The sequence below is a fragment of the Ostrea edulis genome, chromosome 8 (genome assembly GCF_947568905.1).
Source record: "Ostrea edulis chromosome 8, xbOstEdul1.1, whole genome shotgun sequence".
Lineage (NCBI taxonomy): Eukaryota > Metazoa > Mollusca > Bivalvia > Ostreida > Ostreidae > Ostrea > Ostrea edulis.
Window position 1 is genome coordinate 25,141,176 of NC_079171.1, and position 72,089 is coordinate 25,213,264.

Genomic DNA, 72,089 nt, shown 5'->3' on the forward strand with positions numbered 1-72,089 from the left:
TTTGTCATCCATGATGAAAAAAACATACATATCATGCTAAACTGGATTATCTTAAAGAACATAAATGCTCTTTTAGTCTTTTTAACTTACAAAACATATTTCCTGTCTATGTTAATGTTTATATATGTGATAATGTATTATTTTGAAGTGTTTTAAAACTTAAAATAAGCTACAATTAAGTATTGATATACCAATTAAATACTTGTAAATAATAATACAAATTTATTACTTATATAAAATACATGTACATATTACTAACCAGCACTGCACGTTTCTATTACTGAAGTATAACCAGAGTTATCTTTCTTTAGAATAAGAGTTGTCTTTAATGTTTTATTCATTCAAGATAAGTATAGGCAGAGGACTAGTTTAAAGGTCAGTAGTCTTTGATTGGTCACTGTAAGTATTCCTGGAATTTTATTGGAAGGTCAAAGTTCTGGAAAGTTTTATTCTGTAAATTTAAATCACTTTGAAGTTAGCAGTCAGAGAGATTGCCAGTGCTACATATTTTGCCATTATTTAAGAATTGAAGGAAATTGGACAATCTATTAAAGACCTTGAAAGTAAGTTGTTTCTTTAATAATTTCCATAACAATTCTAGAGTATGAATGAAAGTATGAAAATAATACATGTATATAAGGGAGTAATGATCAAATATAAATCTATCAATAGTTTTTAAAGCAAGTTACACTGATATAGAATGAATGCTGTGTATATATCGGAAATATGATAATATCGACCTTGATGTAAGACATTATTATATATGTTTACATAAAGTGTAAATGTGTGTATTACTATACACAGGTCTGATGTGTTGTAAATACACCATGGACATGGTTCCAATTCTTTCTTTTGCCTGAATCCACAATTCGGTAACTATTGTAATTATTGCTTATGATATTGTATATAAGCATTGTATTTATATTCATAATTGAGATTTATTACATTCAATCTATTTTGCTTGAGTAAAATAAAAGTTACTTCTATTACATAGTACAAATTATAATTCAGTGCAATGCAATTATTTTATTACCTATGATAAATGTAAGATATCTAGATTTTATCATAACAATGTAATAATTTATTTATGTTGATACTGTAATTTATATGTTGTAATATGTTTTGTAGGGTGTATATATATTATAGGGTTATTGAACTTATATTGGTGAATATTGGTACGAGTTGGCTGTGAAAATGCACGAGCTTGCGAGTGCCGATATTCACCAATATAAGTTCAATAACCCTTTTATTATATAGCTAAAGTATTTAGTCGTTAAATTATATCCCTTTTCACTCGAAATACCCCAAAATAGACGAGATTTCAATATTGGCAGTGTGCAATATCAACATGCATTTCTTTAACTGTTCAATATTTAACCCGTCATTAATGCATGAGGCAAACTGATTTTGTGAATGGGGACATCATAATTTAAGTACAGTAAAACATTTTGCTTAAGTAAATATCAAATACCAGCTCTGTCAGATTCGGAGGACCGTAATCTGCCATTTTGGCTTGTTTACGTCATGACGGTAACGTCAATAATTGAACGCTCATACTCGGAATGTTTCGGGCGCATACAATTTACGCAATGCAAAGTTAGCGTTCAATAAATTCTCAGGATATTGAATGCTAACATTCTCTAGATTTTACGCAGATTTTATAGTTGACTATTTATTAGCTATATAATAAATATATTATATTCATCTTCAAGATCACAATTATAGAACCTAACGAAAAAAATCAACTGTGTTGTGTCTGCATTCATACCACACGTTTTATAAATATTGTAGTATATATATACAGGATGAAGTCCCACTGAATTCCAACCCAGGTTCGAATTGGCTCTCAGTTGTCAGTGTCATTCCAAAATAACAAGAAAGAAACACAGTTTATAATTTATCAAATGAAAATATGCATTTATAAGTTTATAACAGATACATCTTCTAACCTCCGTAACTGAACATAATTCCTAGAAGTAGTATTTAACAGAAATGAATGAAGACAAAGTAATACCTTTTAATGACCAAGAAGAGAAAGCTCGGTCCGCAGACCAACAGAGAAAGGCCCTGAGTTTTAGTAAACGGCCGAATTTATAGGGCTCAGAACAATAGAATTTAAATTACAATAATGTTACAAACTGTTAATGTGATAATTGTTTGTTTGTCAATTAAATCTAATCTGTTTATGAAATGACTATCAACTGTTTTCAAATCTTCTCGCTCGAGGTCGCATATGACGTCACAGATAATGGCGCGTAAAATATCGAAGAAAATATGCATATCGCAAGATTTGAATTTCATCGCTTTCAAACTCGAAAACTACGCAAAGTGTTTCATTTAAAACACATGTAAAGTAGTTTTAGGCATGAAATGAATTAATTTTGCTGAAAAAATTAAAAAGTTTAAAAACATGCGATGTGTCCTTTAATGATACTTGTCGGTTTTTTTGTGGTGTGTAATATTTGTTTATATAATATATGTCTCTTGATAAAGACACGTGTTGCGTCGTAAATTTGAGTTTTAAATAACCAGCAGTGTCGTGGCCTTTTCAGTGCTTTTATAGATGTCTTTGTTGGCCTTGTATCTTCTCAGATCCGACACTCTAAGAAAGATGGGTGTTGTTGGGTTTTCGTGCTTATATATATATATATATATTAAAATTTTAACGCAAGCGCTTTTATTTTATAATCCTCAGGCGTTACATTTTTAAAAATAGTTTTGAAATGGTAGTAATCACGCACAAACAAACGATAATTTCTTATGTACATTGTTTACAATATTACATGTTCAGAACGAGAAACACAACTGTATATGTATACATGAAATGTAGAAACCAGAAACCTGGTCAAGATATAGGGCTCACGGCGGGTGTGATAGTTCGACAGGGGATGCTTGCTCCTCCTAGGCACCTGATGCCACATCTGGTGTGTCCAGGGGTCCGTGTTTGCCAAACTATCTATTTTGTATTGCTTATACAGCCCAGTAGCTCTACAGCCCAGTAGCTAAGTACTTCGTTACTAGCTTGAAAATACGGATGTATATTTAATTGATGTTATTAAATTTAGAAATTCATTTCAAAATCAAGGATTATCTCCATCACGCACAGCTCTTATCCTTAGACGAATTTGACTCCACTTTTTTGGCACAATGTTTTTCCCTATAATAGCTCTAATACTTCATTGTTATTTCGGATTTCAAACATTTCGGTTGAGCATCACTGAAGAGACACTATTTGTCGAAATGCGCATCTGGTGCATCAAAATTGGTACCGTATAAGTTTTGTATTATAGGAGTTATGAGATTGATTACTGTTCCTTTTCTTCACCTTTCATTCTATAACATCTCTTATGCACATTATCTTATTATGATAAAACATGATTTTAACCTCAGGCGAAGGAGACTGCAGAAAGCCAAGTGTTTAGAAAGTCCAGATAAATTGTTGAGTCAACAGTGGCAGATACTATTGATGAACCAGAGATATTTCTGGCCCCATGCACGGCCAACATCAAGTGGTATTTCAACCGAATACCGGGCTGACTCTCGTCCCCAGGAACCCTTTGACCGCAACTTCGAAATAAGATTTGTTTTATTTACTCTAGAACTGTATTTAAAATTACTCCAAAAATAAATGTATAAATATGCAAGGTGAAGATAACGAACAGTGATCAATCTCATAACTCCTACAAGCAATACAAAATAGATAGTTGGGCAAACACGGACCCCTGGACACACCAGAGGTGGGATCAGGTGCCTAGGAGGAGTAAGCATCCCCTGTTGACCGGTCACACCCGCCGTGAGCCCCATATCCTGATCAGGTAAACGGAGTTATCCGCAGTCAAAATCAGTGTGCCAAGAACGGCTTAACAATCGGTATGAAACACGTCAGACAGCATTTGACCCAATGTGAGGTTGTATTGACGAACTAGATCGTTATAACGACCATAGAATTTGTGAAATGTTGACTTCAATCGAGACTGTTGAAATCCCTGTACCATCAACTTGTTTGTCAGTAGCTTACCTCGATTTAAAAACCGACTATACCCAGAACAAGCTCTTGCATATCGAATTAGTTGAGAGAAATAAACACCATATGCAGGTGATAATGGAATATTGCTACATAAATGTGGGAAGTTGACGATGGAGAAGCTGAAATTATCCCGTTTGTCATACAGTTGAGTTGTCAGTTTGCCGTTAATGTCTACTTTCAATAAAATATCTAAGGGGACATGTTGAAAATGGATTAAAAGCAAGTAAGTGTTGATTTCCTTGTGACAGTTTTGTGAATTACTGCTAAATGTTTGTAAACAAGTTGTCTATTGCGTAAATCCAGGCACATCCGAGTCGAAACGTCGGTCGAAGCATAAACCGTCACCGACTCCGGCATTTACACGTTTTCCAGAATCAAAATATGAATGCTTGCGAAGAGAAGTCGATGAAGGTTATGCCTTTCGACTTCTCTAAAGAGAATATATGAACAGACAGAACAGCAAAAAATGAAAATGAACCCCGTCCAGAACATGTTCTCGTTGTACCCGCGAAATAGTTGGTGTAGAGAGAACAGTGACATCACCAACATGGCAGACTCATGGTATCATTGCAGATGCGGAATTTATTTTGCCACGGAAGCCAGGTACCAGAGACATCAATGCTTCCTTACAAATAATGCTGATAGGCCTGTTGACGGTAACTTTTATTTGTAGATATAATTAGTTATTTATATTTGATTGATTAAAGAGCAAAACTGACAACAACAAAAATTATTGTAAAACCACGTGCACGTAATAATCCAAAAGCGCATTGTGTGACCACTCCTTTCCAAAGACATACAAAAAAAAAACCAATTGGAAAGAAAATATGATATTTTAAATGATTTAATTAGCAAATAACGCGGAGAATGGATCCCCTTCTAAAATGGGAGAGTACGTAACTTCAGGGTACTGATTTAGAAAATAATATTTAAAATTTAAAATGCTGATCTAGATGTTGAAAATGAAGCTAATTAAAAAGTATATATAGGACCCAATAAAATAAACCCATAGCTATGTGGAAACATTTTTTAGCTGAGCAAAAGGAAAAGAGGCGTATCTATATTAATTTTATTTCTGTAATAATTTATAAACTCAACAAGTAGGATGATAAAATATTCTATATTTTTGTTTATAGAAAGAGCCGGAAAAGTGAAAACAAACATGGAAAGCAAAACGTTTTTCCAGTGTGAGGAATGTGGTGACTTTTTCGACAGCATGACTATTTTTCAAAACCATGCATGTGCACGAGCACCAACGCCCAGGTGCAATGTGATGTCAGATGAAAAAGGTAATAACTACAGTAATTCTTGGACAAGAAATGCAACTTTGCTGCTAATAGACTTATATAAAAAAATACAAGGACCAAATCCTGAGTGGCAAAATTAGGAAAAAGGTTGTGTGGGAAAGAATAACAAACCAGATGAAAAAAGAAGGATATTCATTCCATTCAGAACAAGTAGCTGGTAGATGTAAGTCTTTGTTAAGGGCCTACAAAAATGTAAAAGATCATAATAAAAAATCTAGGAGTGGAAAGAAAACATACGAATATGAAAATGAGCTGGATGACATACTAGGTAATGATCCTATTATAAATCCCACATTTACACTCTCATCTGACGCATCCAGTGACGCTGAAAAAGAAAATTAGATGAAAGTGAGGACAGTGACGTTGAGACATCCAGTGAACAAGCATCATGTAGCACATCTGCGCCGAAGAAAAAACTCGTAAAAAGGGGAACAGAAAGACAAAGAAATGAGATGATGCAGGTTTTTAAAGAGTATATGAATGAGCAAAAAGAGGAACGAATTAGGAGAGAGGAACTGCAGAGAGAGAAAATGGGCTTGATGCGAGAATTGATTGACGTCATGAAAGAAAACACAAAAAAAATAATACTATAGCACCATGGATAAACAAGATTGGTAATATGAAAATATGAACAATTACAGTATTTAATTTAGCAAAGTGTCTAGTAGATTTTACGTAATTCTTAGATGTGATCATGATTTAAGCAAAACTGAAAATGGTCATGGGCTTATAAAAACTGTTAAGACCCATGCAAGGTGAAGATAACGAACAGTGATCAATCTCATAACTCCTATATCAACATTCTCAGTTTTCACTAATCGTGTATTGGAGGGGGGGGGGGGTGTTATATGATGACAATAATCATTAACATGTTAACATGCTCTTTTCTATTCTCTTTTCAGAATGTGTGATCTGCATGGAGACAACTCCTGATTGTGTTTTATGTGACTGTGGTCATTTAGTCACATGTATGGAATGTGGGAGGAAAATAACAGTTTGTCCACTGTGCCGAGGGGAGATACGACAAAGAATTAAAGTTTTCATGTAAAGTTTGTTGAAGATCATTTTTGCATTTTAACATCTGACGTTAAAAAAGGTCAGATAAAACGTTGTTTTATGCTCCGGGATGGAAGGAACTGTATTGTTCTTGTTAAAGTTTTTCACTAGTTTTAAGGATTTGATAAATATTTCTATGCCCAAAGCCCTCCGACATGTTGGATTATATGGTGGGTATTATCCAAAAAAAAAAATTGTGAATGACTTTATTTCATTCGTATAGTACATGTATATTTTTGTTTTGATTATTGAGTGGTAAATAACCATGTCTTCCTTCATTGTACAGTGTCATAAACTTAATAAAACTTTTTTTTTCCAGTTTTCATTTCTTTTAAGGTAGTACTCTACATCGTCATAATGGCTGACTTCCTTTAAAAACATGGATGAACAAATCGCTATCAGCAATATTTGGCTTTTCCTTTTCGATTTAAATACCTAGCTGAGTAGCTCAGTAGGTTAGAATACCGACTGCTGACCTGTAGGTCGGAGGTTCGAGTACAGCAGGGGTTTTAATTTTTTTTCAGATTACCTTCCACTAAAACTGTATTTTTTGATAAAATAAAGTAAATTTGCTGATTTTCAACTTCAAAACATTGTTGTACATATCCTCCACTTTTCATTTAGTCAAATTTCTCTGGTGTAGCACACCTCCTTAATTGTATTTCAACATAAAGTCAATCAGCAGCATACTACATGCGCTTGTAATTGGTTCAAGCGAGTTTAACTACTGAATGTTTCTTGTGCATAATATCTAATGTCCACTGAGTCTTCTGTAAAGAATGTTGCGTTTAATAATGCCCTCCGTCTCATTTTCCTGAACAGCCAGTTGAGGTATTGGTTGTTGATTAACTTCCAGTGGTTCCATATAGTCGTCAATATCCTCATTTTGAATAAGACAGATATTGTGCAGAACACAAGTGACATGATAATTTTAACTGCTGTTGGAATACTTAGTACATCGAGATGATGTAAACGTCGAAATCTGCCTTTTAAAAGTTCAAACGCTCTTTCAATGACCACTCTGTTGGCAGAAAGCAGGTGATTAAAATGTTTCTGTTCTTGCGACAAATGCCCATTGTCACGATAAGGCGTCATTAGCCATCGTCATAAGGGGTACGCTCCGTCAGCAATGATATGGTTTCCATTACAGACCTCTAAGCCACAGTTCCACAAAGCGGAATTCTTCGTGACAACTTCCTGCATATCCACAGTAACAGTTAAAAAATCAATATATGCACCCAGGGGTGCATAAGCCGAGTTGCATGGGATACATTGTAAAGTCAGAAATGATGTGGCATATTTATAATTGTGAAGAACTAATTTCAGTTTTAAACCTTTCAAGTTACTGTCCAGAAACCATATTTGTCTGAAGTTTTCAATCTATTTTTGGTCACTGACCTTGACCTCCAAAATCAATAGGGGCCTTGCTTTGCTGGTATCCAACAATATAACCAAGTTTCATTTGATTCAAATTAAAAAAATTCAAGTTATTCTTCGGAAAGTAATTTTTTTTTAAATTAAGGTCTTCCATAGCAACGGAAGACCTTCTACTTATTGTGCTGGTTAAGATTATTCTTCTTATTCTTTTTTTTTCCCTAGACGCTAACTTTGAAGCTTCATATCTCGCTCATTCCTCAACCGATTTTGCTCAAATTTTCAGCTTTAATACATTTTACTAAAGACTTTCAAAATACTTTTAAACATTTTGGATATTCTCTTCCGCTTGCGAGTTATTTCCCTTTTAGTGAAATTTTAGGGGCTTTGGTTTCCAGATAAAGGCTCCGAGACTATAATAATTGGAGCAGAGAAAACACCGAATTGGTAAAGTAGAAGCATTGTAGTTGTGCACATCATATTTTGTTTTTTGATTTCGCCATTTAAAATGGCGATAGAGAGGGGTCAAAAATCAGGACGCCTGAAAGAGCGAAAATTTGCACATAATTTCCTTTGTATCTTTTAAACTAAAAATATTTTGTTAAGACATGTAAAATAAAAGTTGTGTAGAATTTCAAGAGCTTTTATTTGACACCAGTAAAAAGGGGCTGGTCCCTTAAATTAGGGATCTACGGCCCCTAAAAGTTTTCGCTTTATAGCTCAAAAACGGCAAAGAATTCGATATGGCTTCCGATGGAAAAGTTGTTCTTTAACATCTTATTTATCTCATGAAATTGTTATTTTGTTCGAATCTTGTGTTATATTAGAGTAAAAAGCTATACCCGTAAACAAGTAGCCATTTTCATTTGGCAAGTGAGCGAGAACTCTTCATGCGTATAACTGAAATAAACTTGCTAAAAATAACATACCTGACTACAATAGATACTAATATTCATTTTAAATAAGGTTTTTAACATGCTCTGTGGTTCAAATACAAATTATTTAGTGATACATTTCTCTTTTTCTTTCGTTTTAACATAAACAAAGCTTCAACAACAACAAAAGGAGAGAGATAAATTATCTTTTATTTGTTTCATATTAGAATTAAAATAAGTAATATACATAAAAATAAAACGTTCAAACGTAAAATAAATCATGGTCAATAACTGCAAGCTGTTTACATTCTTCACGGTCAGCGTTGTTTATACAGTTATGTAACCCAACTCTCGCCTCGCTCGCAGGTGGCCAGAGTGACAAGCTTGCATAATCAAAACAAAAACATCGAAGCTAACTCGGCTTTCGTCCATCGCATAAATAAACACATCAATTACTGGAAAATTATGTTTGAAATCATTTTGAATCCTTTTACATTATATCATACTTAATTAACAATTATATTATGTTTTATTTCAATTATAAAGTAATTGTAAAGATGCTACCGCAAACATTTCGAGTTAGTGATCAATGGACCTCATAATATTTGTGTCAAGTTATACATACATTTAAAAAAACCTACACAATTTTCCTGATTATTTATCGAGTTGTCATTTTCCTCACAATAAGTTTACGGTAAGGGTATGTGACGTTTCTAATTGTCAGAAAAAATCGTACTAAATAAAATGAAGTAGTTTTAAGTTTTATTAACTTATAATTGTCTGCATACAGAAGGATTTATTTGTCGGTTCATTTCATTTCATCTAAATACAATCATGCGTGCAAGTATATGCGGTTTTTATAAGTGAAATGAAAAAGGCAAGAGCGCCCCAAATATATATATACATCTCAAGCGTCTTATTGTGTTTAATTTTGGAGATTCATCACATGTGGACAAGCAATCTGTGATTTAACTCTACTTTAGCCAGTTGATACACAAGCTTTCTGCATTCTCTAAAAAGTGAAAAAAAATGGATCCTTTTTGTAAGCATAACAAATAATTTATAAACTTTATTTTTTAAATCACGGGTTCTTATCATGATTATACCAACTCTAAACATGTATAGAAAATCATCAGAAATCCACATCGAATCAGTCTCATTTCATTCAGTCATTAACTGCAAGCATTTTACATACACACCGGGGTTTGTTCTTGTTTACAATTACGTAACCCATGGCTCGATTGCCCGAGTTCGGAGCCATCGCATGTGTACCAGCGATCAGCGGCAATACATGTACACACAAAAACATTACCGTTTTAATGTAATTTGCAAACACAACGATTTACAGAAAATTATGTTTTTAATAAAATCGGATTTTTCAAATGATTGGTGGAAGGACAGGAAGTTCCAGTTCCCACCCTCCAATATTTTTGCCAACATATGCTTGACAGTATACAATACAGATCGTTAATTTACGGTCATGCCATTTCCAGGCACGTAAAACCCGGGGGGGGGGGGGGGCAGGAAACCTAAAGTTTTACTGTTAATTTACTATGAAAATGGTCATCGGAAGGCCTGTTTCTCCAAAATCAATAGGGGTCTTCCTTACCTGGTACTTCCTTACCTGGTACATAACAATATCTTTAAGTATCATTTGATTCGGATTTAAACTCTGAGTTATCATCCGGAAACCAAATATTTCTGAAATTTTCATTCTACATTCGGTCACTGTGACCTTGACCTTTAACCTTTTTTCTCCAAAATCAATAGGGGTCTTCCTTAGTTATCACCCGGAAACCAAATATTTCTGAAATTTTCATTCTATATTTAGTCACTGTGACCTTGACCTTTTTTTCTCTCCAAAATCAATAGGGGTCTTCCTTACCTGGTACCAAACAATATATCAAAGTTTCATTTGATTAGATTGTATACTTTTTGAGTTATCATCCGGAAACCAAATTTTTCTGAAAATTTCATTCTATTTTCGGTCACTGTGACCTTGACCTTTGCCATTTTTTCTCCAAAATCAATAGGGGTCTTCCTTACCTGGTACCCAACAATATATCAAAGTTTCATTTGATTAGATCGTAAACTTTTCGAGTTATCATCCGGAAACCAATTGTTGACGCCCAACCGCCCGCCCCCATCACCAAACCAATAACCGAGTTCAACTTCGTTGCAACTCGGCTAAAAACTTCATATCAGAGTCGCAGACTGCTTGTAGCTGTAAGGAATGATAGCCTTTCCTATTGACGTAAGACTGAGGATTTTCAGTTGGTGCTTTTATAGAAATATGAGTGCCTTCCAGTGCCCCAATAATTCCCGGAAATCCATTTCGTTGATGAAATTTGTCAATGGTTTGTTCAAGCACTTCGGCATGTGGCCAGATGATAAACTTTGACTTGAAATTGTTCAAAATAGTGTCAATAATTCGATTTCTGCACACAATAACTGAGGATTCAGCTATTCCAAATCTGTCCGCTATTCTTATAATACTGTCCGATCCACCCAGGTACCATAATGTGACGTATAGTTGTTTTTCCACTGATATCGGTTCTCTTCCTCTGTTTCCCTCCACACCGAGTTCCGGGCAATTCTGCAAAAAGCCTTTTACTGTATCGAAAGTAGGACGAGAAAGTCTAAACATCCTCTTGAAGTCTGTATCTGAGTACTTTGAGACCACATCCTCACAATAGTTTTTAATTCTACTTTTGGGTTCTCTTGTGTTACTAAAAAATTTTTAAAAGGAAATAAAATTAAATAAATCAGAAAAACTGTTTCATGTTAAATAAAAAAGGATAAAGTTGTAATTTTTATAAGTATTTTCTGAGCTTATGACATTCTTAAAATTATCGTCTCCCGAGAAATTCAAAACGAACAGCGCAGATATCATCATTTATTATACTAGTTCATAGTAAAAAATTAATTAAGTATTTCATTTCAGTATCTAAAATCAATTAAGAGCGCATCCAATTTTTTTAAGGGGGGGGGTGGTCCTTAATCTCGATAGGCATCCAAAGAAAACAAATTCGACTCAGAATTTGTTGACATACAAAACAGAACACATGGAAAACCTGTCCAATTCCCCCGAAATATCCTAATCCTGGTCGTATTTAGGAGGGGGGGGGGGGGGGGGGGGTACTCGACTCGGGGAATAAAACTTGAGTAAACCAAAATGCGCAAAAACTTTGGGTTGGGATACATATACAATTCTCACGAACAAGCCGCTTTCCTTCATATATATGAATTTCTTACCAGCTTACGAGTCCGAGTTTCTTACATGATGCCTAAATTGTTTTTAGTAAATATAAGTTTACTAAATACTCTGACAATCTCGGAAGGGGGTGGGGGTGTGGCTGAACCCTAGATCCGTGCATGTCAAGATAGTATTTCTGACCACTAATAATCTACATGTATTGGATTTCTCAGCTCTCCTTTTAAATTTTTCAAAAATTGTTTAAAGACAGTACTTGCATTTCAAACACCGGTATTTGAAACGAAGCATATCGCCCCAAATTTTGGTCACTATATGCCCAGAAATCAGTGTTTGAATAATTAATTCCACATGAGGCTTTTTGTAAGAAAGTTAAAAAATTACACTAGAAAGATCTTCTCATTTCAGAATACATATCAAAAATGTGTTTACTAACGTTTGTATAATGTCTACCATCATGGCAGTTGCCATTACATCGTCAAGAAACTCCTGCAACAGTTGTATACACATCCATTTCAGGGTCGCCATACTGTTTAATCTATTTCCTGTTCTGATTCATTTGTTTGGACGTCTGTCCGGAACTTGTGCAGAACATATTCAGAACAGTGAAACGAACGCACCCTAGGTGTAATAAAAAAAAATCATTAAATGACTATTTACATTTTAAAGATACGACATCATTTTTCTTCAATCGCAACACTACAGATATACACTTTTTGAAAAAAAGGTAATCACATTATTCATTTCAGATTACAACAATATCGGCACCAAACAATTTTGAAAAATTAACAAAATAGGCGAATCCAAATGGGATCCCCCCCCCTGAAGTATATTTTTGTAACAATTCATACATTTTTTTAATGATACATCACAGACAAGGGTTCGTACTATATCTCAGATAAGGAAGATTCCCTGGGGGAATTCGCTAACCAGGCGTATGTAAAACTTATTAAAAAAGCAAAAAAAGACCTCGGGGACAAAGAAACCCCAGAGTGTTTATTTCGCTTTGAGATCAACGAGCAGAAAACGATGGACAAGAGAAAGAGGAAAGAAACGGAGAAAGCAAAAGACAAGATGAGTGCTCCAGTCCCAAAAAGAGAAAGATCAGTAAGGAGAAGGTGACATCAAATAAGACCACCACTGAAACTGAGATAAATAAAATTATCTTAGCAACTCAGTTTGAGGACAGTGTTAGTGATGATGAACACTCTCATACTAGGACAGACACACCTACCTTAACATCAACACCCGCGCACCCAAACACGCAGTACCATGGCAGGACAGACACACCTAACTTAACATCAACAACCGCGCACCCAAACACACTGTGCCAAGGCAGGACAGACACATCTAACTTAACATCAACACTCGTGCACCCAAACACACAGTGCCAAGGCAGGACAAACCTAACACCCGTACATCTAGACACACCTCACCTAACACCTGTACATCCAGACACATCTCACCTAAAACCAGTACATCCAGACACACCTCACCTAACATTCGTACATCCAGACACACCTCACCTAGCACCCGTACATCCAGACACACAGAGGTCGACACAAATAGGCCAAAATTTTATATCGCCTTATGATACACAACACCTACATTACACACCTTTGCAAAAAAAAATACCACCACGCCTCTGCCATGTCATAAATATGGGTCAATGTACGACACACACCCCCATCCGACTACCTCGTATTGAACCAAATCCATCAGCACATTTTACCACAAGCAGGCCATCATCTCCTTTGAGAATGACAGCATTGTCCACGACATGGTCAATGTGTACGTCTGCAATGGACAATGTCATACCGGTAACTGACCATCACAATGTTCAGCCACCACAGACTTCACAAGCTTCAAGTAATAGGACACTCCCAGGTATGATTTGTTTCTCATCTTATGTGCTTACTTCATGTGTTACTTCAAATATAATTGATATGTTTAAAATCTATATAAACATGATAAAATATACCACAGATTAGTTAAACGTTTTCCAGTCATCAATATGGTTTCTTATATCATGTCATTGTATACATTAATTCACATGTCTTTTAGCTCCAAGTCCGGAGGTATTAGATGTACTACACGGACTAATGCGACCAGATGTACAGTGTTACCTAACAAAATTAGTCGAAGCATTTACAGACGAACAACCGGTTAGTTATTGAAAGTATTGTGCCAAGAACGAGAAAACAAAATATTCAAATTAAGTATTAAATAATTACAATGTAATTTTGAGTCATTGATATTTAAAAAAAAGTTTACAAGATGTTTTTTTTTTTTTTTTTTTTTTTTTTTTACAATTCAGTTGTCGATAAAACGATGAATATGTCACTCTCTCTCCACATATACAATAATTTAGTCCTTTGCACAATCACAGGATAACACAGCCTTCCGGGTAAACAAGACACGACGACCTCTATACTGACCAGCACATCAGCAACGAAACTGAAGAACATTTAGATACTCTTCCGCAGGACTCCGTCCCACAGATGGTGTGTAACCTACAAGTTGATGCAAAAATTATTGTCAGTGAAAATCAAAGTGCCTATCACTTACCTTATGAAATTTGATACAATTACTGTGTAATTACAATTAGTTTGCATTTGGTTTTTCAACAACTTGAAATATTGTTTAGCATATTTCACATACGTTAGAACCAATATTTAGATAGTTAGAATAATTATAAGAACCTCGATCTTTCTTCTCAGGTCAACATGAATGACAGTATGATCTCTGGCAAAGGACATGCGGCAAATCGTCCATCAGAAGGCACCCTGCAAATGGTACGTTAAAAATAAGTATACGATTCTTAACTTTGTTAAAACTAACTCATTTTCAGTTTTATTTGCTTTATAAAGCCATATAATAACATCACAGAACTAACTGTAGGCAAAACTTCTCGATGATTCGGATGTTACGGTGTCCAAGGATGGCTTAAGGAAAGTGGTGTCCGCAGCAAAAAAGAGCAATAAGCCGGGTTTTACTCTCTGTTATAAGTTGCTCGCAGAGCTGTTTAACTTGGAAGAACTTGCTGCCTCTCGAGGACAAGGCATTGGAAATACCAAAAGACAAGGGAGAACCAGTCCTCGTTCAAGTCAGGACTCAGGCCCTCAAAAGTGAGTATCATAAGCTTAGTAAATCACGTAAGAATGAACGTTAGGGGAAAATTTCAGTCCTATATGAACTTAAGATACGTTGTGGATATATGTCTTTGTATTCTCATGTAATTGTATTTTTGATCAATTCATGCTATATGATGTAGAGAGACCATGATATGCATAATACCTGCTAAAAAGAAATGTCACCTCCTCCCCTCTTGTGCCGTACGTTCATATATAGATAGTTATAGTATTTATGTATGTATTACCTATACGTCATTATAGTCTTGAAGTATATATATATATAAAGCACAAACAAACAATTATAACACCCAATCTTACGTTTACCCCTAAGATCTAAACGATACATGTGAAAATCAATTAATTGATATAAAGCACTATATAATCACAACTAGGTACTGAAAAATTTCGCCCCAGCCCGGGGTCGAACCAGCGACCTGCGGCACCCACCGCCTAGCAAGACTGTCAAACCAGTGCGTAAGTCCACTCGGCCACAACGACTTCCCTATTAAAGGAAGCTTTGTTATGCTCCTAAAGCGCTACTTATACACACTGATGCAATCTCACACAGTCGCTGTATCATTCAGTGTTCAAGATATTTTATAAGGAGAGTGGATCTCTCGATGCAATTGTATAGAATATTTAATATAAAGCACAAACAAACAATTATAACACCCAACCTTACGTTTACCCCTAGGATCTAAACGATACATGTGAAAATCAATTAATTGATATAAAGCACTATATAATCACAACTAGGTACTGAAAAATTTCGCTCCAGCCCGGGGTCGAACCAGCGACCTGCGGCACCCACCGCCTAGCAAGACTGTCAAACCAGTGCGTAAGTCCACTCGGCCACAACGACTTCCCTAAAAAGGAAGTTTTGTTATACTCCTAAAGCGCTTGTTCTGTATGTGAAACTGCATTTAAAAGCCGTGTTTAGGTAAGAAATGTTGTAGGATATCCATCTTGAAAGGGCATTTATGATCCGTTTGTTTAAAAATGTACTTTCAGTGAAATAAACCACTAACGAAATGATAAGTATTACTTACGCAAAAGACTGTCAAACTTTGCGTCATGTTGGATGCAGAAGGTGAAGGTCAGAATAAGCGCATGCGCAATAGCCTAGTCCTAAAGTTGCGAATAGTGAGATTCATCTGCTATGTATGTTATGCAGCAGGAATAAATGTGTACCAGTGATAGACATTTTTTATGTGATTATGGTTAGGTGCAGTCCAGCTCAGGCATGAATTAAATGTACACCTTAATATTTTGTAGGAGTCATGCCGAGAAGGAAGGCAGACCAGTAAGGGGGAAAGGGCCAGATGGCAAAATCAAAGGGCCCAAAACGTCCACGAACCGGACAGGTTTCAATGACGGAGGTGGCAGCTCCCTCGGCAAGCCAGAGTTTCGTGGACATACCTCAACCCACGATTGACTATACAAAATTGGCGACAGAGATCCTGAAACAACAAGCTGTTCATCAGTGTGCAAACATCAAAATACCAACTCCACAGAGCCAGGCTATGAGCATAAGGCAAGAGTCTGGAGAAGGAGCCAGTTGTGCCATATGCACAGAGGTCCCCAACCAGGGTCCGGTGGCTATGGAAACTTGTCACAAATTTAGTGACGCAAATTTTGAAGGTGAACCAGCAGGTACATTGCACAACCCAAATATGTTAGGCATCTTGATCACTGATGGCATTCCTCTTGGTGCATGTACACCAAGCAAGATCAAAACTAAAATTTGGACAAACGAATTTATCCATTTGCGTTGCCCGTTACTACACCAAGAGGAAGACCCAGTGACTATTCATTACACCTGGGAAAATTAATTTCCAACATTCTCAGAAGTCCACAACACCTTTGTCCATAAATCAATGGACCGATGCATTCCTTGTTATCATATGCATTCTACTTCAGAAAGACCCCTCACAAGCCCCCCCCCCCCCCCTGCTCAAATATATGTCATTCATTAGGGAATTGCAAAAACTTCATGGGGATGCAGCCTGGCGAGCATATGATGAATCCTTTAGGAAGTTAAGGGAAAGTGTTAATCTTCCTTGGCAAAAGCCGGTGGAAGAACTACGTGGCAAAGCAGTAGCAATGTCATCCAAGAACTCATTCGGGCAGCCCTTTCGGGGAAAGCAAGCTGGGAGAGTCGGTGGGGTCAGATTCTGCTATGCCTACAATCAGGGAAGCATGCAAAACAACTCCTTGTCCCTTCACACATTTCTGTCAAAACTGCAAGGGTCAACATCCAAAAATCAAATGTAAAACAGGTGACAAAACCGAATATAGCAGTCACACTTCCAACACCAGTAAGGGCAGACAAGCTAAATGATCAGTTACTGGGATGTGATAAGGGGTTAAGGCACTACTTAGTTGAGGGTTTCATGTGCGGGTTTTCTCTGGGATGCATATCCACTCCAAATACATCTTTGTCGACAAACCACAGTTCAGCATCAAATCATCAAGATATCATACAAACCCATATACAAACAAGAGGCCCACAGACCTTATCGGTCACCTGAATACTAGTGAAAAAGTATCACTACTTCCATGGGTTATGAAATCTAGAAAAATCCCTGTTCTGAATATCTAAGCTGAATTTTTATGTTCAGCAACAGTATTAACAGGATATGTTCTTACAATTTCCTTCAAAAGTGCATACACCGATGAAAGGCTTTAAATAATAGGTGTATTAACATTAAAACATTAAAAGATATGACTAATTTGGATTCATCCTAAAGTCATAACCCTAAAATTCACCATTTTTTGTACATCCCTTTCTGCTATTCCTAAGTATGCATTTAGATTTAATACAGTATCAGCAAACTTACACCTACATACTATATACTGAGTTTGGCTCCACCATGGGGCCAGAACCCATTACTCTGGAGAAAATCAAATTTACAATTTTGGTAAAAGACTACCTGCTCTATCCATTTAGCACTATATACCAAGTGTGGCAGATCATGAAATTTACAATTTCTGTCCCCCTTGTTCCAAAGATGCTTCATACCAAATGTGAAAAGAAATGGAATGATTACAGTATCAAGAAGATTGTTTGATTGAATATTGTTGAGAATATTTCACTCATATGGAGACGTCACCAATGCCGGTGAAGGGCTACAAAAATACGGCCTATGCTCAACGCCTATGGCCCTTGAGCAGGGAGAGATCTTTATCGTGCCGCACCTGTTGTGACACGGGACCTCGAGGTTTTGCAGTCTCATCCGAAGGACCGCTACCATTTAATCGCCTTCTACGACAAGCAAGGAAGGGGTACTGAGGATCTATTCTAACCAGAAGAAGTTAAAAATGTCTACTGTTCACACATTTAATAACTGACCATTTTGGCCCCACCCTGATACCAAAACCCCTTACTCCTGGGATCATCAAATTTACAATTTTGGTAAAGGAGTATCTGCTCTTTCTAAATATCTATTTAGTATCAATATAGTATCAACCACACTAAAGATGTTATCTAAGTGTTTTACACATAAACACTATATACCAAATTTGGCCCCGCCCTGGGGTCAGAACCCCTACCTCGGGGATCATAAAATTTACAATTTTGGTAGAGGCCTTCCTGCTCCCAATCACCATGCATTTAGTTTTTTTTTAATACATGTGCGATTCTTGAGAAGATGGTTTTTGAAAATTGGTCAATTTTGGGCAGTTTTTTAAAGGCTGAGTTTTTACCCAGATTTTTCAACTAAACAACTTCCCAACAATCCATATTTTAATATTTATGAATTTATACACTACTTTTAGTTTGGAAAAAAGTACTGTTGTGTGCCGTTATGCCACAATACCTCGGAGAGTGTCGATGCAAATGAAAACAAAATCATCATGAGGCGGTTTCCAATCGAAGTAAAAAGGGAAAAGATTATAAAAAGATGTTCGTCATACATATACAATATTAATAGCTTTAAAACTGAATGCTGCGTTATCAACAAGAGTAGAAAAAACTCATTTTCAACATGACAAGTTAGTGCAAGAGGATATACTAAATCGAATATGATAGGGTTGTGCGGTGCACCGAAAATTTCGGTGCACCGCGATTCATACCATTCGATTCGATTACAAATTCCGGATTTCGGTTCGGTTTAGATTTTACTTACACCAAAACAACAAATATGGCGTCCGAGTGATGTTGAAAACATGTGGATTTTTATGCAACAGAGATTTAAATCACTACTGTGTTGAGAGTTAGCATTTTCACCACTCAGATACCAACAGAATATGATCCGTAAGATCATTGCAGTTTATCTTTACATGACATATAGCATTTCTGTCAGTGGTGGAATGAAATCAACATCGTAGGTAATGAAACAGATTTGACAGTTAATATGAGAGAAGTAAATCAATAAAGGAGAGATTTTCAAAGACTCTCAATTGATAGAATTATTGAATTTTTGCATATCAATGAAAACAATATCATATACATTTTAGATTCACTATAGATTTGTTTAATAATCCAAAACTTATGTAGCACATTAATATAACAAATTTTGATAGACTGTCAGTGTTTTCTTTTTTCTTTCAAAGTTATAAAATGCCATTATGAATAGATATGATGTTTACAAATGACGACATATAGTTATATAACTTGAATAAAATCAAATATGCTACTCATTAAAATTGTTAATTTTTGTGGTGTCATTACTCATTAGATAAATTGGACCTAACATGAACCGAATCGAAAATAACCGAACCGTGCTGTTCTGAATCGAAACCGAACCGAATCGAGCTAACCCTGAATCGTCCCAGCCCTAGAATATGATAATTAGACTAACTTATATGCATGGAGTTTTATTTTGGCATTGTAGTGATAAAAATCCAAGAGTTTGTACACATTTACATTAAACACTGTACTCATCAAAATGTGTGTGTATTACACTCCTTGTGTAAAAGCTCATATTCATATTGCAAAGGAAAGTAACCCGTTTGTTTTGGGTCTGAATGAGACATAATACACATTGCTATTGTTTGCACCCTTGGGGCCTTATGCCATATGAAGATATTATGCATGATGATAGCAAAATACGATTTTATATAGGGTTCGTATCTGGTCCAATGTTTTGGTTGTTCTTCTCAACTTTAATGAAACATGGTGCTGACCGCCTAAGTTACTGGGAACGAAACACAAGACCTGTCGGTTAGAAAAAATACCATGTTAACAGTGACAAGCCCGGTAGACAGAGAAAACTCAGACCTGTAGACAAGTTTCATATGGTTTCACGTTAACAATAGTACCAAACCTGGTAGACAGATAAAACGCAGGCCTGTAGACGAGTTTGTGATGGTTTTCATGTTAACAACGGTGCTAAACCCGGTAGACAGAGAAAACTCAGGCCTGTAGACGAGTTTCTGATGGTTTATCTGAGGTGACGACAAGGAATGCTACAAGATCATCTTGCTGATTTATTCAAAGTCTCATTGTCGTCAGTTTCGCGTATTATGAATACATGGATAAACCTTATGTATGATCACTGCAAGTCACTTGTCTGTTTGCCAACTAGAGAACAGATTTTATGTAATCTTTCACAAGTATTTCAAGATTATCCTTATGTATGGATCATTCTTGACTGTACCAAGTTCTATACTGAACAAGATTGTTACACGTAGCCATGTCCCCCACTGCTGCAAAAAAAGTTGAAGCACAAAAGTCCCACAACTCCTGTAGTTTAATCAAAATGACGGCGCAATATGATCAACGACATATGGTGACTAAAAATCCTACAAAATTTGAAAACAATATCTGTTGAGCGGTTTCGTCGGAGTTGCCGTCCACAAAGTGTTCCTATAGTGTAGCATGTGCAAATTTAACAAAGTTCCATAACTCCTGTGAAATTTGTCGAATCAAAATTGCAGCAAAATATGATCAACTAACAATCCTACTAAATTTTAATGAAACTCGTTGAGAGGTTTCGTCGGAGTTACCTCCACAAAGTGTTCCTATAGTGTAATATGTACAAATTCAACAAAGTCCCATTACTTCTGTAAAAATTGTCGAATCAAAATGGTGGCACAATATGATCAACTACACATGGTGACTAACAATCCCACAAAATATGAACAAAATCCGTTGAGTGGTTTCGGAGTAGTTGCGTCCACAAAGTGTTCCTATAGTGTAGCATGTACAAATTCAACAGTCCCCTGACTCCTTTAAAAATTGTCGAATTAAAATTCCGGCATAATATGATCAACAAAGAATTGTTTTCTAGCCTGCTCTTGGAAGACTTGACCTTTCCAATATGTATTTTTCTTCATTTCGGAAGAATTGGCAATATGCCAATTTTTAAGAGTTAACTGCCCTTTGGTGTGTTGCATATTTGATTATGACTTATGTCATTTTTGGAAGAAGACTGCCAGTTGTAACTTTGAAATACATCTAAGTAAAATAAATCTAATTTTTTAGTGAAATAAATTACATTTCACTTTTCCCTTTTCTGAACTTTTACATAGCATACATGTAGAAAACAAATATTGAGAGGAGGGGGTGGGTATTCAATTGCTATTTAGGTTAAATTTTTATGATGATGTGGTAACCTATGATATGGACAGCGTTCCATGTTTTTACTAGACAGGCTTTTAACTTTACTCGCGACATCTTAACTCCACTGCGCAGCTGACATACTGGATATTGTTACAAATTCGCACCTTTTTGTATTTTCACGTTACACATTTTGCTGATGACAACCAAATAGCAGCAGTCAAAATAGATCCAAAGTAAAGTGTGTAGAAAACGCATTGAAACCAGTGGAAATAGACACTATAATTTAAAACCGAAAATCTGACGGAGGAACAAAGACGTCTTGTATGAAGGCACTGTATTTGCCAGAACTTGGATACGTGTGATAATATAGAAGGTTGTCTCATAAATTTTGGTTGGGTCCGTAGTTCAGTGGGTGAAATTGTGGCGAGCAAATTTCTTGAAAACCATGTTACATGAGATGAGGCAGTTTAAACATAGTAATAATTAATATATAACTCCATTTCACCAGCAATCCATTGGAGTGGAATATTCTCGAGACCCGTAAACGATATTCAATCAATCATACTCCAATGGAGACGTCAGCATTGCCGGTGAAGGGCAGCAAAATTTAGGCCTATGCTCGGGCATTTGGGCAGGGGAGGGATCTTTATCGTGCAACACCTGCTGTGACACGGGACCTCGCTTTTATCCGAAGGACCGCCCTATTTAGTTGCCTCTTACAACAAGCAAGGTACCGGTACTGAGGACCTATTTTCACATCTGATGCCGAGCGTTTGGCAATGGAACTGTATCAGTACCTGTTTTACCGACTTAGGTCTATCGCGGCCGGGATTTGAACCCCGGTCTTCCGCATGCGGGGTAAACACCACCAAATATAATTATAAACAACTATTTTGATAAAACACGTTCTCGTCCGTAGACTTCAATAATGTAAAATGCTAAGGGAAATGAAAATAAATCAAGGAGTAATTGAAATCTTTTAAATTCTTAATGTGGATTATTTTCCTTTGTCGAATCCTTCAAAATGATATCACGATTATAGACCTAGACCCCCCCCCCCCCCCCCCCCCATCATTATTCATTAACTAGATATGAACTATGGTCGCTATACAATTTCTCGGATTTGAAATGCTGTTTTAAAAGGGCAACATTATGTGGCAGAAACTTAATATGATATGATAGTCTTTTACTATTCCTTGAAACTGCAACGTACGCATATTGAATAAGAAATGACGTACGTACGAGATGACATTAATATGAGTAGTTTAATATTGTTAAGTCGTACATGTGATACTCGTGAAGGGAGAAGACGTTCACTGCTCTGCCCCGGATAAATAAGTCATTGTGACTGTTTAATAATGTTGTAGTTGTATTTATATTTATTATTTGGAAATCATTAACTCCCCTTGTTAATTCAGGTAGTATTTGTCAACTCAATTTTTATCAGGAATGGTGATTTCAGTACTGTGTGGGAATCTGGGTTAGGATAGGTCCTCAGTACCCCTTGCTTGTCGTAAGGGGCTTCTAAATGAGAGGGAGTGCGGAATTCGAATGAGACCATACAAACCGAGATACCGTGTCAAAACGGGAGGTTTGGCATGAGAAAAATTCCTCCCTGTTCAAAGTCCTTAAGCACAGAACGTATGCCCAATTTTTAAATGCTCCGTTAACCAAACTTCAGCATTTATATTCCGGGTTAACGTAACCCGTGCATCAACTCCAGCTTTAATGGAAGTTGGTTAATCTTCAGCCATGGCACTAACCAAACGCTCACTTCGTTGACATTGTCTACCTGTCATTATATCAGTATAACATTTCATCTATGATAGTATTACTATTAGTAATATGAACGGTGAAATTGGAATTAATAAACGTGCTTTTCCCCCCTTGAAGACTGTCCAAAATTTCATATCTATTAAAAAAAAATTCAGTTGCAAGATTGATTAATTGATTTTACTGTTTAACGTCCCACTCGAGAATGTTTCATTCGAAGAGACATCACCACTGCCAGTGAAGGTTAGGCCTAGCCTGGTGTTTATGGCCGTTGAGCAGGGAGGGATCTTTATCGTGCCACATATGCTTTGACACGGGACCTCGGTTTTTCCAGTCTCGTCCGAAGGACCGGGGCCCCCATTTATTCTTCTTTTCCGGCAAGCAAGGGGGTACTGGGGACCTATTTTAAACCGGATATCCACGGGATAGTTGGTAGAAAGTGTTAAAATTCTTAAATATATTTTATATGAAGTGAACCATATTTACTCTTGGGGAATTAATGTTTGAAAGACATTTTGGTGAAATTCACAATGTTTTCATATTACAAGAACATGATTGATTAAATATTGCTCAAAAATATTTCACTCGCATGGAGACGTCACCAAGACCGGTGAAGGGCTTCAAATTCAGGCCTATGTTCGGCGCTTACGGCCTTTGAGGAGGGAGGGATCTTTATCGTGCCACACCTGTTGTGACACGGGGACTCTATTTGTAAGGTCTGAGTCTCATCCGAAGGACCGCCCCATTTAGTCGCCTCTTATGACAAGCAAGGGGTACTGAGGACCTATTCTAACCCGGGTCCCCACGGGATCACATTAGAAAAATATATACCAATATATCCTATCGGTCACCTGAGGATCATATCCCATACATGGAGTCTCATTATGAAGTCTTTTTGTACACGTCTATAATCTCTCAAAATATGCGAACAATTCCTTTTAACGGAAGGAAAAGTGGAAATTTGAAGCAAATAAATCGTTTCTTTAAAAAAAGAAAGAAATTGTGGATGTAGGGATGACAGACGAAAGAATAACGACAATTAGTCTCTGGAATGACTCGGGTGCGACCTTCGTACTCAATTTGTACTGATTTCCTTGAACTCTTGATTTGTTGATTAACTCGTTTGAGTGACTCGGGCACAACCTTCTTACTCAATTTGTACTGATCTTATTCTGTCACAAGAAAGACGATGTATGTTTCTTTACTTTTAATGGCAGAGAGACAACCTCCAGGGAGGGTAAAATACTGTAAACAAAAATAAGATCCTATTACAACAGGTTCTGCACAAAAGATAAGTGGCATGGTTTATAATAAACATGTAATATGTTATTCAGAACATATCTACACATTTCATGCTAAAGATATCAAATTTCAGTAAATCAAGAATAACATGCACCAAAAGCTTTACAAAGTTATCAAAAATCTTGAATTCTAAATACACACACTAGAAGACTTATAAAATATTGATACTGATATGTGAAAACTTAAATGTAATCATCACAACCTTTGAGAAAAAATTTAAACTGTGAGCAATTTACACAGAGCGATTTACATATCGAACACGTGAAAGGTCAATATATAGTACGTTCAGAAAATAAGCGAGCGTGCCCCATTTACACAGAAAGAAATAATAACAGCAATGAATAACATCATTAAAGATCTATCAGAGATAAGATAACCATGAAATATCAATTAATCAAATTTAGACAATATAAACTACCTGCATGTCATGATATACTGGCTGCTTATCACATCGGGGTCAACAAGTGTACAATAACAAATATGCGTATGCATTCTTAATATGACTGGCATTTAACATAAAAGTTAATAAAGAGATTAAAAACTTACACTTTGGTGCCATGAAGTTGTGGAAAGTTGGAAGTCAAAATGCATGAGTACGGGTACCATGCCGTGAACGTGCTGGGAGCTTTTTGTAACATACAAAACAAAACCAATCCCGGACAAATATAAAAAAAAAAAATCCGGAATCCAGCACACTCCCCTCCTGATTTTTATAAAAAAATCACTACATCAAATTCAATATGCTAAACTAGCAAAATCATACATACATAATACATAAAATCAAATATCAGTCATTATCCATGAAAATTGAGTCACTAATCATCTGAAGATACCAACAGGACAAGATCGACTACGGGTCGAACGAACACACAAATCTTGTTTTCCTTATAGAGTTTGATTTCCACTTTCCTGACAAGGAAATCGTCACTTGGAAAAAGTTTCGTCACTATTGCCATAGGCCACATGGATCTATGAAAATCCTTCTCTCTTACAAGAACAATATCACCGACATTCAAGTTCACTTCTGGCTGCTTCCACTTTCTCCTGACTTGAAGAGATGAGATATACTCTTTCGTCCATTTCGACCAAAATTCATCTGCTAGACCCTGAACCAGTTTCCATTGACTACGTAACATATCCTTGGTCCCAAACTGTGGAAACGGGCATGTATCGTTTTGACCTTTCTTGTGAGTCAACAACACTGAGGGAGACAGAATTTCTGGGTTTTCTGGATCTGTTGAAATGGGCAGCAACGGACGAGAATTCACTATCGCTGAAACTTCAGCCATCAAGGTCACTAATGAATCATGAGTTAGTTTATTCCTATCTTGCATGAGCATGTTATCCAGAATCCTCCTACAGGTCCCTATCATACGCTCCCATGAGCCTCCAAAGTGAGAGGAATGAGGAGGATTAAACTTCCAGGAAGTTCCATAGGTTTCTAGAGTTTTTGCGATTCTTCCATCCTCAACAAATTCTGCTTCAATGCCCAAGTCCTGAATTGCACCCACAAAGTTAGTGCCCCTATCTGATCGCAATAGTTTTATGGGTCCACGAATTGCTACAAAACGGCGGTAGGCATTGATGAATGCTGCACTGCTCATCTCATCTACTACTTCCAAGTGAACTGCTCTTGAAACTAAGCAAGTGAATAAAATTGCCCATCTCTTTTGCTGAGCTGATCCACCTCGAGTCTTACGCTGGAGAACTGACCATGGTCCAAATGTATCAAGACCAACAAAGGTGAAAGGTGGTCCAGGAGATAATCTGTCCTCCGGAAGATCTGACATCTTTTGAAATAGAAATTGTCCACGACACTTTCGACAAGTCACACAATGACGAATAATAGAGGACACAAGTCTCTTACCGCCAATCACCCAATAGCCCGATGCACGGAGAGCTCCCTCTGTCATGTGTCTGCCCTGGTGATGAATTTTACCATGAAAATGTCGCACTAAGAGGATAGCAATGTGATGGTCTCGGGGAATGATCACAGGCTGAGTGTTGATGGAAATAGCCTTTCCATGTTTCAATCGTCCTCCAACTCTGAGAATGCCATTTTCATCTTGTACAGGAGCAAGAGGAAGAATTTTGGATTTGTTTGACAAAGAACGTCCAGTTTGCAAAGAATTGATTTCATCACCATAAACTTCCTGTTGTACTAGTTTCACAATAAATTGTTCCGTTTCAGCTCGTGTGGGTTTGCTCTCATTGTGAAGTTTCCTAATGAATCCTTTCAGAAACATGATAGCTCTCACTAAACTGTTCCATGACGAGAAAAATGAAAATCTCTGAACCCATGTTTTGTGGCTGATCACTTTCATTTTGTTCACTGATATTTCTGGGCGGACCTCAGTATCCTCTTGAGGATTTACAAGCTGAAATTCACTAGATGGTAATTGTACATGTATGTCATTGCGCAAAAGGTCTGGACCCGTTAGGTAGGTTGAATTCACCAAGTCTTCTGCATTGATACGTCTCGTTGCAATGTCAGCAGGGTTACTGTCTGTTGGAATGAAGTACCACTGAGTCGGAGAACTAGCTGCTCTGATCCTATTCACCCTATTGGTGACATACACATAGAACCTCCGTACCTCGTTTGACAAATACCCCAACACTATCTTGCTATCTGTGTAATAGTAGAAATCCTGTGAGGGGATGTTCAAATGCTCTTTCACCAACTCTGCAACTGCAATGGATAGAACTGCTGCGCAGAGCTCAAGGCGAGGAATGGTATGACCATGAACAGGTGATACTTTTGATTTGCCCAGCAAAAATGAAACATCACTTCCCTCATCTGATATCAGTTTTAAGTATGCTACCGAAGCTATTGCGTCCTTAGATGCATCACTGAAGATATGAACCTCTCTACGCAAAGCTTCATGAAATGAAATTGCAGAATATTTGCGAGAAATTTGAAAATTCTGGAGATGCACGAGTGATGTGATCCACCGTTCCCATTTCGATTTCAATTGAGGCGGTAACTCTTCATCCCAATTTACAGGTCCTGAGACTGACATCATTTCCCTGAGAAGCAATTTCCCATACAAAGTCATGGGGGCTGCAAATCCTATGGGATCAAACAGACTATTGATCACTGATAACGCACCTCTACGGGTATAGGGTTTGTTTTCTGTCGACGCTCTGAACACAAATCTATCAGTAGAAATGTCCCATGATAACCCTAGACTGCGCTGAATTGGCGGAGTGTCAGATCCAAGATCCAATTCCTTGAGATCTGCTGACAAATCATCTGATGGGAAATTCTGTAACACAGTTGTGCTGTTCGAGACAATCTTATGCAAACGCAACCGTCCTCCAATTTCTAACGCTTTCTGTGTGCGCTTCATGAGATCAATTGCCGAGTCAGGATCTGGACAAGAAATGAGTCCATCGTCCACATAAAAGTTTTTACAGACAAAATCTCGGACATCACTGTCTGCATTCTCAACGGATTTTCTGAGACAAAAGGTTGCAACAGATGGAGACGGAGAGTTTCCGAAAACATGGACTGTCATCCTGTAGTCCATCAACGGTTGTGAAATGTCATTATTTTCGTGCCACACAAATCGTAAATAATTGCGATGAGTTTCGTCCACCTTGAAGTTGTAAAACATGTGCTCCACGTCAGCTGTAAGAGCTATAGCTTCCTTCCGAAATCGCAAGAGTACTCCCAATAAATTATTGGTTAAATCCGGTCCTTTCATTAATACGTCATTCAAAGACGTTCCCCTGAACACTGCTGACGAATCGAAGACGACTCTAACTTTTCCAGGTTTCTTGGGATGATAAATTCCGAAAAACGGTAGGTACCATTGTTCACTAAGTGTTGGCAAAGGTGGTGCTACCTCAGCATGACCGTTTTCGAACATTTTTCCCATGAATTCAACAACGTGTTTCTTCTTGACTTCATCTTTCTGGAGTGAACGGTCTAATGATTTAACACGCTGCAAGGCTTGAGTTCTGTTGTTAGGCAACAGCTTTCTATTTTCGCGAAAGGGAAGTGGTGCAGTCCAGCGATCATCACAGTCCTTCGTAACCTTACTTTCCATGAGACTTATAAAAAGCTCGTCTTCCACTGATGGACCAAGCCTCTCATCCTGTGGCGTTTTCTCGAAGATCGAGTTTTCTTTGATGGTTAACGTGTTAACACATGGTTCCAGATAGGTTGCTCTACCATTAGCAAGAATGTGAGTTTTGCTAACTGTGATTGTTTGAACAGATTCACGTCCATGGAGAGCTCCAATACAAGATTCACCAACCACAACCCAACCAAGAGGTAATTTGTGAGCGTAGGGTAAGTTATCACCGCCTAACCTCTGATCCACAACATGGTGTGCTTGTATAACGTCACGACCTATCAAGAGTTCTATGTGTACACTGTCATCAACTGGTGGTATGTACGATACCAAATCACAAAGATGAGGAAAGTTTTTCACTACTTCCGGAGAAGGTATTTCATGTCTATTATCGGGAATGTCTGAACACTCGATAAGAGACGGAATCTTAATCCTGACACTATGATCTGCGGACTCAACAACATAATTGTTGCCTTTTCTGCCAGTCGCGGAAACTTTCCCTGAACAGGTTGATAAAGTGAAGTTTATGTGTTCCGAATGATCATCAAAGTTGTCAAACAGTTCCGGTTTTCCAAGGGAGTAATTGCTTTGATCGTCGATCAATGCGTAGACCTTGCGAGCCTGCATGGGTTGGTCCTCATTGTAGACATACACTTGTAGAATTTTTGCGCATGACTTGCTACAAATTTTGTCAGTCCCACAAACCTGTGTACATTTTGTATTAACACCGGTCCGTGACTCCCCTCCATGCCGATTGTCATCTTCTGTAAGATTCTCATCCTTGTTATGAGAGGGTTGCTGTACATTTTGAACACGCAATACATGAAGTCCAGTCGGGTGACTTGTCTGATTACAAACATCACATCGGATAGTCTCTTGGCATTTGTTCTTGGTGTGTCGTTTCAAACTGCAGCAACGGAAACAAAGTTTGTTTTTCTTTAGAATCTCCATTCGCTCTTTCATGGGTTTCTGACGGAAAGTCCTGCACTGATTCAAATTGTGGTTTGTGTTGTGCACGGGGCACATCAATTTGTCCTCAGCTGTAGAGTTTGTAGAAAGTTCCGTTTTCCTTGCGTTCACGCGAATTTGGGGTTGATTATTTGCTGACTGTTTCTGAGAAGATAGTGTGCTAGTGTTGTACTGAAAACTCGGGTCAGTGCGCCATTTTGCCATGTCGTAGATGAAGTTGACAAAATAACTGAACGGAGGAAATAGCATTCCATGTTGATTTTTGTAAGTATTGGCGCGAGATGACCACTTTTCTTGTAGATTGGTCGGCAAGCGAGATACTATTTGGTTTACTCCTGTGGATGAATCATACATTGCAAGCACTGAAGAATAGAGCGGGTTGGCCTTGACACACTGAATTTCACTCAAGAGGTCGTACAAATCATAAAGTCGTTTGCTGTCAGCCGGAGTGTTTGAAAGCTTTGGGAAGTTCGTAAGTTTGTTTCGTAAGCACGCTTCTATCAATTCAGGACTGCCATACCGAATGTCAAGTCTATCCCACAATTTGTGTAATGCATCCACGTGATTTCCTGCACTGGCCGTTTTTATGCATTCAGCCTGCCTGGATGAATCTGGACCCAGCCATTTGATCATGAGATCCAGTTCCTCTGATGGTGTAACTGCAAGTTCTAACATTACAGCTTTAAATGTTTGTTTCCAAGACAAATATTGGATGGGACTATCATTGTATTTAATGAGACGCGAAAGCACTACATCTTTTCTGGCCATCATCCTAGTCATTATCTGACAAAGTTCAACCTGCGAATTGTCTACATGTGGCATCATATTGACTGATGTGTAGCGATTACCGTATTGTGATCCTGAGGTTTGAGTAGTCACCGGATTTGGCTGAGACGGTAAACTCGAATATGGCACAAAGGTAGGCGTTTGAGTAGTCACTATAGAATTTGCCTGAGATAGTATACCCGAACGCGGCATAAAGGTTGGCACTTCAGTATTTAATAAGTGATTCGGCTGAGGCAGTATGCTCGAATGTGGCACAAAGGTTGGCGCTTCAGTATTCAATAGATGATTCGGCTGAGATAGTACGTCTGAACGCGGCGCAAAGGGTGGCGGCAAATCATACACATGACTTGTTTGTGATGAAGTTGCAAGCAAGGGACTAGAGTGTACCATGGTTTGCGTTGGTTGATATGCTGTACGCCAATTTTCATTCATAGGTGTGGAACATAAATTTGCCAATGTCGATAAAGGAACAAATGTTTCACTAGACTGCATAGATGTTTGCACAGTTGACGTGAATGCACTATCAGTGAATTGCACACGAGGTCGCACAGCTGATGTGAACGTGCTATCAGTGGACTGTACAGGCGGTTGCACAGCGGATGTCAAAGTACTTGTAATTGCTTGCACAGGTGGCTGAACAGAAGTGTTAGTGGAATTCACAAAATGTTGTTGAATAAATTCACTTGTCCTTGCTTGTCGAGCTTCAGTAATAGATTCTGTTTCTATATCATCTAACTGTTCTGCATTTTCCATCACATTCAGTGCTGATTGTAAGGCTTCGGTTTCTTGTTGGATTTCAAGTAGACTGATTTCCGCTTCCAATGCTGCCTTTTGGGTCATAATGGCAGCTTGTTTCTCGACGTATTTCATTTTCACTTTCGCAGCCTCAAGTGCAGCTCTTTTCTGAATAATCGCAGACTGAGTAGATGAAAGGATTGATCGGCCTGATCCAGATTTAACGCTTTGTCTGTCACAGCTAGGATCTTTTGTTGCAACTTGTGTGCGTTGAGTGAGAACCTCGGTAACAGCCCTCGTTACATTATCTCTTAATTTCAAATGTGAAATCCTTTCTGTTTCGCTTTCAACTGATCTGTGTTTTACAAGAAAGTCAACATAATGATCTGAAAGTCTTTTAAAATCACCACTAGCTTGTTTTATCTGCTTATGTACCATCTCTGCATCCGATATTTCTGGATATTCCTGAAGAGTGGATATTAGGACATCAATTTCCTTTTGAATATGTTTTATTTCCCGATCATATTTCCTGCATCTGTCCATGAACAACTCGGCTCCAGCCTCTGTGAGTTTCCTTTCCCGTTCCATAGCCATGTCGAAGTTATTTTACTATTCTGTCACAAGAAAGACGATGTATGTTTCTTTACTTTTAATGGCAGAGAGACAACCTCCAGGGAGGGTAAAATACTGTAAACAAAAATAAGATCCTATTACAACAGGTTCTGCACAAAAGATAAGTGGCATGGTTTATAATAAACATGTAATATGTTATTCAGAACATATCTACACATTTCATGCTAAAGATATCAAATTTCAGTAAATCAAGAATAACATGCACCAAAAGCTTTACAAAGTTATCAAAAATCTTGAATTCTAAATACACACACTAGAAGACTTATAAAATATTGATACTGATATGTGAAAACTTAAATGTAATCATCACAACCTTTGAGAAAAAATTTAAACTGTGAGCAATTTACACAGAGCGATTTACATATCGAACACGTGAAAGGTCAATATATAGTACGTTCAGAAAATAAGCGAGCGTGCCCCATTTACACAGAAAGAAATAATAACAGCAATGAATAACATCATTAAAGATCTATCAGAGATAAGATAACCATGAAATATCAATTAATCAAATTTAGACAATATAAACTACCTGCATGTCACGATATACTGGCTGCTTATCACATCGGGGTCAACAAGTGTACAATAACAAATATGCGTATGCATTCTTAATATGACTTGCATTTAACATAAAAGTTAATAAAGAGATTAAAAACTTACACTTTGGTGCCATGAAGTTGTGGAAAGTTGGAAGTCAAAATGCATGAGTACGGGTACCATGCCGTGAACGTGCTGGGAGCTTTTTGTAACATACAAAACAAAACCAATCCCGGACAAATATAAAAAAAAAAATCCGGAATCCAGCACAGATCTCCTTAAACTCTTGATTTGTTGAATATCTCCATGGAATATGTAAGAAAAAATCCTTCTATGACAGCATTGTAATTGTGGTGATCCGGGTTAGAATAGGTCCTCAGTACCCCCTTGCTTATCGTAGGAGGCGACTAAATGGGGCGGTCCTTCGGATGAGACCGCAAAAAACCGAGATCCCGTGTCAGAATGTGTGGCACGATAAAGATCCCTTCCTGCTCAATGGCCAGAAACGCCAAGCATAGGCCTAAAAATTTTGAAGCCCTTCACCGGCAGTGGTGACGATATTCAATCCAACACATCCTTTTGCAGGGTCAGTCACACAACAACAATACTTGTTTAACTTCAATGTTAAACTTTCCACGAGGAGAAACCTGCTTCATTATGCAAATTTTAATGGTTATAAGGGAGAGGGCATGTCCTCTATGTTAACTGCATCATGCTGTGTACAATATTGCTTTATATATTACATGTGAAGTTGCTGCCCTCCATTTAACCCTTCGTAGTTGCTAATTGTTTGGATTATTGTGTATTTTGCGCAGTTTTTGTGTAAAGCTCGTGTTATTGAGGCGCTTGTGTGTGTTAGTTGTGTTGGTTGTGTTACTTTGTGTCAGTTTTGTGTTACTCTGTGTCAGTTTTGTGTTAGCTGTTGCTCGAACCATTCGCATGTCCTATGTCGAGTGTTTGTTTTTTACCCAAATTATTCGGCTGCATCAGACATTTGTTTAAAAACAGTCTGAGTTTTTTTTAAGGCGGTTATTCGATCGCAAGATAGTTTTGCGTTGGTGATAAAAATTTCCCAAGTTTTAAATCCAAGTTTGCTGCGTAATCCATTTGTGTTGTTATATATTGTTTCCGACTGCACTCAGTCATGATTGCCAGTTTGATACTCCTTTGGCATGTTTAAATCCTGTTGGTTGTTTTTTTTACCCATTTGATAACTAATGTCGTGAGTTTAGTTTTCATTTTTTTTATATAATGATAACATGTTTTACATACAAAGTTACATACATATATATACATACAGTGTTATACGATATAAAACGAATACAAAAATGTGAGATGGCACACGTTTGAAAGAAAGTCTTGGCTTCATTTGGCAAAGTATATTATGATGGGTTAAATCCCCTCATTCTAAGACACAAATTCAGTGTCTGCATGTCCAGTTTGAACTGTTCGATTTCGCGATCCACCTCCGCTCCCCAGTCTTCACTCATGCTACAGCGGCGAATGGTGACTCCCGCGTCCCAGTCGATAACTTCTGGTTGTTGTTGCGATTGGGGTTCTACATCCCAGTCTTCGATTGGGGTATCGAGATCATTGGAATCTTCGGCGGATTCGTCGCACATGGCAACCTGTTTGTACGCGTTCGCCAGTTCGGCAACTTGTTCACATAAAATTTCCTCGTCCCAATCTTCCCCGGCTGCGTTGTATGGGTCCTCGTAATACATTTCCTTGGGTTCTTCCATGTTGGGCCCCAGTGGGTAACTGTCCGTAAATCCGTTACGGATCTCTTTCCGTTCAAACTCTTCACATGCGAGTTCCTCGTCCCAGTCTTCTCCGGATGACTGGTATGGGTCCTCGTAATACATTTCCTTGGGTTCTTCCACGTTGGGTCCCAGTGGGTAGACGTCCGTAAATCCGTTACGATGTTTAGCATTTTCGGATTCAATGTTCATTTTACGGATTTCTTCCAGTTCAAACTCTTCACATGCGATCTGATCGTCCCAGTCTTCTCCGGACGACAGGTATGGGTTCTCGTAATAAACTTCTTCTGGCGCTTCCACCCTGTGTCCCAATGGGTATCTATCGGTGAATCCCGTAGGCGTCCTAGTGCTAGTTGTAACACTGCTAGCTCCCGTAAAGTTCTTAGTAACGGTGGTAGTACCACGAGATACCGTAGACTTCTTAGCCTTCTTAGACTTCTTAGAAGACTTACTGTTGGCGCTTGGCAATGTCGGCCAATCGTGCTCATTGGAATCAAACTGTTGCACATCCTCCGTATACCAATCATCCACGGTGGCGTTGTAATACATTTTGTGGTCTCGCTCCCACTCGGTGCTACTATCGTTTTCGAATGTTGCGTACATTCCATTAAACTCGTGACACTCCTTCTTAAGCAACATATTCATATCCATGATTGTAGTAATAAAAGATCCTGAAGCAATACTCTGTAGGTAAATGGTACTATTATGCTGGAAGGCAGAAGTTATGATTTTCTAATTAGACGAATGAAAGTATATATAGGTTTGCGGTCGGTGTTATGTCGAACGCGTTCAATTTTTTGGACCGGTGTTGGCGCGTCGTTGTTTGTTTGGCGATTGGAATCGTGACCAAATCGAGTTTTTTTAAGGTGCGATATCCCGCGTGGGTGTTTGATAAAAAAAATCTCCAAGTATAGAAGGCAAGTGTTGGTTTGTTATTTTCTGTGCCTGTAACAGAGCACGTTTTTTTTGGCGAATATCAATCCATTGTTTTGTGTGACAAGAATAAATCATTTGTTTTGGTTTGTAACAAGTTTTATTAAAGGATATTATGTTGCGTATGTACGTACATTGTAAATACAACAGTTTTTATATAGCAAGTGGTATATAACAAAGATACATATATAAAATAGACATGTGTACACAGAATTTGAGTGTTTTTTTTGAAGTCGATCATGCGTCCGCCACAGCCTCGCTTAACGATTGTTCTGCATCTGCGACCGTGTCCACTCTCACAGGTGGTTGTATGTCTGGCATCTCGATTATTTCGAAGTGTTCTTGGTCTAGCCATTCTGAGTCTTGGTATCTGTCTTTATGTTCTGTGCATGCAGACTCGGGATTGGCGTTGTTCACGTATACGACTTCGAAGTCGGGCGAGAACGACAGTTCAGCACACTCATTCGGCGCGTAATTAGGTTTATCGAAGCCTTGCGCCAGTGGTCTCCATGTCGGTTGATACACGTCTGGAGAGTCGTTGTCATCATTACTATCGGATTCCTCCGCGTGCGGGTTGTATCTGACACTATGTCGGTCGTCTATGACCACCGGTTGTGCATTTTGTTTGGCGTATTCATGATCTATGTCAGTTTCTCCGATATTGTATGAATTCATCTTGGTTTGTGCTTTTTGTTGTTGTGATATAGATATATATATTGATCGATTGGTGTGGTCTGATAATAATAATATAAAGTACTTTCAGAGGTATATATATACAGTTTAATGCGAGAACTTGTTCGTTATTTCTATCTGGGGAGAAGTTTTGGCGTATATTGTGCCGTACTGGATAACCTCCGGAGGACAGTAAGTTGCGGTATATAATATATATATATTATTGGAGAGGCACGGAGGGCAACTCCGCAGTTAAATAATCGAACGTGTTCTAGGCTGGGGGAAAACCCACTTTTGAAGAATCGAACGAGTTCGAGCTTTAGTAACAGCAGCTGTGGAGGGCCGCCCTCCGTGCCTCTCCAATAATATATATATATATATTACACCGTTAGTTTATGGCCTCCACAGTAAATCGACCGGTTGTAGTTTTGGGGACGATTTTGATGTTAAACCTCATGTTATTGAGGACCTGTGCATGGTTTTGTGCGTGTTGTGTGTAGTTGTCTAATACAATTTACAAGTATAGAACACAAGTATATGGTTGGCGTTTGATAAATTTACAAGTATAGAACACAAGTATATGGTTGGCGATTGATGAAGTTTTTTTTACAAGTCCACGGTTGATGATATAAAAAAATTGCAAGTGTATAACACAAGTCCACGGTCAGTGTATGATTTGATGATTTGATGGTTTGATAAAGTTACAAGTATATATATAACACAACTACATGGTTAGCGGTTAGATTGAAGTCGCAAGAAAAACACCAGTCTAGCGTTCATGTTCTAAGTGCGTGTTTTAAATGGGTCAGGTATAACCCGACTAGATGGGTGGTTCAACTGAGTGCACTTTTGAGGTCAAAGGTCAAATTTTAGATAGCTCGTACTAGGACTGTGTCTGTCGTGCTATTTCGTAAACAAAATGGTAACAACCACAAAGTCGTGCACAAAAGAGATAGGGGATATTCTCTCCCGGATTTTTCTAAGTATGTGTTGGTGTTTTTGAAATAATATCGCAAGAAAACGTAAGTCCAGAGTTGGTAAGTAAAGTTTCGATAAATAACCAAGTTTAACCACCAAAAACTACACACAAAAACAGACAACTAGTGCCTTTCTAATGGATTTTTTCTAAGTATACGATGTACTGTGGAGGGCACATAGTGACGGTATATAATATATATATATTATTGGAGAGGCACGGAGGGCGGACCTCCACAGCTAAAAGATTGAACACGTTCGAGGCTGGGGATTCCCCGTTTCTTCGTTTGATAATGCTAAAGATATAGAACACAAGTCCAGGGTTGGTGTTTGATAAAGTTAAAAATATAGAACGCAAGTCCAGGGTTGGCGTTTGATAACGTTACAAGTTCGTGCTTGACGTTTGATAAAGTTTTAAAAATATAGAACACAAGTCCAAGGTTGGTGTTTTAAATTGAGACCACAGGAAACACAAGTTCGGGGTTGGGGTTCTAAGTGATATTATAAACAAACACGAGTTCACTTTTATATATGCTAAGTGCGTGCTTTAACGTTTACAACTATATATCCCAGTAAATTTTAAATAAAGACGAGTTTAACCACTAAAACTACACACAAAAACAGACAACTAGTGCCTTTCTAATGGATTTTTTCTAAGTATACGATGTACTGTGGAGGGCACATAGTGACGGTATATAATATATATATATTATTGGAGAGGCACGGAGGGTAACTCCGCAGTTAAAAAATCGAACGAGTCCGAGCTCGGGATGATCTTCGTAGCTCTATGTTTCCTTTTTATACAAACACTCGCTTACTGGAGTGAAACTTAGACCTTTTCTCAAAACCCAGTGTGTAATCCTATACACACACACCTCAACAATAAGGAGTCATGTTTTTTTTAAGTTTCAAACATTTTATATAAAGCAATATCAAACAACATGAAATAAAATTTACAAGAACATATATACACACATCATATAGCATTACAGAAATCAAATGTGACAAAAGTTTATCGTCGGGGTCCCAATACACGCCTCAATCTTAACCGCCGTACGGGGATTTCTGGTAAATTGTCATTAGCATTATCGGCTTCGGTATTTTCGACAACAGCAGGCACATTATCATTGTCAGTTTTGCTAACAGCATCATTGTCAGTTTTGCTAACCACATCAGTATCAGTTACAGTTTCGCTAACGACATCAGTTTCGGTTACAGTCTCGGCTGTCTCCTCGACATCCGGATTCATCGTCTCGGCCGTCCTAGTATATCGTATCGGACGACCACGCCGACGACCGCCTGCTCCAACACGTCTCTTTCTGCGGGCAGGCGGGTTTGATTCTCCACCGATATACGTGAATGTACCATCGGGTTCCTCCCTCACGATCACATTGTCTGAGTCGTTATCACTGCTGAGATCTCTGTAGGCGTTGGGGTCGCGCAGCTCGGCGTACACATGAACATTGCACACACAATTAAAATAGTTCCTTGAAGGTTAGCGCCAACCGTCTGGCCTTCATTGATTTGGTAGCACTAACCTTCGATTTCGAAATGTTAGAGTGTGTGTACTTCGTCAGGGCTGAGTTTTGATGCTGTGGCGAGAACATCTCCGGCGAGCCACACACTCTCGTTGCCTGAATCACACGTTTAAGTTTATTGTCGTTGACCACGACTTTGGGTCCCGGTGTTCTTGCAGACTTCTTACCGCCCGTCGATTTCTCCGCCGTCGTCTTTAGTATCGCGTTATCCCTGCTGAGATTGTGTTTATTAATAAATTTCCCCAAGGTGTTGATGGCGGCGGATACCTCCGACAAATCCTTAAATTGCGCCCTGGACGCATCTATACAATTATCCAAGTCGGCCAGAATGGCCTTGATGCTACCCAATCTACTGGATAGATCGTTTTCGATCTGTGTTGTACGGTCGTTCACTAACTCTTGCAGATGATTGACTTTAGTGTAATATACACTCTTGACGAAAATGCTGCATTTGTCACCATATAAAAAATTGTTAAAAATGCACCACCTATTTCTAATGTGGTGATCAATGATGGGCAATGTCTCGTCCAGATATTTATCTTTGGGATTCGGTGTATCGATCGATATCCCACAGAAGAAGCACGTGGATTTGGAACAGCTGTTATCGTGGAATAATCCGGATGTTACAAGTTCGTCTATCACATTAGCCTTCAATCCGCATCCAACATATGTCTCGCGCCTACGATCTTCGTGGGCGAAGAATTTGTGGGCCGAAGGATGAATGTATTCATGTTTCACACTATCTTCTGTCGTAATAACTTGGCGTACATTCCCATCAAACGTTAAGCTATAATCGTTTGCACTCTTCACAGTCTTACGGTCGTGCTGTCCCAATTTCACGGCATCTGTCGATTTACCCCAAGGGTTCACACACTTAGAGTACGGCTTGGTCCGATTGTTGCCCAAAACTTTAGATTTCATCGCTGACATCGTGGTAAATGATTAAAAATGATACGATAATAATCTGTCTATAGTTATATTACATAAATCGCACAATACGTTGTGATAATATTATGCGCTACGGAGGATATATATAATCATTATAAATCGAACACGTTCATTTTCTTTTACTTTCACTTTCACTTTCTCACTGTTGTCTTAATTCGTTTAGCTCTATCGGCCTTCTTCCGAGCATCAATACCTCGTTGTTTTATGACATGTCGAGCCTCTGCCAAATCTTCGGATACATGTCTAGCGAGTTGTGCAGCCGTAATCATAGTATATTTAAATTCTGGATCATTGTGATGAGCTAAATTTTCCTCGTGGATCAGCTGATACCATTTAGCTTCGTTTAGTGCCATGATAGCAATAGCCATCGAACGATGCTTTAATGTTGCCTCACGAATTTCGGGAGTATCACCGAACAATTTATCGAGAACATGGGTCATTAGCGAAGCTTTCTTCTGGCCGAGGTTACATAATGCACATGATTGCCGATCCCTTTGAGCCTCCTCGCGAAACTTGGCGCGCATACTGTTGCGGACTTCAGTAGACTTTCCGATATATCTTGATGGATTGTCGATACCATTTTTAAAACATTTGTCACACAGGATCCAGAACTCATTTTTATCGCTGTTCTCGAAATATCTATCTAATACGGCATGTCTAGCACTGTTCGATGTTTCACCTATATCATGATTATCTAGAATCTGCCTAACCGCTTCTTTCTCAGCCTGGTTATCTATGCGTCTATTCGAGTTAGTATGTCTTGTGTAAAACTCGCTGAATGCCCACAACTCTGGCGGTTTGAACGGTAAGATTTGAGGTATCTTTATCGGTTTCGATGTTATTATGGCACTAGGCATATATGTACCAATACTTTTCCCCACTTCTTCCGGATCTGCTGTTTCGAAAAACTTTAACTTATTTGCCCACAGATCCTCGGTTAATCCGAAATTACTGAGGGCCTGACATTGGTACATTTGCGCCACTTGTTCCACTGTAGATATCGGTATTTTTTTGAACATCGATGTACGTTTGATTTTACTCAACCTTTTGTTGACGTACGCGATGCGTTCTGTGACATAATCATCACTCTTTTCACTTTCATCGGCCGGTTCCGCAATGTGTAGAGATCTAAAATCGTCCGATACATCGGTTGCGACATCTATATCTGACAGTATACGATCTTGCACAAGGTTGTCATTAGACGGACTCCCCCCTTCGAACATCATACTAGAGAAATCGTGATCGTGTAGATCCACGGTACCATGGTCGACTTGGGTAGGTGAATAACCGTTTCTGCTTTTAAGATCGCTCTCGTACAACGATCTTTGGGGAATGAACTCGATGTCTCCTATATCGACATTTGTCTCCTTCTGACCATTCTTCATTTCATAGTATTTTACTACTATTCTTTCCTGATCTAATTGGGCGGTTTTATTCGCTACCGACCGACTTCGTTTTCGTCCATCCCCAACACCAATCGCGACATCATCCTCTCGATCTTCTTTAGTTTCCGCGAAGTGTTTGTTCACACTCCGAATTTGATCGTTCATCTGCTTCCACAGGTGTATGGTAGCTCCAGTTATGGAAGTTGTAACTATTCTGATAGCGTGTGTGCTAATGACGTCTCGTCTTTCTGCCATTTCTTCTTCATTAAACTTAATGACCTTTATCAAAGTGTCACCAGTCACTCTCTTGGCAGCCGGATTCAATGGTATGGGTACGGCTACATATCGACCACGATCGTCCGGTCTCAACAACACATGTCCGTGTTCATCTAGTTCCGATATAGCTATCAAATCCGCCATCATGTTAGCCAGGTATGAGATCGGAGGTGGCGAGTAGACTGTTTCACCTTTACTATTCAATAGCGTGGCGCTGAGCACCATCTGAGGAGACAAGTATCTATCTGGATTATAAATTCCAGATACTACGTGCATGAATTCGAATAGTTTGTAATAGTTAAAGTGACCATAACCAGTAGCTCCTCTCGAAGTCTTCGGATACTTATGAAGCTTCATCATGTTGGTCACTATTCTAGTATACTGGTCGCCATTAAAGGCTTTCTTGGCACTTGCTACGGTAATCTGTTTAAAGATATCCCGTGGTATTTCCGATATACAAAAACCTTTCCTGAGGTTTGTTTCTAGTGGAATTCCAGAGAAGTTGTAGAAGGCTCTAAGTTTATGAGCTTCATCCATATCTGGAGGACACACTCTCCTGTATCTGGTTTGTATACCTTCAGTATTAGCGATATGGTTGGCAACTTCATCGTACCCCAAGCGTTTAGCCATAGCTACGCAGAAATGGGCATCATAATCAACTTTCATTTGATAACATCCGCCACACACCATAGCTTCACCATGACAGGCTGGTCGGATGAATATTTCGTCCGACTCATTGTAGAACAGTAGCTTTTTATTCTTGGCGAAATATCGTTTGGCAGACATGATTATTTTGGTCGAAAATATCCTTACAACGACTGTGTTCATATATTGAAAGTGATACTGTATTAATAATATAAAATCGGTTTATTACAAATAACATGTGTGCGGTATATAGTACAATTGACTACATAATACATTTTTGTTACAATTTGCATCAATGGTGATATCACAAAATACTAAGAGGTGACTTGGATCTGGGGCGTTTTCTTGTCTTTTTCTTTGATTCTCTACGTGTTTTCGGTCGTGGTTGTGGTGCTGGTGATGATAATGCTGAAAATGTTATTAAATCGTCTTCTTCGTCCAACTCTACATCGCTCGTCTTCGACTGTATGTCTGCATCAAAAGACGTTGTTGTGATAGTTTCCACAACAGAGTTTTCGAGTTCCATATCATCGTCACACTGGTCGTCTCGACAGAGGTGTGGCGTCGTGCTCGGATTATCAACATCCTCTAATTGAATAGGACAATTGTCAAATCTCATTTTTTTCCGTATATTATCTAACGAACTCGTTGCTGAGCGTTTCTTTAATCTGGCGTCTCGTCGTCTAATGATAGTCATAAACACATCGTGATCTTTCTCGGCATCGTACACTACGCTATGTAACTCGGGTACATCCTTAACGACGCTAGCTATTTTCACTTGAGTTACGGGTTCGACGTCAATATCTACATCATCATCATCACCATAATCTTCTTGGTATCCTAACATACAATGTATACTCGTCAGACCACTATTGTTAATTGCAGTATAGCCTCGCTTCTGTGGCGATCGTGTTTCATTTACATTGCTATCGTAATCACTATCGTTATCAGGATCGGCATAATCGTCTACTTCACGCTCGTCGTCGGCATCATCGAAGCATTCGGTATTATCGTTTTCATGGTCGTCACCATATACAAATTCTTCGTCTGGATCCATGATGGTTTTTTTGTACACACTGTTGATTTGGGTTGTATATATGTTTTACTAATGTTGGACAACTTATAAATACAATGTGATATATTAAAGGTCGAACACGTTGGATATAAATATCGTTTCTAATAGTAAGTTTTTAAATCATCACATCCTCTGTGTTTGTAAGTTTGTAAAAATAACTGAAATTCTGTTTTAAATTTGTCGATACATATATTTAGCAAAACATCAAGCATACACACGAATATATATAACAGTACAATACGATCATAAAATAAACTAATGTTGAATTATACACACGTTATCATAACATAAAGTTTTTCACAAATGATTCAGTTTGGCGAAGAGTCATATTCAAGATTCATCGGCATCTTTGGACACTTTTGTAGATTTGGTGGAAATGGTTTCGGTAGTCTTGCGTTTACAACCACAAGTTGACACCCGTGGTCCTATAGGTCGGCGAACCAATGATTCACGATCGACATACCGCATATGCATATCATCGATGTGTAGGGGTTCGGAGAACTGATGGGTACGAGTTTCGGAAGTCTGAGACTCTGTATCATCTCGCTTGTTTTTCGCACCACTAAACCACCCGTTGGGGTCGTGATACGAATCGCGTTTATCATCTGAATCGTCCGAATCGGAATCTGAATCGGGGTATTCAGAATCCGAATGTTCTCGTTCTGAATCACGATCGCAGTTTTGATCGGCACGTCGATCATTTTGGTCGCCTGGTTGATATTCCATCTCCTCCTCACACTTGTTCATGCAATACATGTGACATGGTACTCTAAGTTCAACAATTTCGTGACCTTGATAGTACAGATCCTTAATCGGTGCTATTGGATGCAACTCAAAGTCGCGCAAGACCAACAGCATAGGTCTGTTCATTCGCTCCCGCATGCGAGCACGACCATCGTTTTTGATCATGTATCCGTTAGATAATACTGTCAGAATCCTGTCGAGCTTATGTCCGCGGCGTACCTGATTTAACGTGTCCCCAGACGACGTTTGTGCTACCACAATCACAATATCTGCGTTCCAAGCCGAGTCGAACGCGTATTCTACATTATCTATCCCAACAGATACTGTTAATAATTTATGAAATTCCGACCATTTCTTAACACTGTCGGTGATGAAATGGTAATATTGGGTAGGCGTCGATATTATCAAGGGTTGTCCTTCGCCTGATAATGACAACGCGTTAAGGATCGTGTTGCTCACATGAGAACAGTTCTCTTGCTTGGAACCCGGCGATCTGATGGCTCGTATTCTGTTGGTATTCAGGTGATCATCTGAACCGGCTGTCATTACGTGTACTATTTCGGGGTCGATCGTGTATACGTCTGGATACGTGGGTTGCGTTACGCGATGCGCATGTACGGTAGTCGACACATTCATATCCACTTCAAATCGAGCCCCGGGTCTCGCCAGACTCCTAAAATTCAAATCTTTAGCATCGATCCATGTCATGTCGGTTGGACCTACAGAAACAACCTCCGTGGATAGCACGATAATTTTGGGTTTCCCAACCTCCTTTAACCGGATGATGTCTGTTCCATTGATATAGGCATATCCCGAGTCAAGGCACACCATGGTTTTCCTGAGCACTTCTCGTTTCGATGAATTCGTGTCACCAGAGTCAGCTTCCATTGGTGGGACGAGCAGGACTATGATGTCGTGTCCTTTGGCTTCTAACCATTTTTTACCAGCGTGAATGAAGGGTTTCTCGAGTCCCATAACATAGACCGTTTGGTTATCCGATCTGGTACTCGGTGCGATATCCGCATCAGCAACATTCGATTGTGGCAAAATTCTTTCGTGCTTGATCAACTGTACCAGTCTATGCCACTCAGATTCTGGGGCGACAATTCCAGTCTTCATCCTCGTGGAAGCTTTGGCGACCGTGTCTATGATGGCATCGATCGCAGCTCGATTGTTCAGCATAGCATTCGCCCCGTTTAAAATCCTGTGCGCCATGTCCAATTCGAGCATTTCGAGCCTTAGATCACGATGCATATCATTAATGTAGAGTGTATCTGGAGGTTGGCTGTTAATGTAATGCTCGTGCATGCCCATACTTCGGATGAATTCTGGAATTAGCGATCCTGATCCGCGTGCCAATTCTTTGCGAACCCTGGTCACCTCTTCCATAACGGTAACCCATCCACTACTTCTTCTCATTTTGCCGCATTGGTTGCTACACCCAAACATAGTGATTTTGTTGTGAATGTATCGTATTTTATGAAATGAGACAAGATTATTCAGCAATCAGTGAAATGATCGTTCTCCAGTAAACCTGAGCTTGTTTATATATCCCAAATTTGGTTTATTAACATGAACGTGTTAAATGCTTTAAATCGATCGGAGTTCAGCGAAAGGAGGGCAGCCCTTTGACGGTGTATATATATATATATTATTAGAGCGGCACGGAGGGCAACTCCGCAGCTAAAGAATCGAACGTGTTCGACAGTCCTTTGGGTATATATACCAAAAATGAAAATCAAAATCAAAAACTCCAGTCTTAGAACATCGATTGCTATTTATGTGTATACATATCTGCTTTTATTAAGAAACCATGTCAGATTTGTCACAAGCAATGCTCGACGCCGACGCCATGGCTGAGTACGAAAATAATATGATCATCAAGGCGGCCACTGATCTGAATTCTGGACGTTTGACATCTCAGATGTACGATATGTATGGAGATTGGTATGGGAGGAATATGTCGCGCATAATGCTTAAAGCGAGCTATCTGAGGGATCCAGCGACGTACGTCGCAAGGGAGTTGAGACTTAAACGACCCATGTTACCCGATCTGAGAAATGCAGCCGTTCAGCGAAGGGGAACTCGTTTGGCAAACAGAGAGAAGGCGGTGAAGTCTGCACATGAAAGTAAACCGGAGGTTCACGACACGACCCAATCGATGTTACAATGGCAGATTCGTGTGGCCGATTTAGCTGCGTTTACTAACTCTGACAATAGAGTCCTGTTTGTGGTGGGCAAGACTAAAGGACAAGGAAAATCTTGGATGGCGCAGTATTTGCACAAAACACTGAATTCAAACATGTTTCGTACGTGTTGTTCTGACTATTTGGCGCTATCTGGTAACATCACCAAGTATTCCGTGTTTGACGTGGATTGTGACGAGTGCGATTTCGTCTACAGCACCTTCTACAGACACCTGGATGATACCGACGTGAAGGCTATAGTGTTTTGTAACTTCTTCCCGACGAAAATGCCGCATAGTGATGTGTTTTACATCGATCAGTACGATAAGTACCATGTGTGAGACATTTGTTATCTGTTATATGTATTGTCAATGTTTATGAACTTATATTTCAATGTACGCATGTGTTTCAATAAAAATTGCTTGAATTCAATACGACTGTTCTGTGGTTAAAGTTTGGGTATAAAAATGATTCCGTTTTGATGATCATGGAGGCTAATATGGAGGGCAGCCCTTTGACAGTGTATATATATATATATTATTAGAGCGGCACGGAGGGCAACTCCGCAGCTAAATGATCGAACGTGTTCGAGACCTGGGGGAAACCCACTATCAAAAAATCGAAGCTGTTCGAGGTTTTAAGAGAACAATAGCTATGGAGGATGCCCTCCGTGCCTCTCCAATAATATATATATATTATATACCGGCAATGTGGCCCTCCGTAGTTAATTGGATGGTGATAAAAATGTGTACCGTCGTATCAAATAACCGCTCATGAGAGAGAAAAAACTAGCTATATCTTTGTAACAATCGCTTTTATTTATATGTGTTCATTTTTATATATACGCATACATATATAGCAACGATGTATAATTACAATCAATCGTATCACACAGTGTTCTTAAAATTTCATAGCTTAATAACAGTCTTATACTATATGTTTCTGTAACAAATCTAGTTTCATCACAGTCCAACTTTCATTCTATATATAGTCGACAGTTCCTCCCTAAGCATTCTAGATCTAGACAAACGGAGAGGTTTGGCCTCCGATAGTACGGACCGCTTTCTCTTCACTATCTTAGCCAATTGTTCAATCAACCTATCCTGTTCGATGTTTGCAGACACGACTTCTAATAAGATGTCAATGACGTCGTCCGTGCGCAACTTGTGTATTTCTTCTGGCCTACAACCATACATCTGTGCGATTGCTTGATGAATGGTATCCTTGTCGACGGTTTCAGTTATCATTTCTACAGTATGATCTCCCGACCCAAATCCACTTCCTTCATTCCCATTTTCTGTAGCAGGTTTAGCCTTGTGTCGAGAATCATCGTGATCTATGCTTATATGATGAACGTCCTTATGAGAATCCTTATGGTGATGGATGTTAGGCTTGTGGATAAATTCACCCCCGGAACCTTCTTCAATCTCGACACGATGATCTTTATCTGCCACTAAAAAATCACCATCTATAGGTTGGCGAACGGCAGCAGATAATGCTCCACTCACACATAGTGCTACGATAACTACACCAAACTTAACCATGTTTTCTTGTGAATGTACTTTTCGACAGAATAATGACTAGTCATGTTTTACGACAACATCATCTCATCCATTTAAATAAAAGAAATTACACAGATTGACTACATAGCATGTCGTAATCTGTTAGAAGTGCAACTATGTCGTTTATACATTTGAGAATAAATGTTACGTCGTCTATAGACATATCCTTGTACTGTTCCTGCACGAGTATGCCAGCTACCGCCATGGCTTCCTTAAACCCGGTCATGGGCATGTTTATAAACCTATCGTTATTTAACACATCTAACTTAGTCAAGAGTGGTTCTACTGCCTTAACGCCCACCAAGTTGGTAAAGTGTTCGCCGTTTGCGTTACAGTTCGGTCCAGCACCATCTAACAACGCTCCCAAGTTATGTATAAAGGCTCCAATATGTGCGTTTTTTTTATACGACAACTTAGTACTCGATGCCAATCGCTTGTCTCTAGCTTCTTGTATAGCAGCGATAAACCCGTTCTTTCTCATGCGAACGTTGTCGTTGAGATTATGAGGACCGTATGCTACCAAATCCCTAATGATATAGCGCTTATCTTTAGACTTCCCACGCCTTTGCAACTTTCCGGTCTCTTCATATTCCATCCCATTACGTTTCATTCTCTTGACAACTGCTATAGGATCCAAAGTCGGAACTATCCAAGTTATAGTCGGACATAGTCTAGTCAAGCTTTTCCAACGGCGTTTTAGTTCTAATTGCACGTACCCGGTTAGAACAGGAACGTCATTGTCACCGAGAGTCTTAACGACTAACCTATAATACGAGTCTAGAGATGATAATTTCTCGTAGTCGCTATAATCCCAATCTACGATTCGAAAAATCCAATTACACTTGGGGCAATCCATTTTGTAAAAAAAAATATCTGTGACACCCTCTTGCAGATGAATTGAATACAATCGTGTTCTGTTTATACATAGATTTATTTTAATATATTTTATGTAACTTATACATATAGATATATATCGATGTAGTACAAATTATACAGGTATAAAACATATAACTAACAATCATGATCGCATACACACATATACATAATGTTCTACACATATAGCTTAAAGTTCTTCCACAAATTCCTCGTCACAACTGTCACCATCCTCCTCGCATATCGACTCTTCAATACTCTCGATGGTGTTGAAGGTATTTATGATATTATACATCGCAAGTTCAGATCGCGAGAGCGGTTGCTTGCGGAGTTTCAGTATGTCCATGTTTATCTTAACTACGTTGCCCAAGAACCAAACGATTCTCCAAACGCCATGTCGGGCAGCAGCGGTCGACATAAAATCCATATGAACAGAGGTGATTTCACCACACACAAGTTCCAACATAGGCTTCAATGCGATAATCGCATTAGTCCTGATCTCTGCAGCCTCGGGTGAATTGTCAGGTTTATTGTACGCTACGTCGTCCATGTACCGAGCGAAATCCATGAGGCGAGTCAGCAATTCGATCCAGAAATCTTCCTTGGTTGGATCACCATTCCTCTCATCACATCTCTGCTTATGCCATTTCAAGATACGCGAACTGGCAACCGTAGAATTCTCAACGTTCTCGATCTCCAACTGTGATAATATATCTTCCATGGAATCAGCTGTGATGAAATCTTCAAACGATATGATTCTATTGATGTGCGATTTCACATCTGGTAGTATATCGATACTACTCCTGAACATGTCGGCAGGCTTAAACTTCTTGGACTCGTGTGCTGGAACTTGGAAATTTAACGACTTTGTAGACTCGCTAAATACAGCCCCGTCATCATACTTTCTTTTACGGCCGGTCTCAACATTTGCCACAACTGATTCGTCGCTCTGAGAATGTTTCTTTGTAGAACAGATCGTGATTTTAGGAGCCAACCCGGCTCGCGTCTCCTTTGAGTATATATCATTGAGAGCAGCTTCGATTTCCGAAACCCTAGCGGCAGCATTTCGAGTTAAAATATTTACACAATCGTTATAGCTCTCTAGCGCTTTCACAATTTTTCGCAACCCCTTATACTTAACATCCAATGATACAACCCGTTTACCACGAACCATCTGTTGAAGTGGAGCCGGGTATTCAATGGGTAACCTCAATATATCGTTACAGTACGCTATGAAATCGGTCGTACTAATGCTTTGGTTCATCATGGTTATTATTTAGTTCGTATGTACTAAATACAAGGTGAGCTGGAATAATCCTTGGGTTGTCACGAATGTATTAATATACACCACAAAACTCCAATATATCGAACGTGTTGAACACTTCATTAAAGCAAACTATGAGTGTTCTCTGAAGATGTTACGACACTAAATAATCACATAGATATCAAATGCTATATGTAACATGGTTTATTATTTAACTACATGATCATATATAATAAACATACATGCGATATAAGTATTATATATACACACAAACAATAATGTTGCCATTGATTGATATAAAGTTTCACAAAGAGTCTGTATCATCTTCGTTCCCCACAACGGCGTTGTATCTCTCATAGTCATCTTCGGTCATTTCCTCATGGTTGATATCACGCCAGAATCTTTTATACTGCTCGTAGTCATACAAGTTCACCTCCGGATTGCGAGACACGAGTTCCTTAATGAAATCGTCAGGCGATTCACTAGATTCATCAGACTCCACATCGGCACCATTAGATTTAATATCATTTATGATATCCCCCAGTAACTTTTTGCATGTGGCTGTTATAGCAAAAATGTGGTCTGCACTAACACCATCATCGCATTCATCATCAATATCGCTATCGTCACAACAATCATCCGTATCAACTTCTGGGTCAGACTTGTAATCTGTACCGAGACTCATGACATTCTGGACTTCTAGGAGACCTTCTTGATTCTCTGGTATATCCATAATAACGTCTTCTGAAACTTCAATATCCTGACCATCCATGTTATCAATCTCCTTTTATATATGGTGATACGACCAAGTTCGTATAATTAAGATGCTGAGTTGTGCTAGGTATTAATTAACACGTATATATATATACAATTTATAATTTGTAGTCTGTAACACGTTTAATATTTTCAGTATCGAATTCGTGACGTTCCTTATCTAACTCATCCCGAACATTTCTGTAGTCCAATTTGTGCACGTGATAAACTGCTAGTGGTGAAGGAAGTATTTGGAGGAGGTGGTACACAGAACATTTGTCCTCATCGTGTGTCGCGATAAAACTTTCTTTTTCATCTGTCGGGTAAGAATCTTTCATGAAATCGTCCATCGCAAAATTGAGGTACCGATCTTTCGACAAACGTTGTACACGGGTCGATTTGACATGAGGTGCAAACAACAGATCTGTCACTCGGAGCACAATTGAAGTATCGATCTTGGCTCCACGCAGTATAGAGTTATAGCTATCGAGATCGAAAGCCGGAACATCGTGTAGTTGAGGCTCATAGTTGTTGAAATGAGCATTGACGTTTTGGACACCAGCGATAGCTGTATAATGAATTAATGCGGGATTATTATTCTGCAATCGCTTAACCGTCATCATATATCCCCAGTCTATGCGGGTATATATAATCACATACATGGTTCCAGTTTGATATAGTTGTGCGCTATCGTTGTTAGCAGCACGACTCCGTACAGCAAATTTCTTCAGCTCCGGTAACCTAACTATGCGATGTTTGTCCAATTCTGTATCATCGAAATTCTCGCGATTGGCGGGACAATGGAAATAATCGTCCATACACACGCCATAGTCATCATCATACGACTCTATTTTTTCAATCACATCCTTGGTGACATAGTAGTCGTGAGACATATTGGATCCCATTTTGTTAGCGTATAGTCGAACAATACAATCGTTTGAGTGCAGATTGTAAGAGTCATTAAATGAAGCGAGTTCTTTATAATCAAAATGTCGAACTCGTTCATTATTTACTGAAGACAGTCGTCATTCTGTGACTCACCAAATATTAAATGATTCAATACGTATATATGTTTACCAATAGTTTTTATTATACAAGTGATTATATAAAACAATATCAAACCAACAGGTTAACATGATTCAGAAGCATTCCATAACATAAGATTAAATGCACATTTAGTTTCACGGTATACACATATTAACAAAAACGAATTTCCATAATAGTCTAGATACGCGACCGTTTCTGTACATCTGAGGAACATCCAGGGTTTGCATCGTCCATAACGTCCAATTTGCGTTTAGATGGCCGACTTGTGAATGTTCTCCCGTCATGGACTGGATATACGACATATTCGTGTGGCACCAATGATCCCATCTCGACCGCAACAATATCTTGTTCGGAAACGATGTCGAAATGTCTAAGTAAAAATACACATTTCTTAGCACATTCGTTCAATTTTATCATCTGCTTCAGTACATTTTCGTATAGTTCAATGTTAGCACCGCTACGCCCGGACACAACCCAACCACTGTTCACCATGGTTGATAATAGATTTGTGACCGACGGTGTGTCGCGAGTATCCGCACCCATCATTTTACGAACTATTTTCAATGTCAAGTTGAGATCGAGTCTGGCCACCAACATATCATCGATTGTATCTTGAACTATCATATTAGCTCCAGAATAATTAGACAGGATCCTGTAGATTGTAATTAACTTCAATTTAGTATCCATATTCTCTGATTAGTCTTCTTGCTGGTTTTGATTTTTTATTTTGGAATGACCGGTGTGCTTATATTTATACTACATATAAATCGAACGTGTTCTAGTAATCAAGACTATCTGCGGACATTTCTACATCATTAGTCGATGGGTAAAATCTAGCAATCCTTCTTTTAGCATTGATCCTACGTTTATCGGGTTTTTTATATCGTCTCATAGTAGGTATGGGCGATTCTCGACGAGGTTCAACCAAGTCTTCGACCACACGTGTATATCTCCTTTTACAAACTTCTCGTTCACATTCTTGTTGGTGACATTCTTGGTCATCTTGATTTATGGGTGTGCGATAATAGTAATTATCAGCATCGTCGCCAGACTCGTAATCGGACTCAACTTCATCATCCTTATTACGTATTCGTGTTGGTAGAGCAACGCTTGCTTCCAGAGCTTCCACGAGCTCGGCCATATTCATAGATCTAGCCCGTTTTTGGGGTTTGTTTTTTTGGTCGAATTTTGGTGCCGACACATTCATGATTGTGCACGTTAATACCAACAAATGATAGATGTTAAATTTTGTGATAAAATATGGAGGAAATATTTTAGAATTGTCAGTTGTAGTAATATCTATAAATAATATTGTTTAACGCCAGAATTATATAAAATCGAACACGTTAGATGTTATTTCTCATACAGATAGATTTTTAGTGTCGGTGTATATATGCGTTCATTATTATTAATGTTCGATATCAATCGAATGCAACCGATGATTGACGATGGAGTCCCCTTTCGATTCATATGTGAAGCGTAAGAATGACGGTTGTAGCGAAGACTTATTGATGGATAACGTAATGATTCGAATTAGCACATTTGCCAATTACCCATCGAACAGTATATCTACATTTAGGCTTGCGAGAGAAGGGTTTTATGTTGTCAGTGGTACCAGTGACACATTGGCATGTTTTGAGTGTAAAGCTAAAGGTGCTGGTTTCATGACCGACGCTGATAATGTAAATGGTATTCACAATACGACATGCTCGTTCAAGAAAATACTCCCTAACCAGCCGGTGGTCGAGCCACTCGATCCCATGGAGAGACGTATCGCAGGAGCCGCAGCAGCTATAGCGCTACAACAAGTACGACCACCCGAAGATCTAACGATGCCTCAACCCAAAGAGTCAACGCCACCTTCGCATACAGAACTCACACTACCTAAACCCAAAGAGTCAAGGTCGCCTCCAGTCGATGACCTAACAGCACGTCCACCCAGGACGTCAAAAAGATCTCCACCCGAAGAACTACCGTTACCTTCGCACGAAGAGCTAATGCTACAGCCGCCCAAAATACCATCTCCCACAAAGGCTCCCGCAGCAACGTTTGTGCTGTTTACTCCCTATACACAATCCACTCCAGCGATATTCCGCCCAACATTCGATAAAACTTTGGATGTCATTGAAGATCCTCCATCACCGGCACCAACAGACGTTCTTCCACCACCAATCGATAAAACTTTGGATATCATCGAAGCTCCTTTATCACCGATGCCAACAGACGTTCTTCCACCGCTAATCGATAGGACTTTGGACTACATCGGTCCCGATCCAGAAATTGTTAGCGAGTCGTCTGTACCGACACCAGAGCAAAGATCGCCAGACGTTCTAAAATATGCCGACATACAATACGAGGTCGCCAAGTTAATGGCTGGATATAAACGAGAAATGTGGAGTACGGAACCAATTCATAATGGTATGGTGAATGAACCCGATCGTCTCAAATCGTTTTCAATGTGGCGATGTGTTACCGGAACGACGCCAACGACACATAGCTTAGCGAACTCAGGTTTTTTTTATATCGGAGACAACGACTCTACATCATGTCACCACTGTGATCTTAAGTTAAAGAACTGGGAACCCAAAGATAACCCTTGGATCGAGCATGCTCGCTGGCAACCACGTTGTGATTTTTTACTTAAGGCGGTGGGGTCACGATATATCGCCACTGTACAAGCCGCAGCCAAGACCGATTCGCATATGTCATGTTCCAAAATCTCACAGATATTAAAGGAAGCTAGAGTCGGGAATAATGTCGCAACAGATCTTGCGAATCACCCTGCTGTGATAGACCATATTAGCAAAGGGTATGATAGTAATCGAATAGCAATTACGCATAAGATGATAATTGCCGATGCATCATTTAAACATGTTACAATGAATGATGTCGCGAACGCCATTCTAGACAATACATTTACACAAGCTCGAGTGGGATCTCAACAGAATGGAATTACTAAAGATGAGCTGAGACTAGTCAAGGAATCCAAACTTGCTGATTTGGAAAAATTATTGAATGACAATTCTAATGATTCCTTGTCAGATGTACAAAAACAATACATCGAGTTAAAGCGTCGGATAATTTGCAAAATCTGTAAGAAAGAAGACGCTTGTCTCGTTTTTTTACCATGTGCACACTTGTCTGCGTGTAGCCCGTGTTATTCTAAAATGAAAGGTCGCAAATGTCCATTATGTAACGCTACTCACAGGAGCACCGTAAAGGCTTTCTTGACGTAATTATCTAATCAAAGACTGAATAAAGATTTGTATAAAGTTTGTCAATACTTGTATTTTATAATTAAGTCATATGCATATTTCAACAGTTATGTCAAATATGTACAAAAATAAACAGTCATCAAAATGATCACATTGGAGTTCAAATCTTGTATTCACTCTTATTCCCACTGTTTGGACGCGCAGGGAATTCCTGTCTGGGAAAATCGTCATTGTCACGATTGGGCACCATTTCTTTCTCAGCAACACCTTTGCTTATAACTTGCAAGGATCGTGCGACCAGCTTACGTTTATCATCTTCGCTCAGGGTAGAACTCTTCTTAGATACAGCAGGTCGCTTTCCGGTACCATCAAACAATCCTAATAATTGCGCCGATGTATCGGACGGTTTGGACTTTTGCCGCTTAACAGATTTTTCCCTTGGTCTCACCTCTGGCGTTTCAACACGAGTCTTGTATACGGCCACGTTCGGTACATCCTCTGAACTCACAGGGGTTTCACGGACTTTGTGTTTTTTATACATATAACCGTCACACGTATCAGTTCTCCTTTTCTGAATCCTACTCTGATACATCAGTTTCGCTTGAACCCTGTCTTCTTCGGTCATCGTGTTGTTACTAACATCATACGATCCAACCTCAATTTCTGTAACAATGTCTGTCAATCCTTCGAATTTGACATCGTAGTCTTGTACGGGAACAGTCTCATCTGTATAGATCAGGATATGGATGTCAGATTCGATAGCTACACCTTCACCATCGCAAATTCTAAATCTCTCTGTGAGATTTCTAACAAATGTCACAAACGCCTTATGTTGGCGAGTTTGCATTGTCACATCTTTGTTGTAACGAATTACAACTAACCGCTTATCCGTCAAATTTCTAAATATCTCGTCATATCTCTGTGACTCGGTGGGCATCCCGACATATCCAACCTCCCCGTATACAAGCTTGTGCTTCAGATACATAACAAATTTCATAAATTGAGAACTCTTCGCGATGACTGCGAGCGGTTTTCCATTCTTCAGTTTTAGAGTCTCCATCGTATTGTCGAACCAATATGGGGTCGCATGTGTATATTCCGAACATTGTCGATCGACATCCGCATGTTCGGCGCTCCCAAATTCAACTCTGCTCATCAATACGTTGGTCTTAGTGCGCATCGGTTGCTCCATGATGATATATAACGTTGTAGAACACTACCAAAGTTCACTCGTGTATAACAATGTGTTATGATTCGTATTGAGCTGTCCTCCGGTATATATAGACGATAATGTTGAACGCGTTCGTTTTTTTGTAAACGATCGTAAACGCAAATTAATATAGTAAGATTTTTAATTAAATTGGTTATTGGTACACAAATTTCGAAGTGGATTTTGCATGTGTCGACATGTCCCCAACCATTCACCGTTATGTATGATCATCTTCATGATGCCGTGCGATGTTGCACAATACACATGTATCTACATTTTCATCAGAAGTTTTAACACGTCTAGCGGGTGTAAGTTCCCTTTTAATTTTTCTGGGATTTTCACGATGGTCCGGTGGGTCTTGAAATTGTACCACACGAGATCTTTTTACATTTCTAAGTTCGATATCATCATCATCATCGATTCGTTTACGTTTATTGTCAGTCATGTCGGTGTTGTGTTTTTGATATCCGAGTGTGCGGAATGTGTTTCCAATATATAAATAACTGTACACTTGTAGTTCATAATAATAGTTTGTTTTAATTTGTTACAAACATCGCATGGTGAATATAAAATCAATTCATAGTATACACATATACAGATATAAAATCAATCTACATGCACATATCATGTCCACTGAGGAACATCTAGGTCTGGTATAATTTGATTGTTTATGATAAAAAATCTACAAGGATGTGCACATCCTTCCCCGTGCGCATTCGTCGATTTAAACTCGCCCCCTCGCACTTGTATGCCAATCTCCTCGCCCTGATCAATGTACGTAGTGTAGCCCACATAATATTTCGCCACGTCAACATCTCGTTTGTCATCAGCGATTTCTTCAACATCAGTGACTTCTTCAACATCAGTGACTTCTTCAACATCAGTGACTTGTTCCACGTCTGTAACCAACTCAATGTTGGTAATTAGTTCGATATCTGTAACCTGATTCATGGTGGTAATTTCGTCAACGTTATTATGTGACATGTTAGATCTGATCTATTTTTTATACATATCAGTTAAATATAAGTATACTTTATACATATATGTAACTCGATTTCTTGAACGCGTTCGATGTAACGTCGTACAAACCGTGTGTATAATGCTATTCATTTAATGACAACTCCATAACTCTATCATACATTTACACAAGAGGAGCCATGGATGACATGAATTCTTTCCCAACCCATAACCGTGAGGAAGAAATACTTGATAGGACAGGTATCGATATTACTACACTTTCAGCCTTCACGACTATGTTGGAGATGGAGTTCGATCGCCGCTCGGTGATAGAAGCATTTGGATCTTTGATTGGTGACAGTTACGACAGTAGTTATATACAAAGTATCAGTGCTGAATGTGTCTTAGACAGTCTGCTCGCAATGAACGCGACTACCAAGATTGCGAGTGAGGATGTAGATGAAACTGCGCTTCAGACAATTATCACCGAAAGCGAAGCTACTGCCAAAGCTACAGTTGGGACTACAGCCGAGACTTCGTTGGGACTTGCAGGTCTTGCGGAAGAGCCTAATATCAGATACGATTTTGAGCGCGCAGTTTATGATATGGATGCTGGTCTATTATTAACTCAGACCAAACACTTGAAAGATATGTTAATTTGTAAAATTTGTATGGTTAAGAGCGCCTACGTATTGTTACAACCTTGTGGACATTTGTGCGCTTGCGCCGAGTGTGCTAAACAACTTAAACGTTGTCCCATGTGTCGTATTCGTGTTCATCTAAACAAATCTATACATGTAGATTTGATGTGATTTGCGATCTACACATTTTGTTATATTTGGTAACTCTGCATATATGTTTACAATATTGTCAAATCAATAAAATTGTCAGCAATCATACCATTTGTGTTAGGAATTTTTATATAATATATAAACTACGATACAAGTTTATATAACCAAGCACAGGATATCGACGTGGTAAAAGACGCACAGTTCTTTAAACTCGTATTTATGGAAGAACTCATAATATATATTTTTGTATCGAATCGTATTGATATCGTTCGATACTCAATGAAATTATACCAATTGATAACTAATGTCATAAGTTCGATTTCATTTTTTATATAGTGATAACATTTTGTTTTACATGATTATGTATACAGCGTACAAGAATATGAAGTTTGTTATATATATACAATAGACATGACCGTATCGCACTTCCTATTGGCGTGGCATTCGCAAATCTTTTTTTCATTAATGAGCTGTCTTTGACATCCATAAGGGTCAATCTAGGTCTCTTTACAATCTTCGGTGGTAAATCTTCGTCTTCAGATTCACTGTCTTCAGATTCACTATCGTCCGATTCATACAATCCGTACGACTCGCCCGACTGCCCATCTCGCTCCAAGATTTTCAATTCTTGACCCAACATCGATCGCTCCGCCTCTAGTAATTCCTGTTTAAATGCGAACACGGTCCGATCCTGGGTATGCCTGTGTTTAGACTGTTCCAGTCGACTTTGTCTCTTAGCCAGTACTTCTTTATCAGGTATCACACCACGATGCGAGTTCATACGTGTTACTATTGACCATTTCAGGTCATATATCCACTGGTCCAACAATTCCATATACCGACAAGAAACGACTAGTTGTTGTTTCAACACATCGTGATTTCGTACCATGTGTGCATACACGCGCATAGATCGTCCGTTCGGATCCAATCGTTTTTGCAGCGTGGTAATTTCCAGAGCCAAAGTGGACCTTTTCACTTTCAGCATATCGTGTTCTTGTTGTAACTCTCCAATAAATTTCATTTCCTTACTTTTGAAGTACATCGTGGTGTTGTAATGTAAATTGGGTTGACGAAAGTACAAGTTGAATGTGTGGAATTGACATTTTATACAGTTTACCAGTTCAATATCGAACGCGTTCAATTGAATTGTACCAAGTGATAACTAATGCTGTAAGTTCGTTTTCATTTTTTATATAATGATAACATTTGTTTACATGAAATTATATACAGACACATAGTACAAAGATAATATATATACAATAAACATGACCAAATTACACATCTTTTTTGATCGCAGATCTTCTTCTTTGCATTAATAAACTGTCCTTAAAGGACACATCGCATGTTTTTAAACTTTTTAATTTTTTCAGCAAAATTAATTCATTTCATGCCTAAAACTACTTTACTTGTGTTTTAAATGAAACAGTTTGCGTAGTTTTCGAGTTTAAAAGCGATGAAATTCAAATCTTGCGATATGCATATTTTCTTCGATATTTTACGCGCCATTATCTGTGACGTCATATGCGACCTCGAGCGAGAAGATTTGAAAACAGTTGATAGCCATTTCATAAACAGATTAGATTTAATTGACAAACAAACAATTATCACATTAACAGCTTGTAAATAACACTGCATTAGGGTGTTTTGTGCCGTTTAAGGGTGTACTTGCTGTCAGTAGAGAGGATTTGGACTGTGTTTTTTATCAATTTTCGAAGGAAGGTATGAGGGACAAGACGTGAATATTTTTTGTCGGCTCAACGACTTTTCCATAAAAACCCCCAGTAGAATTTGTCCCTGTACTTTTTCTAACAAGCACTTGGACAAATACGTAGATAAACTGCGAGAAAGTGGTTCTATCGAAGCTACGCACTGTAACATATAGGCCTACGGCATATGCTTTCCGTTCTGCTCTCGAATTCAATACACACTCGCACCAACTGACCTTCACCTTGTAACAACATAAGCAGAACTTTGCTAGCAGTGTCTACCAACTGGTAGTTTTAAAAAAGAAATTTAAAGATAAAAGATAATTGGACTTTCAATTATAAATAATAAAATGTAATATTTCCCGACTTTGAATTGAATTATAATGCTTTCATTTTTTTTTAAGGAACGCGTATGTGTTTACAACAACAGCACGCCGCGCTCCCACTTCCTACGTAACAACGTGTTGATAACAAAAAATAATGATTAGGCCTAATAAAATTGCTTTAATAAAATAATTTAAAAGTATTGTGATTTTCACAATAAGTTTGATCATTATTATTATTTTTTTTTCTTTTTCGAAATGCACCCGTGACAGTAGGCCTGGTTGTCAATGATACATAATCGTATCATAATTTAGGCCTATCTAACTTCTCCAAAAATAAATTTAATAATAATTGCACTGTTTATTTTAGAAAAGCAACAACGCTAATTACAGTTGTTTACAGAAATGGCATTACCAAATTGTGTTTAAACAGGGATCCGATGTAAACATTATTTACTCGCAAATTTATGCAGATTTCATACTCGCTTTTCTCGCTACATTTGGGTCGCTATTTGTATGCACTGGTGGCTAAAAGATATAAGACTCTGGAAATTTGTCAACATCGAAATAAATGTTATCCATGGTAAATAAATTAGGCCCCTAAAACCCGAGTTTTAAAAAATATCTAACACTACTTTTACAACAAGTTGATCGACGAAGGTCGCATATGACGTCACTGTACCACGTGACTACCTATCTAATTAACTAGGCTTTTTGAAATCGGGGCTTAGATTTAAGTCCGTATTGTGGCTAATTATCGCAATACTTCAGCGAACGAACTATTACAATTAATTTCTATAAGCATAAGGAAGACAAAATGCATATAATTCTGTATACTTTGAAAACACGAGATGTGTCCTTTAATGTCCATAAGTGTTACTCTAGTTTCACCATCTTCCAATTCGACGTTCGACCCATCGAATTTATACTGGTCTAAATCTTGTCCCAACATTGTGACTCTGTCTCCTAACGCCTCCGATTCTTGTTCTAGCCTCGCTCGATCCAACACTTCTTGATCAAATGAAAATGCGGTTACTTCGTGGTACAATGTGCTATATCCTTCATAATATTTTATGCTCGTATACTCATCTATGTCCTTGATTACCACATTCAACCGCTGATTCAACCATCCGATATCCCGACATATCATGGATCTGTGCTTTTCCAACATACTATACTTGCGCCCCGCACGATCACACATATACATGGATCGTCCGCTCGAGTTCAGTAGAACATTCAGCGCAACAAGTTCCTGATTCAAAGTGAATATATGTTGATTCAACATATCATATTCTCGTTCCAACTCGTCAATAACTTCCATTACAGCTTTGAAGAACATCTTGGTGTGTGGAATGATATTTTGATGAGAACAAGTTTTGATGGTGCTATAATTTTTTATTTTGGAATTTGTTATTTTATACATTTTGACAGTTTGATATCGAACACGTTCGATTATATAAAGTTCACACTCCAACATCGTTCAATCCAAACTCGATACTTCTTGTTTTTTTTTTATCAGACATCTCATCACGATGCGCGTGCGCATATACATCTATAGCTATCTCCAGCACATTCAGCTCCCGGTCCAACGATGCCATATCCCGATCCAAAGTGGCTCTATGCGTCTTCAACATATTATAATCTTGCTCCATGTTCGCATACGCATATATAGCTTGTTCGGCCGAAGTCAGTCGTTGTTGCAGCAAGGCGATTGTCTGAGCCAAATCCGTCTTCCGTTTCTTCAACATAGACAGTTCTTGTTTTAGATCTTCAACGTATTTCATTTCAGCCTTGCGAGTCATCATGGTTGTAATAAAATGATTTGACGAGAGAACAAATTGTGGATGTTTTATAGTTTTTGAAGTTCGGTAATGATTGTATATTTATACAGTTCAATCCTTTGTGATACCAAACACGTTCGATTTGTAAAGCTTATTGTGTCTGTAACAGATCAAGTTTTTTGGTCGATCCGAATCCCCTTATTTTGTGTTACAAGAAGAATGCAGTTTTGGTTTATAACAAGTTTTATTAAATGGTATCATGTTGCATATGAACGCACATTGTATAACATCACCAGTTTTATATGACAATTGGTATATATATAAAATATAATGAATATACATATATGATCGAGTTATAAAAGTTTGTTGAGTTCATCCACAGTTCTTTCGTGCAGTGCTATTTTTTTTGTAGACTTCGCAAGCCTATCTATAGCCTTTCTCAAAGTAATCAATTCCGATTCGATGCAGTAATCATCACCAGACGATAGAATTTCGGGCACTAGAGCCGGTTCTTCGTCGACCGATTTGACCGGTTCTTCGTCGACCGATTTGACCGGTTCTTCGTCGACCATTTGATCCCATTCTGCCGGTCGTGCTTTTCGTCTCATCATCACCGTTTTTTTACCAAACACAATCGATTCTCGCCTATGCCTAAGCATTGCTCGTTCCAGATCACATATATCTTCATGAGTTCTAAATATTTCTCTGCGCGTAAGCATTGCGCTCACTTCTTCTCGATCAGGATCGAATTCTTCTCCATATTCATCCCCCTCAATAACGTGTTTGCGCTCACAATCGTGTATATGTTTCTCAACATCATCCATGAATTCGTCCAAACGTTTCAGTTGCTGTTTCAAATCCCACTTCTGTACACTCAAGATGGAAAACTCTTTTCGCATCGATTTGATTATACCCATATTATTTTGTTTAAACATTGTGGTATCGTTGTGTAAAAATGATTTTACCAACAGTACAAGTTTGATGCTGTTATAATTTGAGAATGGTTACATATCTTATATGATTTGACCGTGTAACATCGAACACGTTCGTGTCTTTTTAATCCGAGTCAATCCCAAATTATATAATCTATTTCTGACTCCATCAGTGTGTTTTTATGAAAATGATTAATAAGTCTTGTAGTTATTTTTTCATATTTTATTACTGTAACAAGGTTTATGCGATAATACAATTGGCACTCGTACAAGGTACAAGGCACTCTATTACTAAGATACAAGATACAATGTTCAATATACAAGTTATTAAGCACAAGTTGTATTATCAGGTAGACATATAGCAAATATATCAATGGTTGGTACGTTTTATCTGTAAAATTTAATCATCTTTTTCGTAAAAGTGCCACGATCCAGCATCGTCTAGACAGCGTTCTTCAGCTGGCTCTTCAACCGGTTTTTCGCGGACCACCAATTCCTCATGTTGACCATGTTGTTCAGCCACGTGTTCGGCACCAACACGATCTCCGTGATCAGGTTCGTCACCATCGATAGCCGAGCGTCGACTATTAAGTCGACGTTTAAGTTTGAAGTTTAAATTCTGACGAATTTCCTCCGATACCAATTCTTCACCCAGATCTCTATCTGCCGATTCTTCCACATCTGCAAACTCTGCTTCTGAGACATCTGTGTCTGATGTATCGACGTTTGATACACCAGAGTCTATCCTATCGGCATCGTGGTCTAGTTCCTCAGTTCCTGACCAATCGCTGTCAGTTTCTTCGTCATCTAGATCCTCGTTTACCGGCTCTTCGTTCGCCGGCGCTTCGTTCGCTGGCGCTTCGTCATTTATAACTTCGATCGATTCATCATCATCTGAATACTCGCCATCCGTGAGAACAAGGTTCTCATGATTGTCGACTTCGTCATCGTCGACGAATCCATGTGCGAGGAATTGGTTGACGACCAATTCTTCATCATGTTGTCTACTTGGTGCTTCGTCAATCATTTTGTCGATTATGGTTTGTAGTTTCAAAAACTAGGAGTCGTTTTATAACTTTGTAGTTATGGAATACGATGCTAGTGAAGGTATGATTTCTACTTGAATATGTTTGGTTATATGCGGTTTGCACCCCGATTATATCGAACTCGTTCGATTTTATAAAGGGAGTTTCCGGTCTAGAACTTCTTCAGTTTATTAATCTGTGGAGGATTGTGTACTTGGTCATTCTATTAATAATACATACTATATTGTAATTTTCGATCGTCATCCTCACAGTTTCGCGTCGGCCTGTTCGCCAGACGTTCGTATTTGAGTATTAGTTCGTTTTTAGTTATGGTGAGCGTGACCATCGTTATAAACTCTATGTTTAAAGGCGATATCGGTTTGTAATTGCTCCGTGTGCGTTTTAGAGCTCCTTTTGCATTTGTAATCCCTTTGTTAAATCCTTTCGTATCAGTTTAAAACTCCTGTTTGTTGCTTTGATAACTCTAACGACATGATTTCGTTTTAGATGTTTTTATATAATAAAGGTTGGTGCATTTTATAAACATGGTTACATGATTCAATATATACAAACATTCGATGATACAATGACAATATGTGATATTATACATAAGTGTTACATAGTTCACATTGCGATTTCTGCGTCCCAGTCTTCTTCTTCTTCTTCGTCGGTGTCGAAGGATAGCTGATAGTGAGCATCCGTGTAGCCACTCTCCAGCATCTCCTCGATGTCCCTGTCTTCCTGCGAAGCTGCAGCTTTTTTTTTTACGTCTTGGGACTTCTGTGGTATTTCCGGTATACATCCAGTGGTGTGCTTTGAAAGCGATTGTGCCGCGTCGTCCGTCGTTGACGGGTTGCTCGTTGCCGTCTTGCGTATCATCTCCGGTATATATCCAGTGGTGCGGTTTGTAAGTGATTGTGATGTCTCGTTCGTCGTCGTCGAAGAGTCGGTCGTTCTCGTCTTCTGTACCATCTCCGGTATACATCCAGTGTTGTGGTTGGTAAGTGATCGTACCACGGCCGTCTTGCGTTTTGTTGTTCGAACTCTTTGAATTCTTGGCGGATGCTTTAACGAGTTTCTCCCATTGTTGCTCTCTCGCTTCTGCTGCCAGGGATTCCTCTGACACCCAGTCATCCACGGCGTAGTTGAGCAACATGGTGTTATTGCGGTTGAATATTTCCGCATCATCGGTATCGAACATGACGAACATGCCATTGAGCTCGTTGCCGGATTTCCTCAGGAGTCTATTCATATCCATAGTGATAGTAGTAGTAGTAGTAAAAATCCTTAGAGGTATGAATGGTGAATCGGTAGAGATCACGTAGACTGTGATAATCTTAAAATGCTGGAAGGCAGAGTTGATGATTTGTAATTCGACGATGAAGGTATATATATGTTTTGCGCCGGTGTTATATCGAACGCGTTCGATTTTTTGGGTATGGTTGTTAGCGCGTCGTTGTTCGTTTGTGGCTCTGGATGGGTGTTATAATCGCCGTTTTTGCTGGGTACGATGCATGTATCCTGCGCGTGTGTTTGATAAAAATAAATCTCCGTCTGGAAGACTAGTGCTTTCTATCTGGGAGAAGTTTTGGTGCTTATGGTGGTTCCCGAGTGCCCTCCGGAGGCCAGCTCTCTGACGGTGTATATATATATATATTATTAGAGCGGCACGGAGGACGGCCCTCCGCAGACAGTGTTGGTTTGGTGTTTCTGTGCGAGAGCACGTTTTTGTGTAAGAAGAAGAATGTCGTTTTTTTGGGTTTATAACAAGTTTTTTATTGATTGAATGCCATGGTGTTGTACCTGACAGTTTGTCGGTCGTCGGCTATGACTACCGATTGTGTGTCATTTTGTTTGGTACATTCGTACTCCATGTCAGTTTCTTGAGGGATATTGTGTGAGTTCATCTTGATATATTTTGTTGTGGTTGGAATATGGTTGCGTGCGTGTGTATATATTTTATATATATTTTATATAAATAATATTGACGACTCGGTGTGATGCCCGATATACAGAGGTAAATATATATATACGGTTGATGCGAGAATATGTACGTGTTCCTTTCTATCTGGGAGAAGTTTTGGTGCTTATCGTGGCTACCGAGTGCCCTCCGGAGGCCAGCTCTCTGACGGTGTATATATATATATATTATTAGAGCGGCACGGAGGACGGCCCTCCGCAGACAGCCTCGATAAAACCTCGAACAGCTTCGATTTTTTAGAAGTGGGTTTTCCCCGCTGCTAGAACACGTTCGATTCTTTAGCTGCGGAGTTGCCCTCCTTGCCGCTCTAATAATATATATATATATACACCGTCAGAAAGCTGTCCTCCGGAGGTCACTCGGTCGGTCGTGTTGATGTGGATGATTTTGGCGTAAAACTCGAGTTATTGAGGCCTTTTGCTTGCCTTTGTGTCGTGTCTCTGTGTGTGTTTTTGGGTAGTTGTTTAATAAATTTTCTAACAAGTATAGAACACAAGCATACCATCGACGTTTGATAAGTCGCAAGTATAGAAACACAAGCATACGGTTGGTGATTTTGATGAAGTTTTTTTTACAAGCGCACATATCATTTGCCGAACTTGCTAGTGTGTGTATCTGCATCTATATAATCTCTATATATCTGACAAAAACTCCATGGTCTTAGCGTGCGTGTTCTAAGTGCGTGTTATATACGCAGAGAGAGAGAGAGATGGTCAGGCATAACCCGACTACATGGGTGGTTCAACCGAGTGCACTTTTGAGGTCGAAGGTCGGAGTTTTTCAAGATAGATAACTCGTGATAGGACTGTGTTCTGTCGCGCGATTTCTCTAAGTATGACTTGGTGGTTTTTTTTTGGAAATGATAGCATCGCCCAGAACACAACCTCAGTCCAGAGTTACTAAGTACCAAAACTTCGACGAACGACCGAGTTCGACTACCCAAAAAAAATACACATAAAAACAAGCAACTAGTGCCTTTCTGATGGGTTTTTCGTAAGTTTATCATTTCGCTGTGGAGTCTATAAGAGGGCAGCTCTTTGCCAGTGTATATATATATATATTATTAGAGCGGCACGGAGGGCAACTCCGCAGCTAAAATAATCCAACGTGTTCGAGCTCGGGATGATTGTCTTCGCAGCTCTATGTATTTCCCAGTTTCAACCCACAAAATCCCCCTTCGAGAAAACCAGTGCATAATCTTTATACACTCCAACAATAAAGAGTCGTGTTTTGTTTAGTTTCAAACTTTTATATATAAAACATATCAACGAAATACAATACAACAAGAACATATATACATACATACAATAAAAATCATCACAGGAATTCATTCGATAAGTTTTACACAAAAAAAAGTCTATTTGCGGGGTCCCAGGACGCGTCTGGTCGTTAATCTTAGAGTCCGCGCACGAACTACGGGTGGTTCGGGGGCTTCGGGCATTTCGGGGTCTTCGGGGACTTCGGGAACTACGGGCACCTTTGGAGCTACCGACACTTTGTCCACTACAGGGGCTGCGGAAACATCGTCTATGTCCGGCAAATCGTTTTCGCCGGTATTATCGAATTGTACAGTAACGGGAGCTTCGGCACTGGCTCCCACATTCTCGCACACATCGTCAGCTGCAGTCGGCGCATTCACCACGATCACATTCGCATCAACCACGGGCTCCACCGGCCTGGTGTAGCGTATGGGGCGACCCCGACGACGACGACGAGTACCGGCACTAACACACCTCCTTCGGCGAGCGGGAGGATTCCTCTCCTCGTAAGTGAAGTCGCCATCGATGCCCTCACGCACCACCACGTTGTCGGAATCGTCGTCACTACTCAAGTCTCTGTATGCGTTAGGGTCGCGCAAGGCCGGGTGGACACTCTCCAACAGGGCCTCACGCAACGCTGCATCGTCCTCGTCCACAACACGCTTTCGCTTACGACTCATCGGGGTCACACGACACATCAGCTTATCCGACTGCCTACACCTGTACTCTGCCGAACACACATTGCATCTACACATGGGTCCGCGAGATCTACCATCGGCGCCGTCCCCATTGTAGACCGACGGCAAAACGTCGTGACACACGAATTGGATTATCGGTGTGCACTTGGGGTAAGTAACATCCTGCTCACGAAACACGACCACTACTGGCTTGTGTGTCAGAAACATCAATTCGGTACCATCATCAACAGGCGTAAATCCCCCAGATATAAACTTCAAGAATTTCACCAAGTTGAAATCGTCACCTCCCACATCGTCACAACTCGTGTACACGAAGATAAACTTGGCGTTCTGCACCTTCTTGAACACGCGATGGAAATTCTTCGGGGAAGGAGCGGCCACACACACTAAGTCCTTCAGCGGACACTCCAAGAAATCCCCGAAGTACGCATAGAAGTCGCGCCATTCACTCTGGGGTGCACTGATGGAATATCTCTCGCCCGCACTGGCACTCAGGGTCACGCGCATCGAGGAGAACCAGGCGGGGACAGACTTCTCTGCATACTGCCGAAGAATCAGCTGGGTGTTCAAGAATTCGTGATGACTCGAACCCAGCTGAATCGCGGTCTCGTACTCCGTTCGCAGTGGACCAGTCAACGCCAAATGTGTATCTCCGTTCTCGCCAGGCTTTTCGATGGCATCGCGATCACGATCGGCGTTAATGTAATACCGCAGTCCATCGTCGTTTTCTCTCAACTGCTCCAGTTTGCCTTCGGCCGCACCAAGTTCACCCAAACTTGCACATATTAACTTGGGGTTCTCTTTAAAACCCGGAGCCACCGATACGGGCGACTTGTGTAAGACATAGCGTTTTACAAAACCGTCACATCCCGCCAATTCCATCACCACATTATCCTCATCATCCTCGTCATCATCATCAACAACCTCAACCACGTACACGTCCTCCTCGTCATCATCACCATCGATCTCCACAGCTGCAGTCTTAGCCGCGGACACGGGACTAAAATCCTCACAATCATCTTCGGTATCTCCGTCGTACTCCATGTGAACACTGCTGTCCATATCGTCACTGTACAATCCACTATCCACACTCACGTTACAATCTCTATCGTCATCTTCGTCGTCCACAACACAAATATTCTCATCCTCGGAATCAGACTCCCCAAAAGCAGGATCAGACGCAAAGTTTTTGATTACGCACCCGAAGTAGTTCGGCCGGTTTGTCAACAAACAAACGCTCTTCGCACGAGAACCCTCGGGAGGAGGAGGACAATTCACGTCCGTCTCCGCACAGTCATTGGGGTCCTCGTGCACCCACGATGCATCGTATACCCTCGGAAGCCAATTGCCAATGTGCCCGTCCGTATCCGGGTAATCGAAGCGAGGGCCAGCGGGACTCACACTATCATTGTTATTGCTCGGAGACAAGTACTCCCGCTCGTCCTCGTCACTACTTATGTCCGAATACTCCCCGCCAGACACGGAACCATCATTCACACGTCCCGCCACACTGCTACCATCCTCGTCCTCGGCATCGCTGATGTCCGAGTAAGTCGAGGGGTCGCCCACCTCGCAGGTAACGGCGGCAACGGCCACACTCTCGTCCTTATCCTCCGTCTTCTTATCCTCCTCCGGTAAGAACACATCGTCACTCAACGTGGTTATATCGCTAATGTCACTGTCGTCATCACTATCCATATCGCTGGCACAACTATCACAACTGCAGCTCTCGGAACTCTCGGAACCATCGGAACCATCGGGAGTCTCGGGCACAACACCGTCGCCGAAATCGACACCCTCCACGTCCACATCCGGACTCTCAACATCGCCACCACTGCTCTCGCTGTCGCTAACGGTCGCACCCGCTGCAGGCTCGCCATCGGACAACTTAGCCAACAGCGAATCCACGTCCTCGTGAGCATCCATCCAACTGGTCAGATCAACCCGGTTCTCCTGCTCGGCCGCTTCCAACAGATGACCACCTCCCATAACAAACGCCATCAAGTCAACAGTGTCAGCCATAGCTATAAGTCTTCCAATCGCAAATAATCAAATCTCTCCCAAAATACAAACTATCACCTACGATGCACAAACGCAAATCACGCACTCGGACTGCCCTCCGTCTATTATACCCACACAAACATCCAACGCGTTCGACATTTTACAAACACCAACACCCAACGCGTTCGACACTTTACAAACACCAACACCCAACGCGTTCCACATTTTTACAAAACACTCAACGCGTTACACACGCCGGGGCCACCGATCGCCAACACGGACACACCGGGGACCCACTACCCAACCAATACACACCCGGGGGTACCCTCCCCGCAAACAAACACTCCTCCACACCACACTCGCCCCAGCAAACCATACTCTCAGAACATCGGAACGCACTACACTCCCCCCAGCCACACCAAACCACCCACACTCAACCCCAAAACACTACCATCCCCACACACTACCATCCCCACACTCACCCAATCCACACTCCATCCCCACACACACCACCCCCATCCCACAACACACAACCCAAAAAACAAGGGGGGGGGGGTCTACCACAAAACAGGCCACCCCTTCAAACCACACACACAAACAACACTACTCACTAACATCTCACCCGTATTCGTTGCATTTTTTTTTGTGCGGGAGTCGGACGGGGCGGTGGCGGAGGGGACGGTCGTGCGGGCGGCGGCGCTCCGGTCCGCGCGACAACAAAACACACACGCAACCGGGCTAGAGAGTTGTTGGGTATAAGTTTGGTTTATTTTTTTTTGCGCGGGGTGCGGGTTGTGTGTTGAGAGAGTTGTTGGGTATAAGTTTGGTTTATTTTTTTTTGCGCGGGGTGCGGGTTGTGTGTTGAGAGAGTTGTTGGGTATAAGTTTGGTTTATTTTTTTTTGCGCGGGGTGCGGGTTGTGGTTTGTGGTTTGTGTTTTTTTATTGTTTTTTTTTAATGGTGGTAGGGGGTGTTGTGATTGGAGTGGACACTGGGGTCGGTGGACACTGGATTCGGTGGACACTAGTTGAGTGGACACTGGATTCGGTGGACACTAGTGGGGGACGAGTATGCCGGTAGCGATAGTCGCGGGACGGATAACCGACCGACGACTAGGGCCGAATGTACACCGACTGCGGGCACACTGGTCGCATGCACACTAGCGAACCTGTACACTCCCGCTACTTACAGTACTCTCAACAAAACTACAGGGTTAAAAAAGGCCCTGCTCTGGATTTGGTCGTTCTTGACTGGGAATGGTGTTTAAGAGTGATGTCTTGATGGGGGACGTTTTTGAGTGGGGGGACTGTGTTTTTTAAAAAGCTGGGACTGGTTTTATGTTTGGTAGTAGTAGTAGTTAGTAACAGCAGCAGTTGTTTCTGATCGGAGAGATAGATGCGGATGTGGTTTGTAGAGAGTAGACTGAGCAGAAGTAAAATCGGTGCGTGTTATACACTCGGACGAGGGTTGGTCGAACGGGTGATTAATTGGGTGTTTTTGGTGTATTTTGGGCCGGATTGGGTCGTTCCGATGGATCGCTGTGGAGGGTAATATGGAGGGCAGAGCTTTGCCGGTGTATATATATATATATTATTAGAGCGGCACGGAGGGCAACTCCGCAGCGGTAAATATCGAACGTGTTCGACAGGGGGTGTGGTCGGTGGGGATTCCCCGTTGGCGAAACCGGGGCGAGTTGGCGGTAAGAGATATGTAGATATGTAGAGAGAGATATGTAGAGAGAGATATGTAGCAGCCAAATGGGGGGTGGAATAGAATAGATGTTCACGGGGAAGTTTCCGTGCACTCGGTACTCCAATTCGCATCCATTCCGACGCGATTTGCCACCCATTCACCACACTAACGGCATGGTGCGACGGGGAACGACGACGGGGAACCATGGCGGACAGCGGAGGACGACGGAGGCCAGCTCTCTGCGGTGTATAATATATATATATTATTAGAGCGGCAAGGAGGGCGGACCTCCATAGCGAACGTTAAAACAACTAACGGCCGGACACTAAACACGAACACATTAAGCATATATATCGATACCGGTGTATAACTGCGAATGGGAAAAACTTTAATATTATATAGAAAATATAATTGACTTAATGATAGTGTTTTTTTTACACTGTTCGCATTATCAGCTGCTTAAATTGATTCCGCATAACAATGGCAAGTTCATTAAAAGCAAAGCGTGCCGCATTATACGCTAAATATAAACGTTTATACAACGCAAGGTTACTCGACGTAGACGACCCAATGACAAAAAACCTATATGATAGGTTTCAATCGTATGTGGAAGCTAACCCTGATGAAGAGGATACGAGAGCTCATAAACCATGGATGGATAATACCAAGTACACACTGAATTCAAAACATGCGAGAGCCTTGTGTGTGGACAACGTATCTGAGGACTCAGACTCAGAATCAGAATATTGTGATTCGGATGAATCTGATTACGAATTCGACGATGAAATTCATCTCAAAATAGGGTCGTGTGCGGACTGTATAGATTGTAAAGGTATAAAGTACGTAAGTCATGCTGCTCCGAACACAGTGATACAAGGCGGTCTAAGATTCGATATGATACTAGACCCTCAGTCGTTGTTTTATGCGATAGGTGACGTATTTGAGATGGACGATCGGCTAAAAGATAGTGCGTACGGGCTTTCAATAGCTCAAAAGATCGCACTGTACCAGAAGGTTATACCCGTGGTTGGACAATACATCGCTCGTATCGTCAATTGTTCGATGTGGAGTCGTAAGAGGTTCTATAGTAATAGTAATTTGGTACTAACTGCAAACTCTACAATCAGTGAGCTCATCCAATCTGATCCAAGTTTTGCTACAGGTAATGCTGAAGAGAAACGACTAGTGGCACTTGCATATGACGCTATCGGTAGAACATGCGCTAAGTTCATAGTTAAGCGAATGATGAATGATAACCCCGGATTGCATATGTTTGATGATGACGTATCATGTAAAACATACGACGAATTGGACCTCAGTGCGGAAGATGATTGCATGGCTATGGACGCACTAAGAGAGCAGTTAAGAACAATGCCGTTGACTGATGACCGTAGAGCGAAAGTGCGATCAGGAGAATACGAGGAAGATGAAGAGAGTGTTACTGACAGTGACGATGATTATAAAGATGAGCTTGATAGAAATAGTGATGGGACACCCGAAATTGTGACCGATGTAATTGACGACCTGGAATACTACAGATATCATGAAAAATATATATAATAAGATCCAAATATGTCTAT

At 39.7% G+C, this 72,089-nt stretch overlaps 3 protein-coding genes and 1 pseudogene across 4 annotated transcripts; 2 read left to right on the forward strand and 2 right to left on the reverse strand.

Annotated features, from left to right (window-relative positions):
• Positions 1–7,110: 7,110 nt before the first annotated feature.
• Positions 7,111–11,286, reverse strand: LOC130049636 (uncharacterized). Its single transcript, XM_056147509.1, has 2 exons — positions 10,835–11,286; positions 7,111–7,411 (listed from the first exon to the last, which is right to left on the reverse strand). The coding sequence occupies exons 1-2, from the start codon at positions 11,284–11,286 to the stop codon at positions 7,111–7,113; spliced, it is 753 nt and encodes a 250-aa protein (XP_056003484.1).
• Positions 11,287–16,309: 5,023 nt separating this feature from the next.
• Positions 16,310–17,328, forward strand: LOC125662954 (uncharacterized; annotated as a pseudogene).
• Positions 17,329–24,459: 7,131 nt separating this feature from the next.
• LOC130049498 (uncharacterized) lies at positions 24,460–32,556 on the reverse strand. 2 transcript variants are annotated; one of them, XR_008798027.1, is made up of 2 exons: positions 25,114–32,556; positions 24,460–24,510 (listed from the first exon to the last, which is right to left on the reverse strand). XR_008798027.1 is itself a non-coding variant. In XM_056147262.1 (2 exons), the coding sequence occupies exon 2, from the start codon at positions 31,728–31,730 to the stop codon at positions 25,383–25,385; it is 6,348 nt and encodes a 2,115-aa protein (XP_056003237.1). In that variant the 5' UTR covers positions 31,731–31,823; positions 32,427–32,556; the 3' UTR covers positions 24,460–25,382. The 2 variants fall into 2 exon arrangements, 1 of the variants encoding a protein (XP_056003237.1); XM_056147262.1 differs by having other exon boundaries at positions 24,460–31,823; positions 32,427–32,556.
• A 19,831-nt stretch (positions 32,557–52,387) lies between these two features.
• On the forward strand, positions 52,388–54,175 carry LOC125662965 (uncharacterized). The gene has a single exon (XM_048895302.2). The coding sequence runs from the start codon at positions 52,388–52,390 to the stop codon at positions 54,173–54,175; it is 1,788 nt and encodes a 595-aa protein (XP_048751259.2).
• Positions 54,176–72,089: the final 17,914 nt, after the last annotated feature.

Coding starts and splice junctions, on each gene's coding strand:
- LOC130049636 (XM_056147509.1), bottom strand. CDS start 11,286: ATGTTTAGACTTTCTCGTCCTACTTTCGATACAGTAAAAGGCTTTTTG. Junction 7,412..10,834: donor GTCTGCGACTCTGATATGAA/GTTTTTAGCCGA, acceptor TTCTGCCAACAG/AGTGGTCATTGAAAGAGCGT.
- LOC130049498 (XM_056147262.1), bottom strand. CDS start 31,730: ATGGCTATGGAACGGGAAAGGAAACTCACAGAGGCTGGAGCCGAGTTG.
- LOC125662965 (XM_048895302.2), top strand. CDS start 52,388: ATGGAGTCCCCTTTCGATTCATATGTGAAGCGTAAGAATGACGGTTGT.